Source organism: Triticum urartu, chromosome 6A (genome assembly GCF_056163025.1).
Source record: "Triticum urartu cultivar PI428250 chromosome 6A, HENAU_Tu73, whole genome shotgun sequence".
In the NCBI taxonomy this organism is placed as follows: Eukaryota; Viridiplantae; Streptophyta; class Magnoliopsida; order Poales; family Poaceae; genus Triticum; species Triticum urartu.
This window is the reverse complement of record NC_141878.1, coordinates 515264938-515337026: the sequence shown is the minus strand read 5'-3', so window position 1 is coordinate 515337026 and position 72089 is coordinate 515264938. Positions and strand designations below refer to the sequence as shown.

Below are 72089 nucleotides of genomic sequence, written 5' to 3'. Positions count from 1 at the left end.
GAGGCGCCGTTAAGCACCTCCAGCAAATTATCCGGTGCCTCCGGTTGGGCGGAGGTCACCGGCATCGTAGGCTTGCCCTTCTTACTAGGGGGCCTCCTGCCGGACTCCGGAACCATTGAAGGTTCCGGCGCGGTGTCCGGCCCAGGGCCGAACTTGGAGCCCTTGGGAGCCTTGTCCTCTTGGCGCCTGGAGTCTGGAATGTCGCCCTGTGGCGCCTCCAGGACTACCTCCCCCTGGTCCGGAACCTTTTGGGACAACACCTCGGCATCGTCCGTAGGGCGAGGGGAGGAGGTGGCCGGAAGTGAAGTGTTGTTCACATCCGGCGAATCCAAGGAACCGCTTGATGACACGTCGAGCCGGGCTTTGGGCGGACTGCATAATCATATTCAGCATAAGGAGAAGCTGTGCAATAAAGTAACACCATGAGTCACTGTAGTGTCCGAATACTTACAACTTTGCCAGGGGCTTGGCCCTGAGCGGCCACTCCTCTTCGCCGTCGTCGGTGTTGGTGGAGTAGTCCAGAGGGAGGGTCCTTCCCTTCTTGGACCCTCCGGCCTCCCCAGTTGGGGCGGCCTTCCTTTTCTTTTCTCCCCTTGTTGGGGAAGAAACCTCTCTTTCCTCCTCCTCATCTTCATGGGAGGAGTGCGCCTCGGAGTCATTGGACGATGAGTCTGACTCCGCCGGGCGCCGGGAACTCTTCCGGGTTCCTGTGGCCTTCTTCTTGGCCTTCTTCTTCAGCACCACGTAAGGTGCCGGAACCAGCAGCTCCGCCAAGCGGGCGTCCGCTGGGTCTTCAGGCAAAGGAGCCGGGCGGTTGATCTATTCGGCCGTCCTCTACCAGTCCTGTCAAAGGCATGGGGGCTTAGATCCCGCATAGAGTCAAACTATGAAAGACAAATATCCTGTAAGAGGTAAAAACAGCTTACCGCGCTGGCCTGACGCTGCGCGCTGAATCCGCGATCCTCGGTAGCGGATGCGGGAGCCTCGGCGCCCTTGAATAGCACCTTCCAGGCATCTTCGTACGTTGTGTCGAAGAGCCTGCTCAAAGTTCGATGCTGGGCCGAGTCGAACTCCCACAAGCTGAAAGCCCGTTCTTGGCACGGGAGGATCCGGCGGATGAGCATGACCTGGACTACATTCACCAGTTTGAGCTTCTTGCTCACCAGGTTCTGGACGCATGTTTGGAGTCCGGCCAACTCTCCTTTTTTACCCCATGGTAGGCCCTTCTCTTTCCAGGAGGTGAGCCGCATAGGGATTCCGGATTGGAACTCGGGGGCTGCGACCCATTCAGGGTCACGCGGCTCGGTGATGTAGAACCACCCCGATTGCCACCCCTTTATGGTCTCCATGAAGGAGCCCTCGAGCCATAGGAAGTTGGGCATCTTGCCCACCATGGCGCCTCCGCACTCCGCCTGGCAGCCACGCACTACCTTTGGCTTGACATTAAAGGTCTTCAGCCATAAGCCAAAGTGGGGTTGGATGCAGAGGAAGGCCTCGCACACGACGATAAACGCCGAGATGTTGAGGATGAAGTTTGGGGCCAGATCGTGGAAATCCAGGCCGTAGTAGAACATGAGCCCCCGGACAAACGGGTGGAGAGGGAAGCCCAATCCGCGGAGGAAATGGGTGAGAAACACCACCCTCTCATGGGGCCTGGGGGTGGGGATGAGCTGCCCCTCGTCTGGGAGCCGGTGCGCGATGTCGTTGGACAAGTATCCGGCTTTCCTCAGTTTCTTGATGTGTCCCTCCATGACAGAGGAGACCATCCACTTGCCTCCCGCTCCGGACATGCTTGGAGAAGGTTGAGATGGGGAACGTGGACTTGGGCACCGGAGCTCGAGTGTGCGAAAATGGATGAGCAAAGGAGGAAGAAGGCGTGGATGAAAGAGGTGGATCCTTATCCCCTTATATGGGCGGACGAAACTATGTGCCCCTCACCAGCCTGGTAAAACTCGCTTATCTCCCAAGCGCCGTAATCAATGGCACGGTTGGGTTACCCACGCCCGTATCCCGGAATAAGGGGACACGATCTCTCCTTCGACAAGACGTGCCAAGGAAACCGCCTCGCTAAACGCGCTGAGGTGGGACAGTAAAACGATTCGAATAAAGGCTTGGCTGTGGTGTGATGTCACGCTGCGGAATACGTTAGCAGATTAGATTTGTGTAAATACCATTCTCTCTATGGCGGTATGTGGAACTTATTTTGTAGAGCCGGACACTATCTTTGTGTTCAAAATCTTCTATGAAGTATTCGGAGGAGGAACCCGCCTTGCAATGCCGAAGACAATCTGGGCGCCGGACTCGTCGTCATTGAAGCCTGGTTCAGGGGCTACTAAGGGAGTCCTGGATTAGGGGGTGTCCGGATAGCCGGACTATAACCTTTGTCCGGACTCCTGGACTATGAAGATACAAGATTGAAGACTTCGTCCCGGGTCCGGATGGGACTTTCCTTGGCGTGGAAGGCAAGCTTGGCGATACGGATATGTAGATCTCCTCCCATTGTAACCGACTCTGTGTAACCCTAGCCCTCTCCGGTGTCTATATAAACCGGAGGGTTTTAGTCCGTAGGACAGAACAACAATCATACCATAGGCTAGCTTCTAGGGTTTAGCCTGCTTGATCTCGTGGTAGATCTACTCTTGTACTACCCATATCATCAATATTAATCAAGCAGTGAGTATGGTTTTATCTCCATCGAGAGGGCCCGAACCTGGGTAAAAACATCGTGTCCCTTGTCTCCTGTTACCATCCGCCTAGACGCATAGTTCGGGACCCCCTACACGAGATCCGCCGGTTTTGACACCGACACCTGAGTCACGGCTAAGGTTTCCCCAGGAGCAGCTGGCTCGGCTTTGCACTTCTACTTCCGACTGGAGTTTCCTCCTCCGGTTTCATGGGCGACTGTTTTGTGCTTGCCACTCTGAAGCCGATCCTCCTCTTCACCATTAGCATACTTGGTGGCAATCTCCATCATTCGACTCAGAGACATGTCTCCGGTCCGACCGAACTTCAGATTCAACTCTCTATACTTGACGCCTTCCTTGAAGGCACAAACCGCTTGGTGATCAGACACATTCTCCACCGTGTGGTGCAACGTGATCCATCTCTGGATATAATCCCTCAAAGTTTCATTCGTCTTCTGCACACAAGATTGTAGCTCTGTCAACCCTGTTGGCCGTTTGCATGTTCCTTCAAATGTTCTGACAAACACTCGGGCAAGATCTTCCCAACAGTAAATGCTGCTGGGTGCTAACTGATCCAGCCATGCTCTGTCCGAGCCCTCCAACATCAGAGCAAGGTGTTTCATGGCCACTTCATCATTGCCGCCGCCAATCTAGACAGCCACTCGGTAGTCCTCAAGCCAAGTGTTAGGCTTGGACTCACCAGTGAACTTACTGACTCCAGTCGCCAACCTGAAGTTGGGAGGAATCACCGCGGCCCTGATGGCTCTGCTGAAGCATTATGGACCTGAGACATGCACTCTGCTGCTGGCTGGTAAATCTCTATCATGACCTTCTCGGTGAGCTCTATTTCTGTCGACCAAACCCTGAACGAGGATAGATCTCACATCAAAGCATGGCTCCCTGGGGTCGACTGGAATCCTTCGCCCAACACTGTTAGGGTGTCTGTCATCATGCTGCCGAGGCATGTACGACCCACTCCTTGGGGGAGGTGTGGGCACTTGACGACGATCGTCATGATCGAGTCGGTGATCATACTGCTCACGGTTTCTGTACTGATCATGCCGGTCTCCATGTCCCTCACGCCTCGGGGGCGATCTTGGGCTGTGAGCCAACTGGACTATATCTGCAATAACAGACCTGCTATGGATCCTATTCCGCGACTGTGACATAGTTGTATTCTGTTCTCCTGCTGCCCGGAGTAAATCTCTGATCTGCATCAGACCTCTACCAGCTTCTGACTGGGAGGCCTGAATTGACTCTGCTATTCGAGCTGCAGCTGTAAGATTCTGGATCGGAGTCCGATATACCTGAGTCGTAGGTGGAAAGAGTTGACGTCGACTGGATTCCGGAACCCGCTGACGCGCACGCTCGTCGAGTACGCGCTGGAGGTTCTCCAGTCGAGTGTGCTCAGCCAGGTTGGCCAAGCACGCGTCCTCCAAGGCCTGGGCCTCGGGGGTTTCTCCAACGATAGGAGTGTGAAGTGCATCCATGTTCCGGCGGCGAAGTTCTTCCCTCTTCTGCGAAGAGAGGGGCTCGGGGAGGTACTCCTCATGGGCAAGCGACAGATCGCCTCCGCCATCGCCACCGTCGGCGCGAATGAAGCCAGGAGGACTACAAGGTCCATCGACCATCAGGACCTCCGCCGCGGGATCACTTTTGTCGCACTCGGATGCAGTCTCTGCGGAGCCAGTTGAACAGGCAGTAGAGAGTTTCGTCGGGACTTGAGGGGTGGCCGACTGGCGAGCCACTGCATGCCTCACCCACCACTGAAGCCTTGATCGACTGGAACGCTTGCGCCGGCGGGCGACAGGGAGGGAGGACGCCACAGGAGCCGACCGATACTGGGTCGACGGCTGCCGCAGGAGGACGCCGCGGACGCACGCACGAAAGTGCATTGCCCTGCGGACGGGGAGTGCGTCGACGTCGAGTGGAGCCTCCTGAAGCCAAGCGGAGTCGTCGGCGACGAACACGAGTGCTCCAAGACGGATCTCGCGGCCCTCAGCCAAACCTCCGCCTGAAACCATGATGAAGGGGATCGGAAAAATTGCAACTTCTCCAACAAGTCGCTAAGACACCCGCCCCACGGTGGGCGCCAACTGTCGTGGTTCTAAGTCTGACAGTAGAATGGGGGGTAGGAATGTAGAGGCAAGATACTAGCTATGGAGGAGTTGTACACGCAAGTTTTACGAGTTCAGGCCCTTCTCGGAGGAAGTAATGGCCCTACGTCTCAGAGCCCGGAGGCGGTCGACTGGATTATGAGCGTGTGAGTTACAGGGGGTGCAAACCCTTGTCCTAGAGGAGGGGGATGGCTTATATAGAGTGCGCCAGGACCCCAGGTCCCCTTCGTTACACAGGGTTCAATGTACATTAAGAGAGGGGCGTTACTGGTAACGCCAGTAATAAAGATACATAATGACCATTAAAGCTATGTCTTAATTCCCGACCGTTGTAGAGCAGAGTGGCTTTAGACCTCCCGGTAGTCGAGTGATTGACTACGCGGTCGAGTGTCTTCAAGACTGTCAAGTGGAACATTGCTTCATGGTCGAGTGGATGATGATTCTTCTTCAAATGTTTCTGGTTCTTTTAGAGATGTCCTTGGGGAGGGTATCTTGGACAGGTCTGTGACCCTACCCTAGGTACATAGCTTCATCACTGCCTGCGAGCGATTCTGAGTGCCTGCATGCAGCCGGCCGTAATTAAGGCAGCTAACTGATGCGAAAAAAGATACGCTTTAAATCCGTGGAATCATTATTGACAAGAAGGGAGATGATTCGAGTGCACTCGTTTGACCACCATGCCGGCGTGCGACCCAGACGGGACGGGACGGCACAGTCATAATTTCAGTTTCTCTAGTTTTCCATGGCAAGCTGGCGTGCTAAGTCATTATGCATTGAATTCCGATGACCGTCGCGCTACCTTCCGCCTATAAGTACTGTTTCCCGGCCTTCTCCGGTGCCACAATGACCCAACTCCCCAAATCCTCATAAGCCCCCACTGGCCCGACGTCGCTCGCCACGTCCGCCATGCCCCCGCCCGTCCGCGGTAGGCGACGCCGGAGGCGGTCACCGCCGGAACTAGTGTTCGGGTTTTCACCGGAAGGCAGATGGAGGGAGGAGGCATTCTATCTGTCTTTAGATGGCAATGCGGAGATCGAGGAGTTGTTGGAGCGCGACCGCATGGCGGAGGAGCAGGAGTTGTTGGAACGCGACCGCCTGGCTGAGGAGCAGCGTATCGCCGATTTGCGCCGCCAGCGGGACATGGAGCAGCAGCGCACCGACGCTCTGAGTCGCGAGCAGAGCGCCCGCAACTGGGCCGACTACGTGGAGGCCGGCGCCCGGCAAATAGCCCTGGAGGCTGTCGGGCACGCACGCGTTCGCGACGCCTATTTTTACTACCAGCTCGTCAAGTGGGTTTCGGTGGACCACGCCGGCATGGAAAGGGCCAACGCGTTCGAGCAACGCGCCCTATCGCACCTCTGGCAAGTCCGAGGCGAGGCGGAGGACACCGGTGCCGGCGTTTACCATGGACAGCAGATGGCGGCCGGCGTCGTCTAATTAGCTAAGAGTAAGTTAGTACTTGTACGCTACCAGAGTGTTAGTGGGAGTAGATAGTTAACTTGGCTATCATGGTTGTCAACGTGGAAGTTCAGTACTCTATATGTGGATCAGACCTGTTACTTTGCTCTTAATGTTGAACTTTCCGTTTGAACGTATGGAATGGGTTGTTATTTTTTTAAATGGGTTGTATTTGTCTTCCACGGTTTAGAGGCTGACTTGTGGGCCTAGCAAGTTGACGCATACACAATCAGGAGATGATTGTACGTGGAGAGGATGACAGCAGGGACTCGCCAAGGTCATGGCAGTACGCAAGCAAGTGCCTCCTTATTTCAAGCCAATAAAAAAATGGCTCCTCCTAGTGTATTTCTGACATCTGGGTCCCATGCCATTGTCAACATAGTCAATAAACGAGAGAATTGCACAACGAGCGGCTGACACCAAGGACCCAGCAGCTTGCCCGGTTATTTTTGTTTTGGGTTAATTTGATAAATGCCACTCCAAATCTGGTGTATCCGAGAAATGCCACTGCAATTTCCAAACTTTGAAAAATGCCATTTCTAGTGGAATTTTTCGAAGTCTGGAGTGGCGCTTTTCAAAGATTGCAAACTGCAGTGGCGTTTTTCAAAGTTTGCAAAAATTGCAGTGGCATTTTTCAAAGTTTGGAAATTGCAGTGGCATTTTTATGAATCGCCATAATTGGAGTGGCATTTATCTAATTTGTTTTTGAGACGGAAGCAGGGTGTCAACTGGGCTGTGCGGGACACTCTGGCCTGTCTAGACAGCCTTTTCTTTTATGTTTACCACAGACCAGCCCAGTAGTTTTTTTTCTTTCTGAAAATGGCTAGCCTAGTTGTTTTGTGATTTGTCAAGTAAGTCGCTTTATCAGGCCTGTTGGGCTGCAAATCTTCCAAGATGAGGAGAGCTTCATTCGGCTGGCCGAGAAAATGGCATATGAGTAATGAGAAATGGGTTGTACATTTTTAAAACACATCAAACCGGCAATTATTTTCAAATACTTTTTTCATTTCGAGATTTTAAATTGCATTGATTTTTATGCGTGGACAGTTTATTGGATTTTATATTGATATACATTTTTTTAAATCAGTCTGAATGTGACTCGAAATTTCGGGATTAAAAACAGTTCAGACCGCACCGACATATGAAAATTTTCGTATATTTTTTTAACCGTGGCCACAATATGGGCTGTAATGCTAACATAAAGAATATGGGCTCCAAAAAACCCGTAAGAATTAGCAAATGGGCTTTAAATTATTTGAAATAATGGCAGATGGCCTGTATGCTGTTTTCCACAGATTTGAGGCTTTTCACAGATGGCCTGTATACTGTTGGATGTCCATCGAACGACCATCGTGCTTCTTCAATCTCTGCTCTTCCTGCTCCAGCCGCTCAAACAAGCGTCGGCGGGACTGCCTGCTCCCTCCTCCCTGCGGCCGGCTGTGCTGCCGCGCAGGCCTCACCGCCCCACCATACTCCCATCGCTGGCCTAGCCATCCCTCTACTCACCCACACTTGCTGTTATTCTCCAGCGACGGCAGACGAACCAGTAAACCCTCATACAGTCGTACTCCCCTCCGCGTGGGAAACAAAAACAACTGTCGAGTCTTCCCTGCCTCCGTGTTGTTCCCTTTCTAGGCCTCGCCGTCGTCCACCGCCCTGGTGCTCTCGGCGTGGCGTGGTCAGCGTGGTCAACGACCGACATGCATCTGAAGTGGACTGTACATGGAGAGGCTGACAGCTGGGTCCACAGCCGCACGCAAGGAAATGCCTCCTTATTACATGCAAAATAATGATTCCTCCACCTGACATCTGGGACCCACCGAAAGGGCCTCTGTATTTCGCGAAAAAAATGTTACCGCCGCTGACAGCTCAGACCCACCAGCTATATCTTCGCGCGCAAGGAAGTGCCTCCTTATTACGCACAAAAAAAATGAATACTCCCCCTGCTAGCTGGGACCCAGTATAGTGGGCCTACTAAGTTGATGGGGACGAAGGGCTTTGTCAACTTAGTAAATATGCACGATTCTAGCTCGACTGACCGTACAATGTCCATCCAACGGCCGTAGTGCTTCTTCAACCTCTGGTCTTCTTGCTCCAGCCGCCGAAAGCAGCGCCGGTCGTGCCGCCTGCTCCTGCCTCCCGTGGCCGGCTGTGCTGCCGCGGAGGACTCACCGCCCCCATACTACTCCCACCACTGGCCAGGCCATCCCTCCACTCACCCACACCCCCTGTTATTCTGTGGCGACGGCAGCGCAGCCGAACCAGTGAACCCTCATACTCCTCTCCGCGTGGGCATCCACTGCCGCGTCTTCCCCGGCTCCGCGTCGTCCCCTTCCTAGGCCTCGCCGTCGTCCACCGCCATGGTGCTGTCGGCGCAGCGTGGTCAATGTGGTCAATGACCGAATTACATCGGAAGAATATTGTACGTGGAGAGGCTGACAGCTGGATCCACGGCAGCCGCAAGGAAGTGCCTCCTTATTACGCGGAAAATAATTATTCCTCCACCTGACAGTAGGGACCCACCAGACGCCCACCAGTATATCGTGGAAAAACGTTTGCCCCTGACTGCTAGGACCCACCCGACGGGCCATCGTATTTCGTGAAAAAATGTTTCCCCTGCTGTCAGCTCGGACCCACCGGAAGTGCCTCCTTATTACGCACAAAAAAATGAATACCCCCCTGCTAGCTGGGACCCACCTTGGTGGGAGGCTGACTTGTGGGCCTACTAAGTTGACGGGGATGGAGGGCTTTGTCAACTTAGTCTATATGCACGATTCTAGCTCCAGTGACCGTACGATGTCCATCCAACGGCCGTAGTGCTTCTTCAACCTATGGTCTTCTTGCTCCAGCCGCCCAAAGCAGCGCCGGTCGTGCCGCATGCTCCTGCCTCCCGTGGCCGGCTGTGCTGCCGCGGAGGCCTCACCGCCCCCTACTATTCCCACCGCTGGCCAGGCCCTGCGGCGACGACAGCCTCACACCGCAGCCGAACCAGTGAACCCTCGTACTCCTCTCTGCGCGGGCTTCCACTACCGCGTCTTCCCTAGATCCGCGTCGTCCCCTTCCTAGGCCTCGCCATCGTCCATCGTCGTGGTGCTCTCCGTGCGGCGAGGTCAACGTGGTCAAGGAACGACTTCCATCGGAAGAGTACTGTACGTGGAGAGGCTGACAGCTGGGTCCACGGCCACAGCCCAGTTTTTTTGTGATTTGCCATGTAAGTCGCTTTGTCACGCCTGTTGGGCTGCAAATCTTTCAAGACGAGGAGAGCTTTCATTCGGCTGGCCGAGAAAATGGCCCATCAGTAATGAGAAATGGGCCGTACATTTTTAAAACACATCAAACCGGCAATTAGTTTCAAATATCTTTTTTTTATCTCAAGATTTTAAATTACATTAATTTTTATGCGTGGAGAATTTGTTGGATTTTATATTGATATACATTTATTTTTAAAATCAGTTTGAATGTGAGTCGAAATTTCGGGATTAAAAACAGTTCAGACTGCACCGAAATATGCAAAATTTCGTACTATAATTTTTTAACCATGGCCACAATATGGGCTGTAATGCTAACAAAAAGAATATGGGCTCCAAAAAACCTTAAGAATTAGCAAATGGGCTGTAAATTATTAGAAATAACGGCAGATGGGTTGTAGGCTGTTTTCCACAGATTTGAGGCTTTCCTAAAAAAAGGTTGACACACAAGCAGTGACTGTTGGATGTCCATCGAATGGCCGTCGTGCTTCTTCAATCTCTGCTCTTCCTGCTCCAGCCGCTCAAACAAGCGCCGGCGGGACTGCCTGCTCCCTCCTCCCCGCGGCCGGCTATGCTGCCGCGCAGGCCTCACCGCCCCATCGTACTCCCATCGCTGGCCTAGCCATCCCTCTACTCACCCACACCTGCTGTTATTCTCCGGCGACGGCAGACGAACCAGTAAACCCTCATACAGTCGTACTCCCCTCCACGTGGGAAACAACCGCCGAGTCTTCCCTTCCTCCGTGTCATTCCCTTCCTAGGCCTCCTCGTCGTCCACCGCCCTGGTGCTCTCGGCGCGGCCTGGTCAATGTGGTCAACGACCGACATGCATCTGAAGTGGACTGTACGTGGAGAGGCCGATAGCTGGGTCCATGGCCGCACGCAAGGAAATGCCTCCTTATTACGCGCAAAATAATGATTCCTCCACCTGACATCAAGGACCCAGCGAAAGGGCCTCTGTATTTCGTGAAAAAAAAACGTTACCGCCGCTGACATCTCAGACCCACCAGTTATATCTTCGCACGCAAGGAAGTGCCTCCTTATTACGCAAAAAAATGAATACTCCCCCTGTTAGCTGGGACCCAGTATAGTGGCAGGCTGACTTGTGGGCCTACTAAGTTGACGGGGACGGAGGGCTTTGTCAACTTAGTCAATATGCACGATTCTAGCTCTAGTGACCGTACGATGTCCATCCAACGGCCATAGTGCTTCTTCAACCTCTGGTCTTCTTGCTCCAGCGGCCCAAACCAGCGCCGGTCGTGCCTCGTGCTCCTGTCTCCCGTGTCCGGCTGCGATGCGGCGGAGGCCTCACTGCCCCCTACTACTCCCACCGCTAGCCAGGCCATCTCTCTACTCACCCACACCCCCTGTTATTCTGCGGCGATGGCAGCCTCACACCGCAGCGAACCAGTGAACCCTCATACTCCTCTACGCGTGGGCATCCACTGCCGCGTCTTCCTCGACTCCGCGTCGTCCCCTTCGTAGGCCTCGCCGTCGTCCACCGCCCTGGTGCTCTATGTGCGGCGTGGTCAACATGGTCAAGGAACGGCTTCCATCGGACGTGGAATGTATGTGGAGAGGCTGACAGCTGGGTCCACGGCCGCAGCAAGGAAGTGCCTCCTTATTACGTGCAAAATAATTATTCCTCCACCTGACAGCGAGGACCCACCGGACAGGCCACCGTATTTCACGAAAAAAATGTTTGCCCCTGACTGCTGGGACCCACCAGCTACATCTTCGCACGCAAGGAAGTGCCTGACAGTCGGGACCCACCTGGTCGAAGCGTACGTAGCGTTGTCATTCTGGTCGCGAATGTGTACGTACATACTGGTCTATGTAGAGGTGCGCATGTGTCGTAGTAGAGGCGCGCACGTGTTGTAGTAGAGGCGCGCACGTAGCATGTACACATACGTACAGCGGCCAGGGTGCAAGAAAGAAAATACGGCCATGTATGTGTACATACGGGCGGGGTCTCGAACGCCTACTCGCCATATGTACGGGCAGGGCTCGTGTACATGGCTGGGTTGGAACGGAGAAACAGCGTCGTCGTCGTGTTCATGGGGAGGCAACGGAATGCGTCGTGTTCATCGGGAGGGCTTGGACGGAACAGGCGATGGAAACGAGGCCTGGCGTACCGCAGAACGGAGGAAACCGCCTTGTGTTTGACTGGCCACGTTCGAAACAGGATCCTGTTCATCGGGAGGGGTCTGGCGTACCGCAAAACGGAGGAAACGGACCTCCTATGGTCGAAATGGGGGTCCTGTTGATCGGGAGGGGTGTGGCGTACCGCAAAACGGAGGAAACAGACTTGTGTTGGAGCGCTACGGTCGAAACGGGGGTCCTGTTCATCAGGAGGGGTGTGGCGTACTGCAAAACAGGACTCCACGGGATACTGTTCATCTCCACCGTCGACCTCCTCCAGCCTCCATGGGCTCCTGTTCATCCAGCCTCCATGGGCTCCTGTTCATCCAGCCTCCACCGCGCGCTACTCCGTCGGCTACTGTTCAACCACCCCTCCACCGTCTACTGTTCATCCAACCCTCCACACCACGGGGTCCTGTTCAACCACCCCTCCACGGGCACCCCTCCACCGTCTACTGTTCATCCAGCCCTCCACACCACGGGGTCCTGTTCATCCACCCCTCTATGGGCACCCTCCACCGTCTACTGTTCATCCAGCCCTCCACCACACCACAGGGTCCTGTTCATCCAGAGGCAACGCCACCGCTCACTGTTCATCCAAACCCCCCTGCAACGCTCACTGTTCATCCAGAGGCAGCATCGATTGGCTTCAGTTAGCAGCAGTAGCGAAGGAATCGCTCGATCGGGTTCAGTTAACAGCCATCGATCGATCGCTCGGGTTCAGTAAAGCGTAGCCTGCAGTGCAATCGCTCGGGTTCAGTTAGAGCCCAACGCCTCGCTCGGGTTCAGTTAGAGCCAATGCCTCGCACACACGCGCGTACGTGTACGAGAGAAACGCGCATCGCTCGGCCCCCGACCTCCCACCGTAACCGGGAACTCCCGAAATTTTCCTCCCCCTGGCTTCTACCACGGTTTTTTCCGTCATGGACGGCCCAAAGAATGTCATGCAGCTGCGTTTCCGGCCCGCCCAGGACGAAAAGCCCATTTTCTGTCATGATTTTTTGTCATAGAAGTAGGAGCCAACCACATCTATGAATACCGGGTTTTGTCACAATTATCGTCATAGAAGTGTCATATGTATGACAGAAAAAAAATCTTTTGGCCCAAAATGTCACGGATGTGTCTTTTTTTTGTAGTGCCCCCTCCTTCTTCTTCTTCCTTGACCTTCTCCCTAGATGGGAGAAGGGTTTCCCCTCCGGTCCATGGTCTCCATGGCGTGGGAGGGGCGAGAGCCCCTCCGAGATTGGATCTGTCTCTCTGTCTCTATCTGTTTCTGCGTTCTGTTCTGCTCCATTTTCACCGTTTCGGGTATATATGGAGATTCGTAACTCCGATTGGACTGAAACCTTCGCCGTAATTTTTTCCAAAAATTAGCTTTCTTGCGGCCGAAGAAGGGCATCAACCGCCTTACAGGTGGCCCACGAGGGTGGGGGCGCGCCCTCCTGGTACGGGCGTGGGCCCCTGCCTTGTGGCCACCTCGGGCACCGTTTCGCGTTGATCTTTCTCCCAGATTTTCCAAATATTCCAAAAATAAGCTCCGTCCGTTTTTATCCCGTTTGGACTCCGTTTGGTATGGATATTCTGCGAAACCAAAAACATGCAACAGACAGGAACTGGCACTGGGCACTGGATCAATATGTTAGTCCCAAAAATAGTATAAAAAGTTACCAAAAAGTATATGGAAGTTGTAGAATATTGGCATGGAACAATCAAAAATTATAGATACGACGGAGACGTATCAGCATCCCCAAGCTTAATTCTTGCTCGTCCTCGAGTAGGTAAATGACAAAAAGATAATTTTTGATGTGGAATGCTACCTAGCATAATCTTGATCATATGTCTAATCATGGCATGAATATTAAGACACCAGTGATTCAAGGCAATAGTCTATCCATTGACATAAAAACAATAATACTTCAAGCATACGAACCAAGCAATTATGTCTTATTGAAATAACATAGCCAAAGAAAGCTCATCCCTACAAAATCATATAGTCTGGCTATGCTCCATCTTCACCACACAAAATATTTCACATCATGCACAACCCTGATGACAAGCCAAGTAATTGTTTCATACTTTGACGTTTCTCAAACCTTTTCAACTTTCACGCAATACATGAGCGTGAGCCATGGACATAGCACTATAGGTGGAATAGAATATGATGATGGGGGTTATGTGGAGAAGACAAAAAAGGAGAAAGTCTCACATCGATGCAGCTAATCAACGGGCTATGGAGATGCCCATCAATTGATGTCAATGTGAGGAGTAGGGATTGCCATGCAACGGATGCACTAGAGCTATAAGTATATGAAAGCTCAAACTGGAACTAAGTGGGTGTGCATCCAACTTGCTTGCTCATGAAGACCTAGGTCATTTGAGGAAGCCCGTCGTTGGAATATACAAGCCAAGTTCTATAATGAAAATTCCCACTAGTATATGAAAGTGATAACTCAAGAGACTCTCTATATGAAGAACATGGTGCTACTTTGAAGCACAAGTGTGGTAAAAGGATAGTAACATTGCCCCTTCTCTCTTTTTCTCTCATTTCTTTGTTTTTTCCTCTTTTGGGGGGCCTTCTCTTTTTTTGGCCTTTCTCTTTTTTTATTTTTTTTTATTTTTTTTATTTTTTCGTCCGGAGTCTCATCCCGACTTGTGGGGGAATCATAGTCTCCATCATCCTTTTCTCACTGGGGCAATGCTCTAATAATGATGATCATCACACTTTTATTTACTTACAACTCAATATTACAAAACAAAGTTATGACTCTATATGAGTGCCTCCGGCGGTGTACCGGGATGTGCAATGATCTAGCGTAGCAATGACATCATAAAACGGACAAGCCATGAAAACATCATGCTAGCTATCTTACGATCATGCAAAGCAATATGACAATAAATACTCAAGTCATGTATATGATGATGATGAAAGTTGCATGGCAATATATCTCGGAATGGCTATGGAAATGCCATAATAGGTAGGTATGGTGGCTGTTTTGAGGAAGATATAAGGAGGTTTATGTGTGATAGAGCGTATCGTATCACGGGGTTTGGATGCACCGGCGAAGTTTGCACCAACTCTCGAGGTGAGAAAGGGCAATGCACGGTACCGAAGAGGCTAGCAATGATGGAAGGGTGAGAGTGCGTATAATCCATGGACTCAACATTAGTCATAAAGAACTCAGATACTTATTGCAAAAATCTATTAGTCATCGAAACAAAGTACTACGCGCATGCTCCTAGGGGGATAGATTGTTAGGAAAAGACCATCGCTCGTCCCCGACCGCCACTCATAAGGAAGACAATCAATAAACACCTCATGCTCCGACTTCGTTACATAACGGTTCACCATACGTGCATGCTACGGGACTTGCAAACCTCAACATAAGTATTTCTCAATTTCACAATTACTCGACTAGCATGACTCTAATATCACCACCTTTATATCGCAAAACTATTGCAAGGAATCAAACATATCATATTCAGTGATCTACAAGTTTTATGTAGGGTTTTATGACTAACCATGTGAATGACCAGTTCCTGTCATCTCTCTAAATAGATATAAGTGAAGCACGAAAGTTTAATTCTTTCTACAAAATATATGCCCACGCTCTAAAAAATATAAGTGAAGCAAAAGAGCATTCTACAAATGGCGGTTGTCTAAGTGAAGAGAAACAGGCAATCCAAACTTCAAATGATATAAGTGAAGCACATGAAGCATTTTATAAAGCCATACTCAAAAAATATAAGTGAAGTGCAAAGAGCATTCTATAAATCAACCAAGGACCATCGCATACCAGCATGGTGCATAAAATAAAAAAAAATGAAAACTAAATGCAAAAGACGCTTCAAGATTTGCACATATCACATGAATGAAACGAATCCGAAAACATACCGATATTTGTTGAAGAAAGAGGGGATGCCTTCCGGGGCATCATCAAGCTTAGATGCTTGAGTCTCCTTGAATATTTACTTGGGGTGCCTCGGGAATCCCCAAGCTTGATCTCTTGCCTCTCTTCCTTCTTCTCACATCGAGACCTTCTCGATCATCGAACACTTCATCCACACAAAACTTCAATAGAAAACTCGGTAAGATCCGTTAGTATAATAAAGCAAATCACTATTCTAAGTACTGTTGCAAACCAATTCATATTTTGTTTTTGCATTGTGTCTAATGTAATATAGCTTTGTCCATGGCTTAATCCACTGATATAAGTTGATAGTTTCATCAAAACAAGCAAACTATGCATCAAAAACAGAATCTGTCTAAAACAGAACAGACTGTAATAATCTGAACATTCACCATACTTCTGATACTTGAAAAATTCTGCCAAAATTAGGAAAAATAAAAAATTTGTACAGCAAGACAGTGCAAAAAGAGTCAGAACCATTTGACGTTCCAGTAAAAAATTAAAATTCGCGCACTACAGCCAAAGTTTCTGTCCTGCACCGTACGAACCAACAAGCATTGTAAACATCCTAAAGGCAAACCTTGGCACATTATTTTTATAATACAATGGAATTGTACAAGGGTATAATTATTTTTATTAAAAAGTTTCTGTAATTAAGATTCACAAAGTTCCCATGGGCATGAACAAGTTTAAGGACGTCCCCCACTTTCACAATGCTCGTCTTTCTCACTTTCACTTTTCTTTATGAAAAGTTTTGGGTTCCCATATTTATTTTTGTTGTTTTTAAACTATATGAAAGCAATCAACAGAAATAAATGACTCTCTAAAACTTCTGGGTTGTCTCCCTGGCAGCGCTTTCTTTAAAGCCATTAAGCTAGGCATAAAGTGCTCAAGTAGTGAATCCACCCGGATCCCAAGGTATATCAAAGCCAATTTAATTAGCAATGATTTGTAATTTAGTAATGAGCACAAAGCAACATATATCATACAACAATGAAGTATAACTCTCTTCCTATGCATCGGCATGTCATAAAAGAACAATTCATGCACACAAAGTAAAGGCCAATGCATAGTATAAACAGTTTCTTGCAATTTTATCGTGTTGGAAACATAGAGAGGTGGAGATATAGTTCCTCTCTCATAATAATTGCAAGTAGGAGCAGCAAGCACATGCATATTATATCTATCAAAATCATCATGTGCAACGGTATAAGGCAACCTATCAATATAATCCTTAATAAGTGCAAACTTCTCCGATATAGTATAATCGGGAGAATTCAAAAGGATAATAGGACTAACATGCGTGGGTGCAATAGGAACAATTTCATATTTAACATAAGGAACTATAGCAAGTTCATCTCCATAAGCATAATTCATATTGGCATCTTGGCCACAAGCATAGCAAGCATCATCAAAAAGGGATATTTCAAAAGAATCAACGGGATCATAACAATTATCATAGCATTCATCCTTCGGTAAGCATGAAGGGAAATTAAACAATGTATGAGGTGAAGAGTTACTCTCATTATAAGGTGGGCACGGGTAGCTAATCCGCTCTTCCTCCTTTTGTTCTTCGCTCTCCTCCTCATCTTTTTCATCCAATGAGCTCACTGTTTCATCAATTTCTTCTTCCATAGATTCCTGCAAAATATTATTCTCTTCTTGGATAGCGGAGACTTTCTCAATAAATGCATTAATATAGGCATTATATTCATAATTATCATAGCAATATTTTAGGATAGCTAAATTTTCAGGCCTATAAACATCATCATCAAAAGCTTCATACTTTTCAAACATAAATTCAATTTCATAAGCACCCTTAAAAGCAACAAATTCTTCTATTTGTTCCACATCATAGTAATCATATATACCTCTAGCATAAGAAGCCAAGATTTCATTATCATTAAATTTGCATAGAAAGGGGAGGTGTGGAGCATTCATCCTAGAGAAACAAGTATAATCATAATTCAAGCATACTTGCCGAGCATACCACTTCAATATATAAATTTGATCCCATAATAGTTTCCCTTTTTGTGTCAAGCGATAATCCCTAAAGTTTTCACGTTGATCCAACGTTACTCCCATTACCAAATTGAATGAGGTTTTCTCAGGATTATCAAAGTGGTACATAATATTTTGCACATATTGAGCATCGAGGGTTTTAGGAAGTTCCTCATCTCCATGAGTAGCAAGTACACCTAATTTTTTGGTATTTCGTGTTCCATATCCATAACTAAAGATAGAGAACAACTAAGAACAGCAAATAAAAATTACTTAGTGATAAAGCAAACAAGCACACACGAGAATATTCACCCCACGCTATAACTCCCCGGCAACGGCGCCAGAAAAAGGTCTTGATAACCCACAAGTATAGGGGATCGCAACAGTTTTCGATAAGTAAGAGTGTCGAACCCAACGAGGAGCTAAAGGTAGAACAAATATTCCCTCAAGTTCTATCGACCACCGATACAACTCTAAGCACGCTTGACGTTCGCTTTACCTAGAACAAGTATGAAACTAGAAGTACTTTGTAGGTACTTTTGGATAGGTTTGCAAGAAAATAAAGAGAGCATAAATAAAAGCTAGGGACTTTTGTAAGTAAAGAAGCAATAAAGTAAATATAGCGAGTGCGGAAAAGTGGTGGTAGGAGTTGCGAAATTGTCCCTTAAGCAATTGACTACTTTACTAGACCGATAGCAGGTATTATGTGTGAGAGGCCACTGCTAGCATGTCATCCCTGACTTGGAATTCTATGCACTTATAATTAGAACTATTAGCAAGCATCCGCAACTACTAACGTTCATTAAGGTAAAACCCAACCATAGCATTAAGATATATTGGTCCCCCTTCAATCTCGTATGCATCAATTTCTCTGCTAGGTTGAAGCTTCTGTCACTCTTGCCCTCCAATAAATAGTCCTATCAACATACAACTAACCCTAAGGTGTGATCCACGGGCGCGCTCATATGATGGGCACCAAAGAACAGCAACATAACCACAAGCAAATTAAATCAATCATAGCAATTCATCAACCACCGATAGGACAACGAAAATCTACTCAGACATCATAGGATGGCAACACATCATTGGATAATAATATGAAGCATAAAGCACCATGTTCAAGTAGAGGGTACAACGGGTTGCGGGAGAGTGGACCGCTGTAGATAGAGGGGGGTAAGTTATGGAGATGTTGGTGAAGATGGCGGAGGTGTTGGTGTAGATCGCGGTGATGATGATGGCCCCCGGCGGCGTTCCGGTGCCACCGGAAGCGAGGGGGAGAGAGCCCCCCCCCCTCCTTCTTCTTCTTCCTTGACCTTCTCCCTAGATGGGAGAAGGGTTTCCCCTCTGGTCCATGGTCTCCATGGCGTGGGAGGGTTGAGAGCCCCTCCGAGATTGGATCTGTCTCTCTATCTTTCTCTGTTTCTGCGTTCTGTTCTGCTGCCTTTTCACCGTTTCAGGTATATATGGAGATCCGTAACTCCGATTGGACTGAAATTTTCGCCATGATTTTTTTTCCAAAAATTAGCTTTCTTGCGGCCGAAGAAGGGCATCAACCGCCTACGGGTGGCCCATGAGGGTGGGGGCGCGCCCTCCTAGTATGGGCGTGGGCCCCTGCCTCGTGGCCACCTCGGGCATCGTTTCGCGTTGATCTTTCTCCCAGATTTTCCAAATATTCCAAAAATAAGCTCCGTCCGTTTTTATCCCGTTTGGACTCCGTTTGATATGGATATTCTGCGAAACCAAAAACATGCAACAGACAGGAACTGGCACTGGGCACTAGATCAATATGTTAGTCTCAAAAATAGTATAAAAAGTTGCCAAAAAATATATGGAAGTTGTAGAATATTGGCATGGAACAATCAAAAATTATAGATACGACGGAGACGTATCACCCGCCGCCGCCGGCACTGCCTAGGCTTTGCCCGGCTGTGTCCCTCGGCGGCGGCGAGGGGGGAGGGAGGGTGGAGGAGGGCCGGCGGCGGAAGGAGCTAGGGTTCCCCCGAGTCGCCTCAGAGAGGGACGCGGGGGACGGGAGTCCTCGTGCTGTGAAGAACAAGCCAGGATACCTATATTACTCTCATTTTTTGACCATTTAGTTTAACCACATGCCATTCTTGTTTGAGCAATATGTTGTTTCCTTCTTACGAGTTACGACCTCCGTATCAAATATAAGACGTTTTTGCACGCTATAAACCAGTCTAAAAACATCTTATATCTTGATACGGAGGTACTATTTACTTGTCTGAAATGTTGTACTTTTGGTCGCTTGTTTTAGGTACGTTCTTCCAGCAAACTCCTCGGACCCTATGGGTGCCGCAGACCCTGTATGGACCGAGAATTACTGGAACACCATCGGTCTGAGGGTCTACGCGGTGTAGTGCACGACCTCCGACAGGCTCATCCTTCTCGCCGGGCTTGCCGTCACCGCGGCATCGTACCTCCGGGTGGTCATCGGCCGAGCGTACATCTCGAAGATCACAAAACGAGACTGAACTATGACAGCGTGTAACATAGAAATTGACTTGACAAAAGTTTCGAGGAGGTAAGTGTGGATGTAATGACTTGCAGAGCGTGTTAGCTTGGGTGGTTTGTCGTTTGGAGCAGGTGTGTGTGTGTGTGTGTGTGTGTGTGGAGATGAGTACCGCCAGTGTAGTTTTTGTTGTGCACATCTTTCTTGCGACTTCCAAAGCCGGAGTGGCACCACCTATCCAGCACGGCAACCATGCGGTGAATTCACGACGAGATTAACACAAGATGGAGGAAGGGGGCCATATCTCTGCTGCTCCTTACCTGCTGTATGGAGAGCCACTCAATTCAGTTATGGAGGTTGACCGGCGCCAGATGTATGGAGAGCCCCTTTTGGGGAACCGCCATGAGAGATTAGTTATAGACACGATGAGGAGAGCCGATATGGCAATCCTCCCAGAGCCCCTTGGGCCAGTTTTGTTTTTCGGTTGTTCTTAACTCGATCGTAGGATCTACCTCATTTTGTATTCTTTTTTTTGGAGAACGTCGGCCTTTATTAATCAAGCAAACAGATTACATAGAGTCTCCCGGATGCAATCCGGAGCAGAAAGAAAAACACAAGGACTCACAGAGTTCAAACTAGACTTAGCTAAACATGAGCTAAAATATTACAATGCCGACGAACATGCATAAAAGAGACCGAAGACAAGGCACAAGACGCCATCTTGATATCCGCGATGATCGAACCCACCATGGACCTGTCCCGGAGTGGAGAGTTAATCCTTTGAACCACCGAGAGGCAATCGGATTGAAAGATCACCCGATCAAAGTTCTGCTCGCCCACCAGCTCCACCGCCCGGCGGAGCGCCAAGGCCTCAGCCAGCTCTGGCGATGAGACACCGGGCAAAGGTTCGGAGGCAGCCGCCACACACAGGCCTGAGTGATCCTGCACCACCACCCCAGCCGCAGAAGACGCACGGTCAGAGGACACCGCTGCATCCGAGGAAACCAGAAGCATACCAGGCAGAGGCGGAATCCAACGAAAGTCCGTCCCTGAAGAAACACGTCCAGGGCCGGAGGCCGGTTTGAAAAGGTGCTGGAATATCATCTCCACATACGCCATGGACCTCGCCGCAGTCCGCTTCGGGTGAGGAGGCTCCGGTTCATTGCGAGCGGCATTGCGGGCTTCCCAGATGTGCCATAATGAGACCGTGATGACAGAAATTTCCTTGTCGGAGCACCGGCCAAACAGTTTGGAAATCCACTACTTAGGAGAAGTGAAAGACGAACGACAGAGTTTGATGCCAAAACCCTCCTTGATCTCCTCGCAGACCAGCCGAGCATGGCCACAAAATAGCAATGCGTGCTCAATCCCTTCAGCTCTACCACAGAACACGCAATCCATCCTAGTTGGGACCTGACGACGCTGCAACTGTTCTCCCGATGGCAGGCAGTTGTGAACAAACCTCCACAGCAATATCTTCATCTTGTTCGGTACCTGGATGTTCCATATTTTCTTCCACATCTTGTCCTCCGAAGACCAACTTGAATTCTGGCCGCCACCATTAGCACTGCGCGCCAACAAGAACAAGCTCGTCCTGGCCATATTGTATGCTGAGCGAACCGAGTAGTGTCCATACCTTGTAAACGGCCGGCGTACATAGTCCGGGCCACCCTCCAGGTTCACATTAATCTTGAGGATCTCATCAGCCACCTCTTGAGGGAAAAAAGCACGTATAGATTCCTCATTCCAGCCTCCATGCTCTTCATCAAGCAAGCAGTGAACTGTAGCCGTGTTTGGGATGGGAGAAAGAGTTTGAAGCAAAGCCGGTGGAGTGGAAGGGATCCGGTGATCCTTTAGAATGAGAGTACTCCTGCCATCTCCTATGCCCCATTGCACACCTTTCTTTAGCAAGTCCCTCCCATGCAAAATAGCACGCCAAGTAGCCGAGGAAGAACTGGGAGCAGAAGCATTCCAAAAATCACCAAAAGGAAAATACCTTCCCTTTAGAACTCGAGCACACAAAGAATCAGGGTCAGTCAGAAGCCTCCATCCTTGTTTGCCCAACATAGCTTGGTTGAAGAGCGCCAAATCCTTGAAGCCCATGCCCCCGAGGGACTTCGGAGTAGAGAGCCACTCCCAGGACCGCCAATGCATTTTCTTTTTGCCATCCTCACGGCCCCACCATTGATCAGATACAATTTGCATGAACTTCTCACAGATAGCCACGGGCAGATGGAAGCAGCTAGAGATGAAGGTTGGGATAGCATGTGTCTTTGATTTCAGCAAAGTTTCAGTACCGGCTCGAGACATAGGCCAATCCTACCAACCAAAATGTTCTTCCACGCCTTATCAACCAGAAACTTGAAAGTGCTCGTGGGAGAGTTACCAACCTCCGTCGGCATACCCAAATATGAATCCTTAAAGGATTCGTTGCTAATTCCCAACTGAGCCTTAACCCTGTCCTTGACACTCGTGGGACAATGACGGCCAAAGAAGAGAGCAGACTTGTCTTTATTAATAGCCTGGCCTGAACCTGAGCAGTAGGAGCTTAGTGTAGACTCCAAAGAGGCCACACTCTGAAAATCACTCTTCGCAAAGAAGATACTATCGTCCGCGAACAGGAGGTATGAGATAGATGGGCCATGACGGCCGTTACAAATCCCATGTAGCTCGCCACGAGCCTCCTTTTGAAATAGCACACTAGACAAACCTTCCGAGCATAAGAGGAAAAGATATGGGCTTATTGGGTCCCCTTGCCGAATCCCACAAGAAAGAATCACCGGTTCAGTTAACTCCCCATTAACACGCACAGCATACCGGACATTAGTCATACATTGCATCACAGTCTCAATCCATGAAGATGCAAAGCCCAATTTGGTCAGACACTGGTGCAGATAGCTCCACTCCACACGATCATAGGCCTTCATCATATCGATCTTTAGGGCAAAGAAGGGTTTCTTCAGACGTTGATTCCGGATGGTGTGAAGGCACTCATAAGCAATAAGGGTGTTATCCGTGATCAACCTGCCAGGAACAAAGGCACTCCGACTCTCCGAGACCACCACAGGCAGAATAGATTTCAGGCGATTGGCAAGAACTTTGGAAGCAATCTTGTAAAGAACATTGCACAGACTGATAGGACGGAAGTTCTTCAACAGTTTTGGTTTGGAAGTCTTTGGGATCAAGACAATAACTGAATCGCAGAAACCTTTAGGGATTGGCCTTCCCTCCAGAAAGCCACGAACCGCATGACAAATGTCATCACCCAAGAACTCCCAGTGATTTTGGTAGAAGAGAGCCGGGAAACCATCCGGACCTGGTGCCTTGGTCGGCCCCATCTGAAACAAGGCAGCCCTAATTTCCTCATTAGTATACGGCCTGCACAACTCAGCATTCATTTCATTGAAAACTTTACTCGGGATCGCCTGCAGAAGCTCATCAGCAGCCGTGCGTGGCTTGGACGTGAAGAGCTGCTCATAATAGGCCTGCACCAACTGTTTTATCTGACTTTGAGTAGAACAGACCGAGCCATCATCCCGAAGGAAAGAGTGGATTTTATTTGTTCTCCGCCTGGCCGTTGCACGGGCTTGAAAAACCCCGTGTTACGGTCACCGGCTTTGAGCCAGTCCACTCGAGACCGCTGCCTCTCCATAATCTCTTCACGCTCAAACATCTCGCATAACTGACCTTCAATATGTTTCTCCTCAGCAAGCGAAGACGGGGAGGGCAGTGACACCCTAATGGTAGCAAGGCGACGTTCCATCTTGCCTATATTCTTATGAATAGAACCGAAGGCCTCCTTGCTCCAGGAGCGCAGAGAGCTAGCCACCCCCTTGAGGTTCGTCCAGGTCGAGCTCAAAGTCGACAAGCCATCTCTGCCCGCCGACCAAGCCTGCTCAAGAGTTTCACGATAGTCAGCCGCACGCAGCCACATGGCCTCAAACCTGAAACCTTGCTGCACTGGGATCGTACGGTGCATGTGAGAATCTTCCTGTAGACGAACAAGGACCGGATAGTGGTCAGATGTGGTGGCGATAATATTCTCCACATTGCAAGCCTCAAAAAAGTTGGAGAAGTCACTATTCGCCATGGCTCGATCCAAGCAACAGCGAACATTACTGTTGGGGTCCTGTCTGTTACACCACGTGAACTTAGGACCGGAAAATCCTAAGTCAGTCAATCCACAGTCCAACATGCAATCCCTAAAAGTAGCCATTTGAGAATCTAGCATGTCTCTGGGCTCGCAGTGTTCATCACCAGTAAGCACCTCGTTGAAGTCACCACAGCATAACCATGGACCCGTCCAGGAATGATGCATCCATCGTAGAAGTTCCCAAAAGATTGGTCTATCCTCTCTTCTTGGCTCGCCGTAGACAAACGTCGCTCTCCACAGCAAACCCTCATCAAGTTTCACCTAAACATCAACGCATCTCTTGTTGGTTGCCTTAACCATAACATTTGCTGCATGTGTCCAAAACAAAGCAAGACCGCCACTGAGCCCCTCTCTACTGATAGCATAACAGCCCGAAAAACCCAATGACCACATGAAATTCCTCACCCGCGAATCCCTCCATCTTTGTTTCAGAAAGAAAGAGGAGGGAGGGTCGGTAGAGCTTCACAAGCCAGCGAAGCTCGACAGATCGACCCCAGGCCTCGACAGTTCCAGCAGATGATACTCATTGCGTAGGGCGGGGCTGCGTCGCAGCCGCCGCCGGATCCGCCGATCGAGAGTCTGATGTGCGTTGTTTTTTGTTCGAGTCCTCATCACCTAGCTGCTCCACATCAATATTAGCAGCGAGGGGGTCCGTTGCCAAGACCAAAGAAAGATCATTTGCATCAAAAGACGCCTTGTCACAGATCACCAAAGGGGCCTTAGCTTTTGCCGCCTTCCTCTTATGTCCGGATGTACCCACAGTGTCATGACTGCCTGAAAACAGCTCCTTGCTTGTAGCAGCACTCCGACCCCTCCCTCGCCCTCGGGAGGAGGGGGTACGGCCATGGCCTCTCCCAGCTCGTTTGATAGGAGAAGAGACCTCACCCTCAGCCGCTTCCGAGACCATAGTGGCAGCAGCTTTGGCCCGACCAGAGGTAGTAGGCCGTTGGCCGCCTTCTCTTCCATCAGAACCCGCAGACGACGAAGCCGTAGAGGACTTCGAACCGCCCGCCCTGTTGTGCCTCATCCTGAACACATATCCTCTTAGCTGCATATGGGAGGTCACCATTCACATCCCGGACACCTGGAGATGGGCATAGTACAGAAGAATGGCCCAGGAGGCCGCACGAGTAACAGTGAAAAGGCAGTCTCTCGTACATCACCGAATAAGTGTCCGTCGATTGAAGCTTGACTGAAGTTACTGTCACATAACGCACGAGTGGTTCACCAACAGAAATCTCCACCCGTGCACGCATATATCCTCCCCAGCAGCGCCCATCCGAATCAGCATCAACCTTGATGATATTACCAATAGGCTTTGCAAACTCCAGGCCAAGTTATGCTTTCATCAACCTTGGAGGTAAGTTCATTATACGGGCCCAAATAGCCAGACGATCAAAACTGACTTGAAGGGGTTGAGTATTCAGGTCAAAAACCTTGAGCATGACCGTGTGCTTGCCCACCATCCAAGGCGAGCCCTCGATCACCCTGGTTCTATCCGCCTGGGTACCAAATTTAGCAACAAAAACATTGTCCCTGTAGAGATGGAGCAGCAATCCCCTTGGGTTGCCCCAAGCAGGTCTCATAGCAGAAGAGATAGTCTGAATATGTAGGATGTTCGGGGATAGAACCTTCCCCACCAGCGCGCAATCCGGAGCTACCAAATCCGCTTCATCCTCATCATCCAGCACCACGGGTTTCGCCTCGACAGCCGTCAGACGAAGTCGTTCCATCATCTCCTCAACATGATCCGCCACGCGGGTCGCCGAGGATGAAACCCCCGCCGAGGGAGATGGAGTTGGGGCCGCTGTCGACCCCCCAGCGATTGGACGCGCCCGGGTGGCATCGCCATCACCGCCGCCCGGTGCAAACTCTCTGGCCCCAAAGGCCAGTGATCCCCCCACATCTCGAGTCCCTGCCATGGGTACGCGACGAACCCGAAGAAACTGGCCCTGCCAAGGGTGGGCAGCGATACAAAGAAGGCCCCTTAATCACCCCGAGCAAAGACCAGATCCAGGAGACGCAAGCACCAGGGGTAGCAGGAGATCCGATCGAAGATGGGGGAAAAGAAGGATCAACGACGGAATCGGAGACCCAGAAAGTGCTCAAAGCCCTAGGAACCGCTCGTCGTCCAGGAGTCGCGAGAGCCTAGGAGAAAAGGCATCGTGCGCCTCCACCTCATTTTGTATTCTTGTTGCTCTCTGCTAATGATCATGCAAGGCCAACAATTGCTGGATCTTTCAAAAAAAATATCATTGCTGAATCCACCTTGTTTGCGAGGCGACTGTTTAATGCCAACTCGGGACAAACGAAGCTTTCGATCTGGCGTGACGTGTTGTTCACAGCAAATAAATAAGCTTTCGTACTATTATGAAGATTAGTGGATGGAAAGAAAAGTTGTTATCGGCTGGTGGAAAGGAAATTTTGCTTAAGTCTGTTGTTCAAGCTATCCCAACATATGCAATGTCCGTCTTTAAAATTCCTAAAAATATTTGCAAAGGAATCATAGACGCGATGTCGCAATTCTGGTGGGGTGACGAGGACAATCAGAAAAGGATGCACTGGATGGCGTGGTGGAAGATGTGTGTTCCAAAAGACCAAGGTGGAATGGGTTTCCGTGATATACACTGTTTTAACCTGGCTTTGTTAGCGAAACAAGCATGGCGCCTCTTGGAAAATCCTGAATCGTTATGTGCAACAATCCTAAGAGCAAAGTATTTCCCGAAGGGCGATTTGATGAGCGCGGTATTAAAAAAGGGCTCCTCTTTTACGTGGCAAAGTATTATGGCAGGAGTGGTTTCACTCAGGAATGGCTATATATGGAGAGTCGGAACAGGAGAAAAGATTGACACATGGAGAGATGCATGGATCCCAAATTGTGCAGATAGGAAAATTATTACACCGAGAAGGGGGAATCTCCTGACGAAAGTTTCTGATCTTATTAACCCAATCACGAATTGTTGGGATGAAGATTTGGTGAGACGAACTTTGTGGCCAATTGATGCCCGTAGAGTCCTAGCGATCCCAATCCCTATGCACAATATGTCAGACTTTATTGCATGGAGTTATACAAAAAATGGTTTATACACTGTACGATCAGCGTATGTGGAGGAATGGAAAAAACAGCATGGGAGGAAATTGGAATACTCAGATGGCATGGGTAGTAGTAAGGTCAATCCTATTTGGGGTAAGATCTGGAAATTAGCTTGTCCGGCGAAGGTTAAAATTTTTATTTGGCGGACGCTCCACGGGACTCTACCGTGTCGCGTTGCACTGGCCAACAGACATATAAAAACTCAGCCAATATGCGCAGCATGTTTGGATGGGCAAGAGGACACGAAACATATATTATTCTGTGCCATAAGGCAAAAGAAGTGTGGGAATATTTGGGGTTGTATGAAGTGGTAAAAAAAGCCTGCATCATTGACCGTGCAGGAGAGGCAGTCCTTGAATTCTTACTCCTTATGCCTGATCATGAATTACCTATCTTGGGCTCCCGGAATGCAGGGGAACTAATCGCTATAGCTGCTTGGTATTTATGGTGGAATAGACGGAAACTAGTCCATGAGGGTAAGTCTCAAGAGGCGTCTCAAACCTCCATGGGGATTAGGGCTATAACAGCAAATTATGTAAATGCCCACTCACCTAAAGCAAAGAGAAAGAATGAAGGATGGCACAGACCTCCCATGGGGTTTGTTAAATTGAATGTGGATGCTTCTTTTGATCATGATCAGCTTCGGGGCACAGCGGGTGCTGTTATCAGAGATGACAAAGGGAATTTCATAGTAGGTGGTAACTGGAAGATTCAGTACTGTGCGGATGCTCTGACAGCGAAGGCGTTAGCACTCAGGTTTGGTTTACTGTTGGCACAAAAAACGGGCTGCAATCGTCTCATTATCAATTATGATAATATGGATGTCATTGACACAATGAAGAACGGTGGAGAGTCTGCGGGAGCGGCGGCGGCAAGTTTTGAGGATTGTTTTTTTATAGCCTATGATTTTTCACAAACCAGTTTTGAACATTGTAATAGAGAAGCGAACAAAGTAGCTCATGAGCTTGCTAGATTAGCAAAATGTTCCATGGCTAGGGATTGGATAGAGGAGCCCATGGAAAATCGTGTAACTCTTCTGATAGACGATGTAACTCTTATTTCTAATTAATAAAGTTCAAGCTGTTCTTTTTTTAAAGTACTTCGTATCCATCACGAGTACTTAGCTCGTCACTGTCCTATCAAGTTTCAATTCGACCATGGGTCCATGACTCGCTTCAATCAATCCCGGTCAGGATCCAACTTCTGTATCCTATTTACTCGCCGGACCCAATCAACTCTGCAGATCCTAATCAAGCAGCATAGATAGATGACATCGCCGTCACCGTGGCCTGAAAACCTCCTCGCTCCCATCGTCGCCGGCCTCCGAGCGACGTGCAGTTCATGGCGCGCCGTCCCATCGCCGCCGCCTCCGTGGTCCGAACTCCCACAGGACCTCCTAGGCCTCATCGTCGCGGGCCTCCCAGACCCGGCCGATCGCGCTCGCTTTAGCTCCGTGTGCCGTTCCTGGCGCTCGGTCCCCTGCCCCTACCAGCGGCAGCTGCCGTGGATCGACGCAGTCTGCCGTTCCTGGTACTCCATTTCGTCTCCTGAAAAACCACTACCTTCGGTCAGTGCCGAGCGCCGTTTCACGGGACTGTTTTCGGCGACCTCCCAACGCCAGCCATCGTCCTCGATTGGACGCACGGCGAGGAAAGGCATGCCTACTTCTTGCACAATCCTTTCAAGGGAAACTGTGCCGCTCCCGGAGCTGGAGGCCGTCATCGGTGATGTCTCCGAGTTTTTCATGATCCGCAAGGTACTCATGCGATCGACCCCAGATGACCCCATCGTAGTTATGACCAACAACAAGGATCTCCCTATATTTTCAATTCAGCGAGGGAAGGGTGCACTTTTACCACAGCCGCAAATAAATTGGGGCGTCATCATCGACGTTGCATTTCTTGGGGACAAATTATGGGGAATCACCATGGACGAGGAGCTTATCTGGCTCCCTATCACCTTTGACGATCTCGACGGCATACCCATGGCCACTAGTATTGAGCAGGTCATCTGGAGCAACATTGGTGACGCCAATGTAGCAGACAATGATGAGGACGAGGACGGAAACAACAGAGGCTATGTGGGTGACGGGCAAAACAATGGTGAGGCTGAGAAGGATAACGATGAGCTTCTTAGCGCAGAGGGCAAAGCCAAACGTCCTAATCACGTCATGGTGTTGAAAGCTAGGGATGGCATGGTAGGCTACGGCATCCAAGTTGAAGTCGACTCTATGATCTTTCGGTTCTTGGTCGAGTCATGCGGGAAGCTTCTCATGGTGATTCGAGAAGCGAATATGAGATTCACTTGCAAGATGGAGGTTTTCGTGGCCGATTTCAATGCAGGTGCATGGGTTCCGATCTCCGGCGGTGAGCTAGGTGGCCAAACGCTTTTCATCAGCAAACTCTTCAGCAAGTCTGTTTTAGCCTGTGGGGAGGTAGAACCAAATGCTATTTATTTTGTTGATTTTGGTGAAGTCTTCTACATCCTCCCAGGCGAGACGCATTGGTCATTTCCGGAGGGTGAAATTTTTTCACTTCAATACCACAACGAGGATCTTTCCTCCACACTGAACAAGTTTATGCATTAGGAGCGAACTGAGCATAACTCATCAAGTTATGTTCCTTGTGGTCAACCAGCCCACTAGGGTTCAAGTTCTAAATTTAGCACCAATACTTGCATTTTTTCCTTCAACTATGAAGCGTCTATGTTGACTTTGTCAATCTCAAAATATTGTGTCGGCTCAGTATTTCGGAGGTGTTCATTAGGGTAGGATGTGTGTGTGTGTGCGCGCGTTTATAGCGGTGAGTGTATGTATGTGTATGTGAGCAGCTATGCGATTAGGGTGTCACCGCCAATTCAATTGTGTGTCTTTTGTCTGTTACAATTGTGTCAAATATGGTTTATACTTTATATTATGGCATTCAAAAAATGTTGGATACAACCAAGTATAGTAGGAGTATAACTTTAATCCATTGACAAAACATGACTCTAAATAAAGGAAAAACTGTAGCTATGACTATATGTCCCACATTCTTATCGAAGCCAAAAATAAACTTGCTATCGTAGCACCACCATAGCTCTTCTTGGCATCAAGAAATCTATCCATTGAAGTACCTAAAAATACCTCATTGAATCGCTTCAACCCTAGACCACCTCGATTTTGACAGGCAGTTGGGCTAGTATGGTGATAATGAAGTAGGAGGACTTTTATTCTAGACGAGATTGCCATCACCGTCGAAGCAACATCACCGCGACACCAAAACCTGCTACTGGACTGATGAGAGACAATAATCCCATCCAATCCTCCCTACAGTGTCGATGCAACGGCCATAGCCACAGGGGAGATGAGATTGATCTTGTGACGGCTAATGTTTATTTTCTCACATCTACTACGGTTAAGTCCACATATATACATGTGCCTCACTTTTGCATTGTCACACCAGAGGGACTACCTCCTCGTGTGTGACATTAGTTTGGAATCAGACGTGCCTTGGACATCCACTATGATGACTAGGGAGATGAGATGGTAGCAAAAAAGATTAGGCTTTGTTCATAGGCCGTAAGAATCCTTCCCGTATGCAGGGCCCATCGATCATTGTGGATCTAGTGTTGTTTGTTGGTACAAGAAGTCGAGAACAAAGACAAACTAACTAAGATAGATGTTATTACAATCAATATATGAGTGATTCTATGACACTCCAAAAATGAAAGTTCCCAGAAAAATTTGAAACAAATCCCAAAAATCCACACTACCCTTATGTTCAATCTGGAAATGTTTCAACAAATGTTGCGAAATAGAAAAAATTTACAACAAAAATTCAAATTCATAGCCATTTTGGGTCAAATTTTGGCCAAATAAAAAAATAGAAAATTTTAAATGTTTTCTCAAAAACCCATTTTAAAGTTTCAACAAGCTTTATCAAGTAGAAAGAATAGAAAAAAAACAAATTCAAAGTTATTTTGGGTCAAAGTATGGCCAAAAAAATCCAGATAAATTCCAAGAAAATCTCAAAAAGTCAAACTACCCTTATATTCAATCTGGAAGAGTTTCAACAAGTTTCTCCCAATAGATAAAAATGCAAGCATTATTCAATCGGTTTTGCTAAAACTCAGTCGAGTGAGACTTAATCAAGTCTCAGTCAACGTTGTAGCATTTTCTTCCATCGTTTGCAACATTTTTTTCTACCTGCTGTAGCATCCGTCTTGCTGGTTGTAGCATGTCGTCCCTCATCGATTGTAGCAAATCATCTCATCGGTTGCAACATCCTTCATTGACGGTTGTAGCATTTTAGTTAGAACGGTTATAGCATTTGTGGTCGTTGCTTGCAATATCGTCGCAACATTTTTCGTCTCTGCTTGTAGCATCCAACCGTACCGCTTCTAACAAAAAACCTACACTGAAGTCACTCGACTGAGACTCTGTTAAGCCTCAGTCGACTGAGTTCTACAGACCCTGATACAAGTTCAGGAGCATGGTTACCTAGCAGACGAGTTGGCACTGACGGGGATGTTGACTGGTTAAAACCGGTTCAAAACAGTCAAAAACCACCACATGGTTGTCTCGTGTCCCACTTTTGAAAGTTGAGGAATGTAACTACTATTGGGAGAGTAGATTTGTAGTTCAGGGTTATAAGCACTACCCTTATATTCAATCTGGAAGAGTACATTTGTAGTTCAGGGTCGTGTTTTAGATTTTGATGGTAGTTTGGGATTGTAAAACTGTATGGACTTGTCTTAAAAATCAAACCTTCTTAAGCAGCGAGGTGAGCCGTTATCTCTGTTGAGAAACCGGGTCCACCATGATGGTGGCGGCTACTACGTGCGATGCACGGTTTAGGCTGGCCATAGTGAGGTAACATAAGTAGTATCATATACTTGGGACTCGCAAACATGCTTATGTGGCATGCAATTAAAGAAGAGAGAGATGGTTATAGTAACATAGGTAGATACCGTAACATAATAAATGTGATGCTACTATGTGTCATGCATGACAATAAATGAGACCACCTATGATACTAATCTCTGATACTATGCACTATAGAGGTAGTAACATAGACTAGTAACATATGCATGTTACTAGTCTAAGTTACTCCCCACTATGACCAGCCTTAGCCCCCTCGGTTCCACACTTTACATTAAGTGGATACTTATCCCTTGACCCTTTACCCCTATATAAAGAGACGAGGAGCAATCATTATAACAGTTGATCATTGATTAATAAAGATAGTCTACACCATACTTCCCTGTGTTCATCTACTTTTGTGTGTTCGACTACTTCGTTTACGACGCTCGCTCTTGCTCCGCAACCTCGGACCAGACTCGCCGGTGGAGTTGCGGAACACGTTATCAGCATGCTTCGCTTCATCAACTCTCCGTCAAGCCTGCAGCACGCAGGCTTTTGTCGATCCCGTGGAGGTATAAGATCCGATCTCCACTTTTACAAAAATGGATTCCTCTCTTTACTACGATTCCGTTTTTGCATAAGTTTATTTTTCGGATAGATCTACCTATGGTGTGGATTTTTCTCCCAAGAACTGGCTGACGAATACGAATACGTCGCCGACCAATGTCGATGTTCTTAGATCATGAGAGACTTGTTGACTACACTATACGGGAGTCGGTACATATCATGATCCAGATGGTCATGGTACCGCCGCAACGCACCGGCTGTGCCATGCGCCGTCGAAGTTCCGGATGAACACGACGAAGACCGCATCCCAAGGCAGACGTCCAGATGACGCCGTGCCAAGCCATCGACGGCATCGCCATGGCCCTGCTGGCCGTCCCCGTGCCCGCTGCACGCTCGCGCCTCCGCGCTCTCGCGTGCCCTGCTGGTCGCCGTCGCCACGCGCCGTAGGCATCGCCGGCCGCGACCCCGCTGGTCGCGCACGCCCGCCGCTGGCGCACGCCCATGTCCTCTGCCGGCCGCAACCCCGCTGGTCGCGCGCGCCGCGCCGTGCCCGCTCACGCTTGATCTGCCCGGAACGCCGCCGCGCGCACGTGTGCCTGCTGCTCCTGCCCGCGTCTGCTCCCGCTGGCCGATGCTGCGCACGGCCGCCGTCCTCACGCGGGCCCCGCTAGTCACGTCGCCCGTGTCGCACGCCATGGCCGCGCTCGCCACTCGACCGCGCTCGTGCACGGCCAGCCGCCGTCGCCGGGGCTCCAGCCGCCGCGCGCGCTGCCCTCGCTGGCAGCCTGGCACCTGCAGCCGCGAGGCAGCGGGACACAGCCGCCGCCACCCCACTCGGGCGCTGGGGAAACCTAGCGTCCCCTTGGGCTGCGTGGGGCTAGCCGGTCGGGCCTGCTAGCTGCTGGGCCATCTGGGCCGTGGCCCATGTGGTCTGTCCTCCCTTCATAAAAAAACAGGAGGACGAACTCGTCACTGCTAGGCGAGCCGAAGGCCCATTTTCGGCCCGCTGCCGAGCCGGCCCGAGCTGGACAGCAGACGCGCGCGGAACTTTTGCATTTTAGCCCCTGCAGTTTTCTGTTTGTACGCGTATTTTATTCCTGCTGTAATATTTCGCGTAGAAGCCCCTGAAACTGCGTGTTTTCGCTGAAAAATGCGTATTTTTGGCTTTAAAATGTCTCGGGAATTCAATTTTTTGGCTAGTTCTCACGTACTAGACGCGCTTAACATGTTGTCTTTTGTAACATGATTTTATTGTATGTTTTTACTACTGTAGATTAATTGTTTAGCACTCTTAATCACTAAGTAAATCATATAATAACATGTTTTAAATAATGGAACGTCATTTTTATTAAATAAGTTTATCAACATCGCATTTGTGCAAAAGATTACCTGCTGTAATCTCATGATTTTTGCATAAATCGCAAATGGCCGGAATTGTCAACAAGGAGTTTGCTGAGTTGGCCCAGACGGGGCTGAACTACCTATCATGGGCCTCGGACTGTGAGATCTTTCTCCAGGTCAAAACCCTCCTGAGGGCGATCGGTAATGGGACCCAGCTGGCACCCACTGATCCCAAGTTCGAAACTGAGAATGCGCAGGCTCTGCATTTTCTCCGTCATCACATGTCACCTACTCTAAAAGACGAGTATATGGCTGAGCGGAGTGCTTCTGGCCTTTGGACCGCTCTTAAGCAGCGGTTTGAGCGGATGAAGTACATGGTGAAGCCACGTCCAGAGGCAGAGTGGATCCGTCTGAGGTTTGCGGACTTCAAGATGGTTGGGGAGTACAATTCGGCTCTGCACCGGATTTGTACGACTCTTCGGTTGTGAGGTACTGAGATTACCGACACCTAGAAGATTGAGAAAACCCTATCCACTTTCCACCCTGACGCGGTCCTGTCCACATGGAACTACCGCCAGGGCAACTACATGAGGTAGTCAGAGTTGATTGATGTCCTCCAAGTGGCAGAGGCGCGGGACGAGGTTCTGAAAAAGAACTTTGTCGCGCAACCACTTGGGGGGAGTTCTCGCCAGGAGGTGAACGCTCTCAAAGTCCGCAAGCCTCAACAGAGGAAGAGGGGCCGCAAGGGCAAGAAGAAGGGCCCTCAACCCTCCGCCCCCGCTAAGCAGCAAAAGCCGGGCAAGGGGGGCAGAGGCCTCAGGATTGCTTCCGGTGTGGCTCGGTGGAGCATTTCTCCCGCCAGTGTCGCGCACCACAGGAGGTCGTTGATGCATACAAGGCTCGGAAGGCTCGTGAGACGCACCTCGCCTTGTTTCAGGAGGGAGCACCACCGGTGCCCATGGCGGCACCCGTGATGATCTCTACGTGTAACGCCCCGAAGCCGATACTCCAGATGCCTTCCTTTTATTTTAGTTGTTGTCGTGTGTTTATTGTGTGTGGCATTGTCATAATTGTTTTGCATATTTGTTTTCCCCTATGTTGTTGCCATGATCATGATGAATGTCATTGTCATATTTTGCTTCTTGCATCATGTTCATCTTTTATTATATTGCATTGTGCCATCCTTGTTTGTTTGCCTTGGCTGTGTCACTTGCTTTGTTCTATGCTTCATGTTGTGATATTACCTTTGTCATTTTGTTGCATTTGCATCATGATCATCATTGTCATGTGCATATTTGTTGTGTGCTTGTTATCTTTGTGAACTCCTTCTCCTCGTCTTCTTTATTGCTCCATCTTGCCCTTCCATCTAAACCGTCATCAAGTGCAACACCCCATCACTAGCTTCTTCCTTTCAATTCTCACACATTTATTGCAAGTGGCATTTTCCTATTCCACTAAATGTTCACTTATTTTCTTTAAATCTTAGACCATGCCTACACACTCTCTGCCAAATTTCAGATCCTTTGGAGTTGTTTTGGTTGGGTTCAAAAATGGCTCAAGTTTGAATTTTATTCAAACTTGCATTATTTTTCTACCTCTAAAAATGCCCAAACAAATTTTATAAAATGGTGCATAATTCCAGGAGTCCATATGTATCCTTACTTCTTTCTATTTCTTACCCAATATCCCTGGCCTTTCCCTTTTGTTGGTTGTTTATTTAATGGACAGAATGTATGAAAAGGAAAAGGCCCAACTTGCTCGCAGCCACCTGAGCCTCTTCCCTCCTGGACCGGCCCAGCCAGCCTCCGGCAGCCCAGCTAGCCCGCAAGCGACAGGAGCTTCGTCCTCCTGTACGGCAGGCCATCCAGAGGAGCCACGTCGGCACGCCCGATGATTTGACGGCCGTCCGATGCACCTAGCCCCTATAAATCATGTCCAAACCCTACCCCGGCCTCTCCTCTATCCATTCAGACCCTCTCCTTCCCTCAACGCCGCCTAGGTAAGTCTCCACGCCCACGCCTTCGCTGCGGCCGCCATGACCCGAGCGAGCAAGAGCTCGAGCTCGGGGTAGCTTCCTCGCCGCGCCTCCGACCCTCCGGCCATCGTGGAGAGATCCCCGAAGACCCACTTCTTCAACTACGTTCACGCACGCACCTCTACGGCCTCTGGATCGACTACCCCGACCCATCTTCTTCCTCTTCTTCCCGGACCCGAAGACCGGCAAGTTCCGCACGTCATCGCGCCGTCTCCTTCGTCTCCACGGCCACAACTTCATGCCCTGTGGGCACTAGGTGAGCAGCCGCGTCGCCCAAGCCCTTTTTCCGCCTCATATTCGTCCTCTAGGGGCCGATCCATCCATGCCAAACCCCCAGCCACCGTGCTCTGCTGCGGAATGGCCACGAGCGTCATCTCTGTTCCGCCCGCTCCTACGCACACACATGCACGCTCGTCCGTGCGAGCACACAAGCACAACCTCACGCGCTGACGCACCCGAGCACCACGCCTCTGCACGTACCCACACACCTGCACCATGCTCGTTGTAGCTTCTTCATCCATGGTGTCTCCGCCCTTGTTCCCACGCGCTCGCAGCACACTAGCACACCTTGCCAGACGCTGCATCTGTCCACACACACACCCACCGCTCCTGTCGCAATGGCCTCCATTGAAGCAAGCCCCAGGCTTGTGCTTGGGTTCTCTGACCCTGAACCTGCTCGTAGACGCTCGCACGCGCATGCGTCATCCCACACCCATGCCTCTACAGCTATCACAACGCCACGACCATTCAGCTCACCTCGCTCCTGTGGACGCGAGCACACTCACACAACCGCCCGACTCATGCCTTGCCCCGCACTCGCGCACATCACCGATGTGGCTGCAGCCTCGTCGCGCGGTCGAGATATGCTCGTGCTCGAGCTCGTTCTCGAGTCCCAGCTGCATCCACGCACACACGCACCCTGGCACGTTTCCGCACCCCGCCGGTCCTCTGTGACCACAGCAGCTGTTGTCGTTGGCTCCCGTCGCCGACGAGTCCCCGTCCGTGCGCACTCCTCAGTTTTGGTCCTGGTCGCGATGCGCATATGCGTTACCTTAAGCCGGTCCCCCTTTACACCACGAACACATAGCTAGCCTAGTGGCTAGCGCAGCCACTGTCCACCCGAGGGGTCGACCCCATTTTTACTCTGTTCCTGTTATTTTCCACACTCAGCGCTCACTCGGGCCAAGTCCTCCTGAGCCGCTGCAGATTGCTGCAATCCGGCCCGTGCATTTTTTTTCTAGTCTGTGTATTTTAGCATTTTCCAGTGCATTCTTATTCACAGAATTGCCATCATTTTGAATTGTTAATAACTAAATATGCATGCATCCAAATTAATCAAACAATACATATAAAATGCTTAGAATTTTATCTAGTTTCACAATATCCAACTTTCATCCATGTTAAAATATTTAAACTTGTTGTTTGCATTATTTCTACACATACGTCATGTGAAAATGGTTTAATTCATAACTAAATAACCGTATCTCTATTTTAATTAAACTTTATATGTAAATGTCCATTTTTGATCTGTTCCTGTTATTTTGCACACTTAGCACTCACTCGGGCCAAGTCCTCCTGGGCCGCTGCAGGTTGCTGCAATCTGGCCCGTGCATTTTTTTCCAGTCTGTGTATTTTAGCATTTTCCAGTGCATTCTTATTCACAGAATTGCCATCATTTTGAATTGTTAATAACTAAATATGCATGCATCCAAATTAATCAAACAATACATGTAAAATGCTTAGAATTTTATCTAGTTTCACAATATCCAACTTTCATCCATGTTAAAATATTTAAACTTGCTGTTTGCATTATTTCTGCACATACGTCATGTTAAAATGGTTTAATTCATAACTAAATAACCGTATCTCCGTTTTAATTAAACTTTATATGTAAATGTCCATTTTTGCTCTGTTCCTATTATTTTGCACACTCAGCGCTCACTCGGGCCAAGTCCTCCTGGGCCGCTGCAGGTTGCTGCAATCCGGCCCGTGCATTTTTTTCCAGTCTGTGTATTTATCATTTTCCAGTGCGTTCTTATTCACAGAATTGCCATCATTTTGAATTGTTAAAAACTAAATATGCATGCATCCAAATTAATCAAACAATACATGTAAAATGCTTAGAATTTTATCTAGTTTCACAATATCCAACTTTCATCCATGTTAAAATATTTAAACTTGCTGTTTGCATTATTTCTGCACATACGTCATGTTAAAATGGTTTAATTCATAACTAAATAACCGTATCTCCGTTTTAATTAAACTTTATATGTAAATGTCCATTTTTGATCTGTTCCTGTTATTTTGCACACTCAGCGCTCACTCGGGCCAAGTCCTCCTGGGCCGCTGCAGGTTGCTGCAATCCGGCCCGTGCATTTTTTTCCAGTCTGTGTATTTTAGCATTTTCCAGTGCATTCTTATTCACAGAGTTGCCATCATTTTGAATTGTTAATAACTAAATATGCATGCATCCAAATTAATCAAACAATACATGTAAAATGCTTAGAATTTTATCTAGTTTCACAATATCCAACTTTCATCCATGTTAAAATATTTAAACTTGCTGTTTGCATTATTTCTGCACATACGTCATGTTAAAATGGTTTAATTCATAACTAAATAACCGTATCTCCGTTTTAATTAAACTTTATATGTAAATGTCCATTTTTGCTCTGTTCCTATTATTTTGCACACTCAGCGCTCACTCGGGCCAAGTCCTCCTGGGCCGCTGCAGGTTGCTGCAATCCGGCCCGTGCATTTTTTTCCAGTCTATGTATTTATCATTTTCCAGTGCATTCTTATTCACAGAATTGCCATCATTTTGAATTGTTAAAAACTAAATATGCATGCATCCAAATTAATCAAACAATACATGTAAAATGCTTACAATTTTATCTAGTTTCACAATATCCAACTTTCATCCATGTTAAAATATTTAAACTTGTTGTTTGCATTATTTCTGCACATACGTCATGTTAAAATGGTTTAATTCATAACTAAATAACCGTATCTCCGTTTTAATTAAACTTTATATGTAAATGTCCATTTTTGCTCTGTTCATGTTATTTTGCACACTCAGCGCTCACTCGGGCCAAGTCCTCCTGGGATGCTGCAGGTTGCTGCAATCCGGCCCGTGCATTTTTTTCCAGTCTGTGTATTTTAGCATTTTCCAGTGCATTCTTATTCACAGAATTGCCATCATTTTGAATTGTTAAAAACTAAATATGCATGCATCCAAATTAATCAAACAATACATGTAAAATGCTTAGAATTTTATCTAGTTTCACAATATCCAACTTTCATCCATGTTAAAATATTTAAACTTGTTGTTTGCATTATTTCTGCACATACGTCATGTTAAAATGGTTTAATTCATAACTAAATAACTGTATCTTCGTTTTAATTAAACTTTATATGTAAATGGGGTAGAAAAAATGCATAGATTAACTTGCTGCACTTTATTTTGCTGTTTAACAACATTAAAATTGTGTATAGGGCAGAATAGTACCAAATTCAAAATATGCTTATGAGGATTTTCCGAAATTGTTGTTTGTGTTTCCGGCCTCATTTAAACTTGCCTAAATAGGTAGTTTGCATATGCTTCACTTCTTGCCATGTTAACAACATTTAATCTTGACATGCATCATACTTGGTTATGCACCATGTCATGTGATGCTTGTTTGTTTACTATGTTGTTTGCTTCTTTCCGGTATTGCTTCTTCTTGATAGTCCCGGTAACGTTGCGATTGTGAGGATTCGTTCGACTATGCTTGGTTCGTCTTCGTGGCTTCATATTCTTCATGGACTCATTCTTCTTCCTAGCGGGATTTCAGGCACGATGACCGTCACCTTGGATCTCACTACTATCATTGCTATGCTAGTTGCTTCATTCTATCGCTATGCCGCGTTACCTACCACTTGCTTATTTCAAGCCTCCCAAATTGGCATGAACCTCTGACCTTTGCCACCCTTCGTAGCAAACCGTTGTTTGGCTATGTTACTGCTTTTGCTCAGCCCCTCTTATAGCGTTGCTAGTTGCTGGTGAAGATGAAGATTGCTCCATGTTGGATTATGTTTTATGTTGGGATATCACAACATCTCTTATATTATTAATGCATCTATATACTTGGCAAAGGGTGGAAGGCTCGGCCTTATGCCTGGTGTTTTGTTCCACTCTTGCCGCCCTAGTTTCCGTCATATCGGTATTATGTTCCCGGATTTTGTGTCCCTAACGCGGTTGGGTGATTTATGGGACCCCCTTGATAGTTCGCTTTGACTAAAACTCCTCCAGCAAGTACCAACCTTGGTTTTACATTCGCCTCACCTAAGCCTTTTTCCCTAGGGAGTCGCGCTCCCGAGGGTCATCTTTATTTTACCCCCCGGGCCAGTGCTCCTCTGAGTGTTGGTCCAAACCGAGCGATGTCCGGCGCCCCCTGGGAAACGAGGGTCTATGCCAACCCGTCGTCTTGCTCATCCGGTGTGCCCTGAGAATGAGATATGTGCAGCTCCTATCGGGATTTGTCGGCACATTTGGACGGTCTTGCTGGTCTTGTTTTACCATTGTCGAAATGTCTTGTAAACGGGATTCCGAGACTGATCGGGTCTTCCTGGGAGAAGGAATATCCTTCGTTGATCATGAGAGCTTATAATGGGCTAAGTTGGGACACCCCTGCAGGGTTTGAACTTTCGAAAGCCGTGCCCGCGGTTATATGGCAGATGGGAATTTGTTAATATCCGGTTATAGTAAACTTGAAGAAAACTCTTCTAAAATACACCAATCGTGTGCGTAACCATGATTGTCTCTTTTCGGGGTTGTTCGAGAGGAGAACACGGTTTTTGGGTTATGTTTGACGTAAGTAGGAGTTCAGGATCACTTCTTGATCATTACTAGTTGACGTCCGCTTGTTCAGCTCCTCTTCTCGCTCTTGTATTCGTAAGTTAGCCACCATACATGCTTAGTCGCTGCTGCAACCTCACCACTTTACCCCTTCCTTACCCTTTAAGCTTTGCTAGTCTTGATACCCATGGTAATGGGATTGCTGAGTCCTCGTGGCTCACAGATTACTACAACACCAGTTGCAGGTACAGGTTATGCGATGATCATGACGCGAGAGCGATGTTTACTCGTGTTGGAGTTCTTCTTCCTCTTCGTCGATCTTGGGTTAGGTTCCGAGTCGGCAGCCTGGGCTAGCAGGGTGGATATTGTTTGAGTTTCTATTTATGTTTCATCCGTAGTCGGCTGTTGTTCTCATGGACGATGATTGATGTATTCTTGGGGCGCTTGTGCCTTTCGTATGTATCCCCATCTATTTATGTAATGTTGATGTAATGATATCCACCTTGCAAAAGGGTGTCAATATGCGGTTCTATCCTTGGTGGGACCTTCGAGTCTCTTTAGGATAGTATCGCATATTGGGCGTGACAAGTTGGTATCAGAGCCTCGACCGACCTTAGGAGCCCCCCTTGATTGATCGTATAGTTTGGCCGTTGTCGAGTCTAGAAAAAAAACTTTTTTGGAGTCTAGTTATATTGGAGAGTAGGAATTCTTTTTACTCCTCAGCCCCTTCGTTGCTCTGGTGGGAAATCTTGATGTAGGTGTTTTGAACTACTCCTCTTCCCCTTCAAATTTTTCTTTAGGATCACGCGGTTAGTTTTCATTCGTTATCCTTCCTCTTTTGTCCGGTGCATTTCTCGTCAAGTTGATTCGACCCTCTTTGTCTTTTGGGAGATCAATCCTCAGCTCTTTTCAATCGATGTTGTTTTCCCCATCCGAAGTTGTCTTTATTTTCCCACCCGCCCACCCATTCTTCTTCTTGGAACCGGAGTCCGAAATCGAGTATCCATCCTACTCGTGCGAAGTCTTTGCATTCTTCCCTAAATCATTTCAACCGGTGCTTTTCTCTTCAAGTTATTCATAGATTCCTCATTCAAGTTGCATGTGTTTTCCCTCCCTCCCACCCTTTTTGTTCCCGGAGTCTGAGCCTCTATTTGAGCATCAATTTCATTCGTGTGCAGCCTCTTCAGTCTTTCCTCAATTGTATCAACCGGTGAATTCTTGTCTAGTTCATCAATGTTCGTCTTGCTTTCTTTTCGGTGGATTTCAACTCAATTTTCTCGGTTCGATCATATTCTTTTCCTCGACTCAAGTGTTCCCCTTGCTCGTTCGCCTCTCGCCATTCTATCCTTCCGGAGTGATGAAGACATCTCAGAAGATTCGTGTTTGCATTCAATTATTTCGAGGGTGTCACCTCATTCAAATCTTTCAATCGTTCCGAGGCATCATTTCTCTCTCAACCAATCCTTCTCAACGGTGCTTCTTTTAGTGGGCCCATAACCCACAGGTCTTTTCCCAGGATCTTACCTGACTCTTCTAATTTTCCCGGAGGTATTCTCAAGTTCTTTTGAAGTTTGACGTAAGTATGAATTTCATCAGTCAGATGCCTTTCCAAGATCGCTCCCAAATTTTTTCATGTTCAGGTAAATCTTTCCTCTTTTCATTCTCCCGGAGTATCTCAACAATTTTGATGTTGTTTCTCGCCGTCATTTGAAGACCGAATAAGAATTTCTCTTAAATCTTGTCCGTTCTCCCGGAGATTCACGGTGCTAGCTCGATGTTATCCTATCTAATTGTTTCTAGTCGTGCTATTCTTTTCATCCATCCGGAGTTTTTCAGGAGTTGTTTTCCGTCTCGATTATCCGGAGGCCATATTTTCGGAATATCCTTTTGTTCTAAGTTTTTCAAATTCGTTCTCCAATTATTCTATGTCAGTGCCCCTTTGTTCGTCTCAATATTCTTCCGGTGCTTCGTTCAAGTATTCTTCAATCAGTTCGCGATCCCTTCGTTCTCTTGTCTCTTATTTCCCTCAAGTATCTTTGCGCTTTTCTAATTCTTCCTGGTGATTCATTCTCTTTCCTCATTCAATTTTGAATTCTTACGGTGGTTCGTTCAAGATTCCTTTTTCCGTTCTTATCACATATATTCATTCGTTCTTTCCAATCCTACCGGTGGTTCATGAAGACCTTCCCAAATTTCACGCTATATTCCCCCCTTAATCTTTTCCAATGCAAATAAGTTGTATGCAAATCCATTGCTTCTCATCAATATACTTGATGGAGGATAAGCATAACATAATTCTTATTCTCATTTCATCGTGGTCAAGTTGATTAATTCTTTTCTTCGGAGATTGTTCATGATGAATAATCTCTGGGTTCTAAGTTGTTCATCTTTTCCCTTCCGGAGTTCCAAGCTTATCGCTTGTCTCGACGCGAAGCTCCATCTAAATCATCGCAAGGCTTTAATCTTATCCCTTTCATCCTTCAATTCTATCTCATCATCCATTTGTTACCAGAGTTCTTCACGGTGGCTCGGCATGATTTAATCCATTCTTCAAGTGTTCATCAAGATTCTTGTTCAAGGAGCTCAAGTATCTTTTCTTCTTGCATCTCGAAGTGCAATTATTTCTCCGCATTCTTTTGAAGTGGAGTTTTGCATTTCTTCGTTCTCTTAGCTATTCAATCTTTTCCGTTTGTGGTCGGTTATCACCTCAAAATTTTGAGCGGTTATCCATAAGTCCACAACAAGAAATTCTTTGTTGTTAATTTTCTCAACAACTTCGTTCAATCTTTTCTTCGCAAGGATGCTTTTAAAATTCATTCGTCGAAGAAGTTGTCATTTTTCTTATTTGTACTTTTCATTCCACTATTTCAATTCTTCCGGAGGCATTGTGTTGTTCCTCTCGTCAACTGTCATGCCATCTTGTTAAGTTCAAGTTCTATTCCATTCTATGTTCAACTGGGATCCTATCACAATTATTTCGTTCTTATTCCTTGTCTGTCTTGTTCTAACCGGAGTGGTTTCAGAATCTATCTTGTTCCTTGAGCTTTTGGGTCTCGTCATATTCATTGTTCCTCTCTTCTTCCCGAGTGCCCTCGACCTTGTTCATTATCTCTCTTCAGCTCTCGTTTCACCTCATTCCTTTTCCCTTCCGTCTCGTTCCTAAGATCTCGGGACGAGATCTCTTCTTAGTGGAGGAGAGTTGTAATGCCCCGAAGCCGATACTCCAGATGCCTTCCTTTTATTTTAGTTGTTGTCGTGTGTTTATTGTGTGTGGCATTGTCATAATTGTTTTGCATATTTCTTTTCCCCTGTGTTGTTGCCATGATCATGATGAATGTCATTGCCATATTTTGCTTCTTGCATCATGTTCATCTTTTATTATATTGCATTGTGCCATCCTTGTTTGTTTGCCTTGGCTGTGTCACTTGCTTTGTTCTATGCTTCATGTTGTGATATTGCCTTTGTCATTTTGTTGCATTTGCATCATGATCATCATTGTCATGTGCATATTTGTTGTGTGCTTGTTATCTTTGTGAACTCCTTCTCCTCGTCTTCTTTATTGCTCCATCTTGCCCTTCCATCTAAACCGTCATCAAGTGCAACACCCCATCACTAGCTTCTTCCTTTCAATTCTCACACATTTATTGCAAGTGGCATTTTCCTATTCCACTAAATGTTCACTTATTTTCTTTAAATCATAGACCATGCCTACACACTCTCTGCCAAATTTCAGATCCTTTGGAGTTGTTTTGGTTGGGTTCAAAAATGGCTCAAGTTTGAATTTTATTCAAACTTGCATTATTTTTCTACCTCTAAAAATGCCCAAACAAATTTTATAAAATGGTGCATAATTCCAAGAGTCCATATGTATCCTTACTTCTTTCTATTTCTTACCCAATATCCCTGGCCTTTCCCTTTTGTTGGTTGTTTATTTAATGGACAGAATGTATGAAAAGGAAAAGGCCAAACTTGCTCGCAGCCACCTGAGCCTCTTCCCTCCTGGACCGGCCCAGCCAGCCTCCGGCAGCCCAGCTAGCCCGCAAGCGATAGGAGCTTCGTCCTCCTGTACGGCAGGCCATCCAGAGGAGCCACGTCGGCACGCCCGATGATTTGACGGCCGTCCGATGCACCTAGCCCCTATAAATCATGTCCAAACCCTACCCCGGCCTCTCCTCTATCCATTCAGACCCTCTCCTTCCCTCAACGCCGCCTAGGTAAGTCTCCACGCCCACGCCTTCGCTGCGGCCGCCATGACCCGAGCGAGCAAGAGCTCGAGCTCGGGGTAGCTTCCTCGCCGCGCCTCCGACCCTCCGACCATCGTGGAGAGATCCCCGAAGACCCACTTCATCAACTACGTCCACGCACGCACCTCTACGGCCTCTGGATCGACTACCCCGACCCATCTTCTTCCTCTTCTTCTCGGACCCGAAGACCGGCAAGTTCCACACGTCATCGCGCCGTCTCCTTCGTCTCCACGGCCACAACTTCATGCCCTGTGGGCACTAGGTGAGCAGCCGTGTCGCCCAAGCCCTTTTTCCGCCTCATATTCGTCCTCTAGGGGCCGATCCATCCATGCCAAACCCCCAGCCACCGTGCTCTGCTGCGGAATGGCCACGAGCGTCGTCTCTGTTCCGCCCGCTCCTACGCACACACATGCACGCTCGTCCGTGCGAGCACGCAAGCACAACCTCACGCGCTGACGCACCCGAGCACCACGCCTCTGCACGTACCCACACACCTGCACCATGATCGCTGTAGCTTCTTCATCCATGGTGTCTCCGCCCTTGTTCCCACGCGCTCGCAGCACACTAGCACACCTTGCCAGATGCTGCTTCTGTCCACACACACACCCACCGCTCCTGTCGCCAAGGCCTCCATTAAAGCAAGCCCCAGGCTTGTGCTTGGGTTCCCTGACCCTGAACCTGCTCGCAGACGCTCGCACGCGCATGCGTCATCCCACACCCACGCCTCTGCAGCTATCACAACACCACGACCATTCAGCTCGCCTCGCTCCTGTGGACGCGAGCACACTCACACAGCCGCCCGACTCATGCCTTGCCCCGCGCTCGCGCACATCGCCGATGTGGCTGCAGCCTCGCCGTGCGGTCGAGATATGCCCGTGCTCGAGCTCGTTCTCGAGTTCCTGCTGCATCCACGCACACACGCACCCTGGCACGTTTCCGCACCCCGCCGGTCCTCTGTGACCACAGCAGCTGTTGCTGTTGGCTCCCGTCGCCGACGAGTCCCCGTCCATGCGCACGCTTCAGTTTTGGTCCTGGTCGCGATGCGCATATGCGTTACCTTAAGCCGGTCCCCCTTTACACCACGAACACATAGCTAGCCTAGTGGCTAGCGTTGCCACTGTCCACCCGAGGGGTTTGGGGTTTGAGTCCCAGCCGACCCCATTTTTGCTCCGTTCCTGTTATTTTGCACACTCAGCGCTCACTCGGGCCAAGTACTCATGGGCCGCTGCAGGTTGCTGCAATCCGGCCCGTGCATTTTTTGTTCCAGTCTGTGTATTTTAGCATTTTCCAGTGCATTTTTATTCACAGAATTGCCATCATTTTGAATTGTTAATAACTAAATATGCATGCATCCAAATTAATCAAACAATACATGTAAAATGCTTAGAATTTTATCTAGTTTCACAATATCCAACTTTCATCCATGTTAAAATATTTAAACTTGTTGTTTGCATTATTTCTGCACATACGTCATGTTAAAATGGTTTAATTCATAACTAAATAACCGTATCTCCGTTTTAATTAAACTTTATATGTAAATGTCCATTTTTGCTCTGTTCCTGTTATTTTGCACACTCAGCGCGCACTCGGGCCAAGTCCTCCTGGGCCGCTGCAGGTTGCTGCAATCCGGCCCGTGCATTTTTTTTTCCAGTCTGTGTATTTTAGCATTTTCCAGTGCATTCTTATTCACAGAATTGCCATCATTTTGAATTGTTAAAAACTAAATATGCATGCATCCAAATTAATCAAACAATACATGTAAAATGCTTAGAATTTTATCTAGTTTCACAATATCCAACTTTCATCCATGTTAAAATATTTAAACTTGCTGTTTGCATTATTTCTGCACATACGTCATGTTAAAATGGTTTAATTCATAACTAAATAACCGTATCTCCGTTTTAATTAAACTTTATATGTAAATGTCCATTTTTGCTCTGTTCATGTTATTTTGCACACTCAGCGCTCACTCGGGCCAAGTCCTCCTGGGATGCTGCAGGTTGCTGCAATCCGGCCCGTGCATTTTTTTCCAGTCTGTGTATTTTAGCATTTTCCAGTGCATTCTTATTCACAGAATTGCCATCATTTTGAATTGTTAAAAACTAAATATGCATGCATCCAAATTAATCAAACAATACATGTAAAATGCTTAGAATTTTATCTAGTTTCACAATATCCAACTTTCATCCATGTTAAAATATTTAAACTTGCTGTTTGCATTATTTCTGCACATACGTCATGTTAAAATGGTTTAATTCATAACTAAATAACCGTATCTCCGTTTTAATTAAACTTTATATGTAAACGTCCATTTTTGATCTGTTCATGTTATTTTGCACACTCAGCGCTCACTCGGGCCAAGTCCTCCTGGGATGCTGCACGTTGCTGCAATCCGGCCCGTGCATTTTTTTCCAGTCTGTGTATTTTAGCATTTTCCAGTGCATTCTTATTCACAGAATTGCCATCATTTTGAATTGTTAATAACTAAATATGCATGCATCCAAATTAATCAAACAATACATGTAAAATGCTTAGAATTTTATCTAGTTTCACAATATCCAACTTTCATCCATGTTAAAATATTTAAACTTGCTGTTTGCATTATTTCTGCACATACGTCATGTTAAAATGGTTTAATTCATAACTAAATAACCGTATCTCCGTTTTAATTAAACTTTATATGTAAATGTCCATTTTTGCTCTGTTCATGTTATTTTGCACACTCAGCGCTCACTCGGGCCAAGTCCTCCTGGGCCGCTGCAGGTTGCTGCAATCCGGCCCGTGCATTTTTTTCCAGTCTGTGTATTTTAGCATTTTCCGGTGCATTCTTATTCACAGAGTTGCCATCATTTTGAATTGTTAATAACTAAATATGCATGCATCCAAATTAATCAAACAATACATGTAAAATGCTTAGAATTTTATCTAGTTTCACAATATCCAACTTTCATCCATGTTAAAATATTTAAACTTGCTGTTTGCATTATTTCTGCACATACGTCATGTTAAAATGGTTTAATTCAGAACTAAATAACCGTATCTCCATTTTAATTAAACTTTATTTGTAAATGGGGTAGAAAAATGCATAGATTAACTTGCTGCACTTTATTTTGCTGTTTAACAACATTAAAATTGTGTATAGGGCAGAACAGTACCAAATTCGAAATATGCTTATGAGGATTTTCCGAAATTGTTGTTTGTGTTTCCGGCCTCATTTAAACTTGCCTAAATAGGTAGTTTGCATATGCTTCACCTCTTGCCATGTTAACAACATTTAATCTTGACATGCATCATACTTGGTTGTGCACCATGTCATGTTATGCTTGTTTGTTTACTATGTTGTTTGCTTTCTTTCCGGTATTGCTTCTTCTTGATAGTTCCGGTACGTTGCGATTGTGAGGATTCGTTCGACTACGCTTGGTTCGTCTTTGTGGCTTCATCTTTTTCATGGACTCGTTCTTTTTCCTAGCGGGATTTCAGGCACGATGACCGTCACCTTGGATCTCACTACTATCATTTCTATGCTAGTTGCTTCGTTCTATCGCTATGCCGCGTTACCTACCACTTGCTTATTTCAAGCCTCCCAAATTGGCATGAACCTCTGACCTTTGCCACCCTTCGTAGCAAACCGTTGTTTGGCTATGTTACTGCTTTTGCTCAGCCCCTCTTATAGCGTTGCTAGTTGCTGGTGAAGATGAAGATTGCTCCATGTTGGATTATGTTTTATGTTGGGATATCACAATATCTCTTATATTATTAATGCATCTATATACTTGGGCAAAGGGTGGAAGGCTCGGCCTTATGCCTGGTGTTTTGTTCCACTCTTGCCGCCCTAGTTTCCGTCATATCGGTATTATATTCCCGGATTTTGCGTCCCTAACGCGGTTGGGTGATTTATGGGACCCCCTTGACAGTTCGCTTTGAATAAAACTCCTCCAGCAAGGCCCAACCTTGGTTTTACATTTGCCTCACCTAAGCCATTTTCCCTAGGGAGTCGCGTTCCCGAGGGTCATCTTTATTTTACCCCCCGGGCCAGTGCTCCTCTGAGTGCTAGTCCAAATCGAGCGATGTCCGGCACCCCCTGGGCAACCAGGGTCTATGCCAACCCATCGTCTTGCTCATCCGGTGTGCCCTGAGAACGAGATATGTGCAGCTCCTATCGGGATTTGTCGGCACATTCAGGCGGTCTTGCTGGTCTTATTTTACCATTGTCGAAATGTCTTGTAAACGGGATTCCGAGACTGATCGGGTCTTCCCGGGAGAAGGAATATCCTTCGTTGATCGTGAGAGCTTATAATGGGCTAAGTTGGGACACCCCTGCAGGGTTTGAACTTTCGAAAGCCGTGCCCGCGGTTATGTGGCAGATGGGAATTTGTTAATATCCGGTTGTTGTAAACTTGAAGAAAACTCTTCTAAAATACACCAACCGTGTGCGTAACCGTGATTGTCTCTTTTCGGGGTTGTTCGAGAGGAGAACACGGTTTTTGGGTTATGTTTGACGTAAGTAGGAGTTCATGATCACTTCTTGATCATTACTAGTTGATGTCCGCTTGTTCAGCTCCTCTTCTCGCTCTTGTATTCATAAGTTAGCCACCATACATGCTTAGTCGTTGCTGCAACCTCACCACTTTACCCCTTCCTTACCCTTTAAGCTTTGCTAGTCTTGATACCTATGGTAATGGGATTGCTGAGTCCTCGTGGCTCACAGATTACTACAACACCAGTTGCAGGTACAGGTTATGCGATGATCATGACGCGAGAGCGATGTTTACTCGTGTTGGAGTTCTTCTTCCTCTTCGTCGATCTTGGGTTAGGTTCCGGGTCGGCAGCCTGGGCTAGCAAGGTGGATATTGTTTGAGTTTCTGTTTATGTTTCATTTGTAGTCGGATGTTGTTCTCATGTATGATGATTGATGTATTCTTGGGGCGCTTGTGCCTTTCGTATGTATCCCCATCTATTTTTGTAATGTTGATGTAATGATATCCACCTTGCAAAAGCGTGTCAATATGCGGTTCTAACCTTGGTGGGACCTTCGTGTCTCTTTAGGATAGTATCGCATATTGGGCGTGACACTACGCCCCCTGTTGTGCCCATAGTGGCGACCCCCATGGTGCCCATCGCGGCGGCTTTGGCGGTCTCTAGTGACGCCAACGTTGCCATGGAGGTTGACCACATGGTCGCCTCGGCGGTGCCGCAACTAGATGTTGATGCTGCCTTCAAGATGATTTCTAAGGAGGATCAGCTCACTAGTATGGAGATTGCGGCTGAAGTCAATGGCTTCTTCACCGAGTCTACTTAGCATACCTCTTTGGTTATCATGATTCCGTGATTTGATACAATAAATTCGAATAAATTTGATTTGGTTGTAAGCTCTATGTGAGCATAAACTTATTCTTTACTTTGGCGATTGGATGACATTTATTCATTTATTCCATTATCTATACATGATAGTATGTTATGTTCTGGAATGTGTGCATTTATTATTAATGTAGCGTCTTCCTCATTACATTAATTATATGTCATATTTTAGAATGCGTGTGGCACCCGAATGGAGGAAACGTGACTTGCCGATAGCGCAACTACACATACCATTTTACGAGAAACTAAGTACTTTGAGTCTATTAAAAAATCTCCGGGAAGTATTATGAGAATCGCCGGTTACGGTTCGCACACAGTTGGCTCCGGACGAGCCACTATTATACTTCCTATGGGAACAACTTTGATCATTCATGATGCGTTGTTGTACCCGGAGTCAACTCGTACTCTTTTGAGCTTTAGAGACATCCGCGCCAATGGTTTTCATATTGAGACCGATTATGAGAACGGCAAGGAGTGCCTACTTATCACAAAGCAGGATGCAAATGGTAAACATGTTATCGAAAGTCTTCCTTCGTTCGACACAGGGCTATACTACACTAAAATAGTAGCACCGCCCGTGTACACTACCTTCAAGACTGTTTTTAGAAGCTCCGAACTCTTCTGCCTCTGGCACGATAGGTTAGGCCACCCCGGACTTAGGATGATGAGAAATATAATTAACAACTCGCATGGTCATAATGTTAACGTGAAGAACTTCCCGAATCCCGATGATTTCGTATGCTCCGCATGTGCCACGGGGAAGTTAGTCATTAGGCCATCGCCCCTCAAGGTGAGGGATGAAATCCCCGCGTTCTTGGAACGTATCCAAGGGGACATATGTGGTCCAGTTCAGCCCCTCAAGGGGCCGTTTCGGTACTTCATGTTGCTAATTGATGCTTCCTCTAAATGGTCTAATGTTTGCCTGCTGTCAACACGGAACCATGCCTTTGCAAAGCTGATCTCTCAGATCATACAAATGAGGAATAATTTCCCTGATTATCGTATAAAGTCTATTCGAATGGACAACGCCGGAGAATTTACTTCAAAGGCATTCGATGATTATTGCATGGCAATGGGAATCAAAGTTGAGCACTCGGTACCGCATGTTCATACACAAAATGGACTTGCCGAGGCATTGATTAAAAGAATTAAATTCATTGCCCGACCGCTCCTTCAGGGTTGTAATTTACCAACTACATGTTGGGGCCATGCAGTGTTACACGCGGCCAATCTCATCAACTTTAGACCGTCAGCCTACAACATCCACTCTCCTGTTCAGCTTGCGCAAGGGTCGGCACCGAAAATTTCCCACCTTCGTAGGTTCGGTTGCCAGGTATATGTACCAATACCACCACCTCAGCGATCAGCGATGGGCACGCTCCGTAAGTCGGGAATATACGTTGGTTATGAGACTGTGTCCATAATCAGGTATATGGACCCCATGACAGGTGATTGTCACACGGCTCGTTTTGCTGATTGCATTTTTTACGAGGATTTTTTTCCCGACTTTAGGGGAAGAGAATCAACGCCTTGATGCTAAAAGTCGAGAAATCACGTGGCAAGCCACGGGAATCCACGCTCATGACCCGCGCACTGCTGAGACTGAGAGAGAAGTCCAAAAGATAATAGATTTGCAGTCATTAGCAAATCAACTGTCTGACCACTTTAGTGACTTAAAGACTGTGACAAAATCGCATGTGCACGCGCGCAATGCACAGGAAAGGGTTGAAATACCGAATAAAAATGATGGTATACCCGCTCCCGTCCAAAGGCCTAAAAGGACGAGAGATTCGGCTTCTCAAATCCCAAGTACTCAGGGACGCCCGACGAAAAAGGATAAGAGAGATTTATTACAGCCTGTCGCCAAAGTACCCCAAAGTGAAACGGGGAGCCAGTCAAGACCTGGCACAAGTACGGAAAATTCAGTGAAATTCCGGACTTAAACTTTCCCATAGGGGAAACACCCAGCGGAGATGTGTGCGCACACATCGGCGCGGGAAATCTAAAGGACCTTGCTCTCATAATGGGAAATTTGGTAGAGCAAGTATTTGCGCCGGATGCGCTCCATGACGAAATGGCCATAAATTATATTTATACGGGGGAGTCCCTGAACCGAGCAACGGTGATTGTCGACATTAACTTTGCTATGAAAATTGCCTCAATCATAGATCTTTGACCCTGAGCCTAACACGCTCGCTGATTGCAATAAAAGGTCGGATTGGAAAGATTGGCAGCAGGCAATTACTGCCGAATTATTATCTCTCAAGAAAAGGAAGGTGTTCGGACCAGTTTGTCGAACTCCTCCCCACATTCGCCCTGTTGTCCGTAGGTGGGTTTTTGTTCGAAAAAGAGATGAAAATAATAAGGTAGTACGGTACAAAGCAAGGCTCGTCGCTCAAGGGTTCACTCAACGACCAGGTGTCGATTTTGAGGAGACTTATTCCCTGGTCATGGATGGAGTTACATTTAGATACTTGATCTCGATGGCAGTAAACATGGGCTTGAAAATGAAACTAATGGATGTTTTCACTGCTTACCTGTATGGTAACTTGGATTCAAACATATACATGAAGGTTCCTGAAGGTATCCCTGTTCCAAACCATGATAGAGCAAACATGAGTCTATACAGTGTTCAGCTTCAAAAGGCACTGTACAGACTCAGACAGTCTGGTAGAATGTGGTATAATCGCCTAAGCGATTTCCTTCATGAGAAGGGCTACACGAGCAATAAAGATTGCCCGTGTGTTTTTATACGCGATCCCAAGATGGATTCTGTATAATCTCGGTGTACGTGGACGATTTAAACATAATTGGTACGCTTGAGGATATTGAGGAAGCGAGTTCCTACCTGATGTCGAAATTCGAGATGAAGGATTTGGGTAAAACCAAGTTCTGTCTAGGTCTACAACTTGAACATTCCTCTGATGGGATTCTAGTGCACCAGTCGGCCTACACCCAGAAGGTGTTGGAGAGATTTGGATTTGATAAGGCATATCCTTCTAAGACCCCGATGGTCAGAAGATCTTTACAGCCAGACAGGGACCCGTTCAGGCCAAAGGAAGAGGGGGAGGAAACTCTGGGACCAGAGGTTCCTTACCTGAGTGCAGTTGGAGCACTCATGTACCTCGCAAATTGTACATGGCCAGACATTGCGTTCGCCGTCAGTTTGCTTGCACGGTACAGTTCTGAACCTACCAAAAGACATTGGAAAGGTGTCAAGGACGTCTTTCGTTACCTGCAAGGGACCAAAGATCTTGGTCTGTTTTATAAAAGAAATCAAGACCTATCTATTATAGGCTATGCCGATGCTGGGTACCTATCGGACCCGCATGATTGCAAATCGCAGACTTGATATGTTTTCCTTTATGGTGGAACTGCGTTTTCCTGGAAATCGTCCAAGCAAACTCTTGTGTCGACTTCCACGAACCACTCGGAAATCATGGCACTATTTGAAGCGTCAAAGGAGTGTGTATCGCTTCGGCGGATGATCGGCCACATTCAGCAGACATGTAGGCTGAACAACATACAAACCCCTACCATTATCTATGAAGATAATGCTGCTTGTGTTGCACAAGTCCAGATGGGTTATGTGAAGAGTAACCTCACAAAGCATATTAGTCCCAAGTTCTTCTATGCACATGAGCTGCAGCGGTTGAACGAGGTGAGAGTTTTGCATACTAAGTCCTGTGACAATCTCGCTGATATGTTCACTAAATCATTACCGGTATCAACCTTAGAGAGGTGTGTGCGTGGAATCGGTATGATGAGACTTAGAGAGATGCAAGGTTCAGGGGGAGAAATGATGAGACTTAGAGAGATGCAAGGTTCAGGGGGAGAAACTTCACAAACTCGTCGTTAAAATCTCGATCCTGATGATCGAGTACTCAACTTGATGGTTGAGTGCATTGTACTCCTTTTCCCTTGAGTGAGTTTTCCTGATGTTTCTCACACTAGGTTTTTGACGAGGCAATTCGTGCAATACAATAACGTATACTGTGTGCTCTTTCTCCATATTTTTTCCCACTGGGTTTTTTGGAGTTTTGAGGCATAGATATACTAATAATTACCCAAGGAGGAATGTTGAGAAACCGGGTCCACCACGATGGTGGCGGCGGCTACTTGTGATGCACGGTTTAGCCCCCCCTCGGTTTCACACTTTACGTTAAGTGGGTGTTTATCCCTTGACCATTTGCCCCTATATAAAGAGACGAGGAGCAATAATTGTAATAGTTGATCATTGATTAATAAAGATAGTCTCCTTCATACTTCCCTGTGTTCATCTACTTTTGCGTGTTCGACTACTTCAACTACTTCGTCTACGACGCTCGCTCTTGCTCCGCAACTTCGGACCGGACTCGCCGGCGGAGTTGAGGAACAATCTCTTCTGTCTCGTCCTGGATGCGTGAAAGAGACGGCCGGGCGAACGACGGATCGGAGATTCCGATGTGTTCGTTCGCGAGGCAACCGTGCCAGCTCGGGACAGCCAAGCTCCCCAACTCCTCTATCCTAGTATTTTATTTGCCGTGCCCAATCAACTTGCATATTACTGTGGTACGATCCTAATCAAGCAGCGTAGATAGATGGCATCGCCGTCCCCGTGGCCCGAAAGGTTCCTCGGTCCGGTCGTCGCTGTGGCCTCGGCGCGACGTGCCGTTCGTGGCGCTGCGTCCCCACGCCGTCGCCGCCGTGGTCCTAACTCCCACTGGACCTCCTAGGCCTCATCATCGCCGGCCTCCCGGACCCGGCCGATCGCGCCCACTTCAGCTCCGTGTGCCGTTCCTGGCGCTCGGCCCCCTACCCACGGCAGCTAACTTGGGTCGACGCAGTGTGTCGTTCGTGGCACTTCGTTTCATCTCCTGGAAGACCGCTACCTTCGGTCAGCGCGGGCCGCCGTTTCTCAAGATCGTCACCCCCGACCTCCCAACGCCAGCCACCATGGCGCCATATGTGGCGCTCGATCTTCCCACCACGGCGGCAACAGCCGTGGACCGTGCTTCCCGGCGGCTTCTTCCTCGATGACCTCGCTTCGGAGTCATCCGACCGCGGGTCGGAAGCAGCCACCTCCTTCCCCAAGAAACTGCACTGCGTTGGCTCCACCGACAGCTGGCTCGCCTTCGACTGGACGGACGACGAGGAAAGGCATGCCTACTTCTTGCACAACCCTTTCTCAAGGGCAACCGTGCCGCTCCCGGAGCTGGACGCCGTCGTCGGTGATGTCTCCGAGTTGTTTAGGATCCGCAAGGTGCTCATGCGATCGACCCCCGATGACCTCATCGTGGTTATGACCAACAACTGGGATCTCCCTATATTTTCAATCCAGCGAGGGAAGGGCGCGTTGTTACCACAGCTGCAAGCAGCTCCCTTTGACTTTGGGACCATCATCGACATTGCCTTTCTTGAAAACAAACTCTGGGGAATCACCAAGGACCAGGAACTTATCTCCCTCCCCATCACCTTTGACGATGTGCACGACATACCCATGGCTACCACTATTGAGCAGCTCATCTGGACCAACATTGATGCTGCTGCTCATGTGGCAGGAGATGACGAGGACGAAGACGGAAACAACAAAGGCTATGCGGGTGACGAGCAAAACAACGGTGAGGCTAAGAATGATAAGGATGAGCTTCTTCTTAGCGAAGAGGACAACGCCAAACGTCGTAATCATGTCAAATCGATGTTAAAAGCTAGGGATGGCATGATAGGCACCAACATCCAATTTGAATCCGACCATATCATCTTTCGGTACTTGGTCGAGTCGTGCGGGAAGCTTCTCATGGTGATACGAGAAGCCGATAGCCCGAGATTGACTTATAAGGTGGAGGTTTTTGTGGTCGATTTCAATGTCCTTGAATGGGTTCCGATCTCTGGCGGCGGGCTAGGTGGCCAGACGCTTTTCATCAGCAAACTCTTCAGTAAGTCTGTTTTAGGTCGCGGGGAGGTGGAACCAAATGCTATTTATTTTATCGATTTTGATGAAGTCTTCAGCATGAAATCCGCCAAGGCGAGATACATTGGTCACTTTCGGGGAAAGAAATTTCTTGACTTCAATACCATAACATGGATCTTTCCTCCGGAGTAGAACCAGTTCTTTATGCATTGGGCACTTTTTCGTTTAAAAAATTATATTTACCTTACTAGGTACATGTAGAGATTTATGCAGTGTGCACTTTCTTTTGGGGTGTCATTGCCAATTCAACCGGTGTGCCTTTTGTCTATTACACTTGTGTCAATTATGGTTTATACTTTTTAAAGATAAATATGGTTTATACTTTATATTATGTCAATGAACGTTGGACACAAGCATGTGACAATACACAACTCTAACAAAAGTGAAAATCATAACTATGACTATATGCCTCAAACTTCTTGGAGAAGTCACATCTCGACTGCACCACCATATGTCTTGTTAACAATGGATAACATCAAGAAATCCAGCCATTGAAGTACCCAAGTTGCTGAAAAAAGATGATGATGTCGTTTATGATGCATATGGAGGCACGCCAACAGACATCACATATAATCAACTCGTCGTCCATGAAGAACAATGGGGATGAAAACTTCCAGACTACTCGGCAATGCCGCGCGATGCCGCTTCCTCTTTTTGTGAGGTTGCCCCCATTACCGTTGGAGCGACGTCTCCACGACACCAAAACCTACTCCCTCAGTCCTAAAATAAGTTTCCCTCCCATCCGCCCTACGGTGCAGGCGCAACAGCCATAGCCATAGGGGGGATTGATCTTGTGGCGTCTAGGGTTTCTTTTCTCACATCTACTACGGTTGAGTCTTCTTTTTAGGGGAACTACTACGGTTGAGTCTATATGTGTGTGCCTTACTTTTGCATCGGAGTGATTGCCGTCGTTGTGTGTGACCTTGGTTGGGATCAGTCGTGCCTTGGACATCCATCCACCATGACTAGAGAGATGAGATTGATGACACAAAAGATTAGGTTTTGTTCATAGGCCGTATGAATGAAAGTGTTACTGTGTCTAGGGCCCGTCGACCGACCATCGTACTTGGCAAGCCAACACACCGAGGCTTCGGTGCCTTGTGATGTGGACCTGGTGTTGTTCGACGGTATGACAAGTTGAGAACACAGCTTGTAGCACAAGTCTAAGGCCTTGTACAATGGGAGATGCTTAGGGAGGTGCTAGAAAAATAAACCGAGTTTTTCTGAAGCACCGGTGCCTATTTCTACAAGAGACACGCTTAGTTAAACGTCTATTATGTATAAATAAACACCGGTGCTTAAGGAAAGCTTGGTTTATATCTCTAAGCACCTCCCCTAAGCACCTTCCATTGTACAAGGCCTAAGGCCAAACTTGCTACCCCTCTGATCTAAATTAATTGACGCAGCTTTAATGAAGTACTACAAGAGTGACAAACTAAGTACAGTACCACATTATTATTGTTGTTATGCATCAGAAAAGAAAAGGTATTATTGTTGATATAGCATCTCCTTACCCCGGGTAACCATGGCCATTTATTTATCCCAGAACCAGAAAGGTAGTTGGACCTGAACGGGAACTGAAGAAACCTTGGCGTGCCAAGTAGGAGTACAAACGATGTACCGTGCAGTCGTGCACGAAGATTCCCCTCCACCTTAGCTAATCTCATTCGGCGGTCCTGTTTTAGGAAGTTCTTCAAAATGGAGAATAACACCGGTCTCTTATCAAATGATGCGCACAACTATCTTTATTACATTATTATTCTATAATAAAGTCTTACAAGATAAATACATGAATCAACTCAAAGCCACCTTCCTAGCGAAACATGTTGCCCTATCTTGTGTCCTAACCTCTCAACACACACCTAAAAATCAGTGACCTCACTTCAAAATGGAGAATAACACAGGGACCAATAATCGCCCCACGACGCCTCCAGTGAGGTAATGACGCCCACAGGCACGGCCGTCGATGGTTCCGGCCGAGGTCGAAACAAGCTTTCGCTGTCAAACTCGCATCCAATATCGACTGGGCCCTTGGATCCATCTCCACTGTCTTCCGCCACACCCCAAGGGAACATCCCCATCGCCGATAGACATCTGCACACAACTGGAGCCCGAGCCCTGCCACCACCGCCAAGAACCGCCGGGGTGGGCCGTCGATCGTAGAAGAAGCCCCATCACTGCACGGCCGACGCCGGATAGGGACACCCGCTTGAAGATCCACCACGGTCGCGCCTCGAAACCATGGCAAAAGAAGGTCGCATCGCCCCCATCCTTGGCAGTCGCACGGCTTAGTTAGCCCGCGGCGACCTGAGGAGGCGACGAGAGTGTGGGTGAGAGTGGAGGGGCTTTGGACGAGAAATCCCATCGGTGGCTGATGGCTGGGGCGAGGAAAGCCTGAGATCGCCTGATCCCTTTTTTCGGATCAAGTCGACCTGATACTTGGATCGAATATGATCTTGTTTTAGGAAGTTGGAATGTTTTTGTTGTGAACATGTCGCGCGGGATCGAAACCAAGCACGACGTTGGCTTCATTCCCTGTCCTAAGCTGAGGTTGCTTTACACAGTCGCCTCACGAACCCGTCTCTTCCCTTGTTCCCGGGTGGTCCCATTCACGCGTGCAGCAAGATGACACACATAAATGTGCTGGTTAAAAACTACTTCCTCCATCCCACAATGTATGACAGAAGGAGTAAGGGCTAGTTTGGTTTGTGACCTGGCAAACATTTGCCTGGCCTGGGGAGTGCCTGAGACATGCCTGAAATATGTTTGGTTGGTGTCCTGTGCACTTGAATTCTTGCCTGGCCTGGAGTACGTAATATGACCATTAGCCTGGCTGGAACACCAGGCAAAATCATTAGCCTGCGCCAGGCATGGAGAATGGGATGCCTGGCTCAAGCCTGGAGCATTTAATAGTAGTTTTTTGGTCTATGGAGTTGTGGGCCAGCAGCTATTTATGGACAAATAAGGAAATAATAGCTACGTACACCTAGGACACTAACCAAACACCTTGTTCCCAGGCTAGCCTGGCCAGGCATTTATTTGGAACTTACCAGGCAAGTTTCGGGCGTGGTTTTGGTCCAGGCAGGAAGCCCAGGACTCGAACCAAACTAGCCCTAAGTCTGGTCTTCCATATTAACTGTTGCTGATTTTAGTACAAAGAGAATAATAAAAAAAGCGTTCAAATTTTTAGTACAAAGAGAATAATAAAAAGTAAAAATGCGTGTGAATTTGCTGGGAAGTCATTCACGTGTCTGACCTGGCAGAACCGCTGGGATCCACTGCAGGAACAAAAGTCGTAAGCAGGAAAGTACTCCTATGTGCCAATGCTAATGAGGTGTATGGATGCAATCCTCGAGCGTAGATAGACGGGAGACCGTATATACATGATCTACGTGGATTGGTTGTCGTGACATGTACGGAAGTTGTTGGTAGATCATATAGGGAGTGGTGGATGCTTGTGGAATATACTTGGAGCAGGCAATGTTACGTCGCGTGTGTGTATACTGGACGGGACATGTGGCGGATGACTGCCACCTAGCCCCTAGTGCCGTGGATAGATGAGGACGTGTACGCATCATGTTGCAGTTTTTGTTGTGCACGTCTTCCTTGCGACTTTGCGCAATTATCGCCTCACCTCAATGAGACCACGAATGGAGACGGTTTGCTAAAACCAAACGCCTCGCGTGTGGAGCCGTTCTTATCCAGCACCGACCCTCTGGTTCGCCATGTGCAACGTGCTTCTTGCTTCTTGGACAGTATATGATAATCATGTAGAGTCGACCTACTTTTGCATGATGGGGTTGCATGCCTTAATTATTGGTTAGCTATTTACATTAATCACTACTCACTCTGTTTCATAATTATTGCCGTGATCTGTTTTTCATAATTAAGCTGTAAAAAATGAACTCCACCTCGTTCAAACTCTTTTGGATAACATAATTTACTCACATTCTTGTGGTATACTGCTACTACCTAGTAGGAGTATGATTTACCCAAGCAACAGGTTAGAGTGAATCTTTTACGCAGCAGATCTTTCAGTCAAAGGGAGAAAGGTGAGCCGTAATTTGTCCCGTCCTGCCTGCCTGAACGCGTGAAAGGGACGGCCGAACAGAAGGGGACGGACGGAAGCGATCCCGCCGCGTTGGACTGATCTCGGGCGGTGGCTGCCAGCTCGGGACAACCAGACCAGCAGCTCTGATCAGCTAAAAATAAATGTTCCGAGATCCTAATCAGGCTCGCCGCATGTGATTAGCCGCGGTGGAAGGGAATCTTGGTGCGCGGTTGTTAACATCGTTTGTCCTTGGCACGCCAAGGGTTCTACTGCGTGTTCAAACTTAACTACCTTTCCCGGATAAATGGTCATGGTTATCCAGGGTAAGGGAATGCTGTCCATTGAGATAACAAAATTACTAGTGCTAGTGGTTACTTATTCGTCTCGCCAACTAATCGGTACCAAGCGGTGAGCTTTGGTATGCTACCAACAAAATTTACAATAACCTGCAAAAGAAATTACAATAATAAAAAATTAACCAGCCATCTTTTGCTAGGCTGCCGTTTGTCCGTAGCAACTTTTTAAATCTAAATGTTACTTACTCAGTTTGCAAGACTTTTGAAGGATTCCATTTATAGAGATAAAGTATGCATGTGGACGTTCCGGGCTCATTCAGTTTGCAGGACTTTCTAAAGATTCCATATGATTTTGGCACTAGCCATTATTTTCCTTTGAGTGATATTCGTTTTCACAAGAATGGAGATGTCAAATTCCTTTGGATTGTGTCTGTATTGGTCCCATTTTTAAGAATTTTTAGCATTAGATGGGGCCTCGTGAAAAAATTAAGGGCTCTTTGATTTGCATGATGGTAAAATCGTGGGAATATAAAAAACACAGGATAGAAATGTCATGCCTATGGAAAATTTTCAACAGATTTAACTGAATGTTTGATGGGAAAATTTCTATGGGATTTCAGTCCTACAAAACCAAATGGGCAACACAGGGGAAAATGCTAAAAATCCTTCAAGAATTCTTCATCTTGAAGGATCGAAGGATTCCTGATTGCCGTCGTGCTCCCCCATTGGGGCAGGCCCGTGGCCTTTTCCCGTAGCACGGAGGGTGAAGGGCCGAGCCAATGCTTTGCATCGTGACACCGGCGGTGGTGATGCCTGCGGGTGTCGCATTTCCCTTGGGGTGCCGCTTTGGTCCTCTTCCACCCCTTCAGCAGTCTGGGTGAAAACCTTTGTTTTCTTTGGCGGATGTGGCGGCGGCAGCGCATGGCGTCGTTACCTTCTTTGAGGCGCATCGATGTCTGTGGTGGTTTTCGGTCATGCGGCCATCATGCGCTTCTCCTCGGCGACACTCTAGTGGCGTTTCCACGTCTTTGGTGTGTTTTTGTCGTGTTTTTTTATCAGCTTTTGAGGACTCTCTCAACATCATGTATCCTTGTTCGATCAATTGGCTTTATAGTTGGTCGATAAAGCGGGGTGTGAGTCTGGTTCGTGAAGTCGCCATCACTTTTGTCCAAAGAAAAAAAAGAAGTCACCAAGACGCGATTTTGTAGCAAACATTTGAAAATGTTTTCATTGCTTGCAATGTCTCATCACAAAATGACATTAATGAGAAACATGAAAAGAAAAACCGATGCTCCGAATACGCTATTTCAAAAGCAAAAATCATTTTGGAGCATCAATTTTTTCCCATGTCTTCCACAAACCTCATCTAGTGATGAAACTTCATGAGCAATGAAAACATTCTTCAATGTTCGCTGCTACCTCTGATCCATATTATCATTGGTTTAGTACAAAGTTATAAAAAATTCAGAATTATTTAACTTTTCTTATTCTTTTTCAATTTCCCGTTCACACGAGCTCACATGAGCTCGAACTCAGAAAAGCACTTTCAAAGTCACCAACACTCCATAAAAGTAACCAAAACAAGTCTACATATACAAGCATTAACAAAAGTCAATACAGTAGTTTGGTTGCTGGATTAGTCGATTATCATGCGGCGCATTTTCAATCACAACACGTAACCCGCAAGGGCTTTCCCCATCACGTAATCCCACACTAACTTTAAAAAAACGTTATAAGAGGTTCCTTTCTCCCTCATCCGTGATACTCCCCACAGATTCACATCGCAAAACAGAAAGAAAGAAAAAAAAAAGAGACAGAGAGAAAGCAGCAATGGAGTCGCTGACTCTGCGCGCCTCGCCGTCGTCGACCGCCTCGCCGCCGCTCCGCCTGCCCGGCCGGCGGCGCGCGGCGTCCGTCCGCGTCTCCGCCTCCGGCGCCGGCGAGCCGGACCTGTCCGTGACCGTGAACGGGCTGAAGATGCCCAACCCGTTCGTGATCGGCTCCGGCCCCCCCGGCACCAACTACACCGTCATGAAGCGCGCCTTCGACGAGGGCTGGGGCGGCGTCATCGCCAAGACCGTAATCCCTCTCACCACTGCTCATTACTAGCTCCCATGAATCGCTGCTTGCGTCACGCGGTCGCCGTCTTCCTTCAGTTCTGCGGCGCGCACGGGTAGGATAGGATCTACGTGCTGTGGTTCTGGAAATTGCGGTTCGATCGCCTCGGATGCTTGGCGCCATTGCGGTTTGGCCGTGTGGTTCCGATTTGGGTGGGATATGGAGTGGGGGCCAGCTCAATCTGCTGGAGAGGCGGTAGATCCTAACCTCATAAGCTGGGTGATGACCGCCGGAAATCTTGTGCTCGGTCCACGCTAGATTCACTGGGTTGGGGAATGGGCATGGATCTTAATTATGACGTAGTGCCGGCGTGAGAACTGTATAAGGCAGTAATATGGCTGGTGTAGATCACATTAGACTGCTGTAGATCACATTTTTTGTGCGGGCTAAGCTCTGCTCTCTTTTCTGACAAACCTCTTGTAAGGTGTTCTAAGTTTTTCCATTTCACTCCCACTACTAAACATTAGAAGGAATCTTTAACTCGTCACCTGTCCCATTCTGCATTAGTCTGTCACAGTCATCACTTTCACATTGCTGATACCACCACTCTGCATTGGACCTACGGAGTCATCAGTTATCAGTTTCACCAATGACATTTAATGGTCTGTCTTTTGTTGGTTTAAATTATGACTGGCAGGTGTCCTTGGATTCTGGACAAGTTAATATCGCGGTGCGCACGGATAGGATAGGATAGGATCTATGTGCTGCAGTTCAGAGAACCGTGTTAGATCACCCCGGATGTGAAGTGACTGCTTAACAGCATTGCGTTTTGGCCGTATGATTCTGATTTGGATTGGATGTGGAGTGGAGGCCAGTTCATTCTTCTGGAGAAGCAGTAGATCCTAACCTCACAAGTTGATGCCAGACCAGGTGGATGGTGACCACCAGAAACCGTGTGTTTGGTCCGCATTAGATTCATTGGGTTGGGGATGGATCTTAATTATGTAGCCCCGAAATGAGAATTAAGACAGTAATATGTCTGGTTAAAAATTGTTTTGCTGCAGATCATAGGAGAATTTCTTTGTTGCGACCACATTAGTCATTAGACTCCTGTAGATCACATTTTTGTATGGATTAAGCTCTGCTTTTTTTTATTTTTCCTGACAAACCACTTGCCTGAAACATGTCCATCTGCTTTTAGAGTAAGGTGTCCCAACTTTTTTCCGATGAACATTTATTCCCAGTACTAAATATTAGAAAGAAGCTTTAACTAGTCACTGGTCCCATTGTACATTAGACGGTCACAATCATCACTTTCACATTGCTGATACCACTCTGCATTGAACCTACTCAGTCATCAGTTCCACCAATGGCATGCAATGGTCTCTGTTTTTTCACGTAACACTATGGCTAACTGTTGGTTTAATTTATGACTGGTAGGTGTCCTTGGATGCTGGAAAAGTTATCAATGTAACTCCTCGCTATGCTCGGCTCAGGGCAGATCCTAATGGATCTACCAAGAGTCCTATCATTGGATGGCAGAACATTGAACTTATCAGTGATCGACCTCTCGAGACAATGCTTAACGAGTTCAAGCAACTGAAGAAGGAATACCCTGATAGGATACTCATTGGCTCAATAATGGAGGAATACAACAAAGCAGCATGGCATGAGCTTATTGAACGTGTTGAGGAATCTGGAGTGGTAACTTTTTCATACTCTGTGTTTTGGTGCATACTTTTTCAGAGTCATGATAATGAAGTACTACTGATCTGTTTTATTTTATCATTCAATAGGATGCTCTTGAGATAAATTTCTCATGCCCACATGGCATGCCTGAGCGAAAAATGGGTGCCGCTGTTGGACAGGACTGTGCCTTGTTAGAGGAGGTTTCTGGTTGGATAAATGAGAAGGCCACCGTGCCTGTTTGGTCTAAGATGACTCCTAACATTACAGATATTACACAGGTTACTTCTGCATATAATACATCTATCGAGTACTTAGCAGTCACAAATCTTCCGTGTTCACTTGCTATGGTTCAACAAATGATGAGTCCTAAATTAGTTTTTATCCTTGCTACTTTCCACATATTTAGTTTGTACCTTCCAAGAAAACATACCTAGTTTGCTCTCTGCATTGATCTTAGTAGTTTGGTTCTCAGGTCGTACACTCGTTGATCTGTTAGCAGAAGCTTAGCTGTTAGAAAATAATAATGAAACTATTCGTGTAAGATAGTTTTTGTCTTGTTCTACATATCTTGGATTTTTGGTAACAACTGGGAAAGGGTGGGAGGTTTTGCTGGATTAGGGATGTGAATTCTGGTTTTAGTCTCAGGTCCATTTTAGCAAGACCGACAGAAACTGTGAGTGTCTGATTTGTATCTTCAAAGACACTGTAGGGTGGGTCATCATGAAATGCTGAGGTAAATCAAACTTTCTAAAATGATGGGAGTTCGATCCTCAAACTCCTAATCCTCATTCCATGTAAATTCTCATACCCACCAAAGATATGGTAATCTTTCACAGTCCAACATTGCTAGCCACGTTACTCCACGCTACCAGGTTGATCATTTCTTGGGCATTTCTCAAAGTCTAGCATCATAACTCGTACTGATGTGATCAGTGAAACATCAATTATACATTGGCATCTCTATTTGTTTAATTGTGCATCCTGGAATAGGACTGATAAGGGAAACTGACATTATTGCCATCACTTGTGCTGCACATGACTCTCCATGATACTTCTTCTTTTTGTACATTATACGGCGCTAAGAATATTTGCTAATTTCACCCATATTTATTTGTTTATGTTTTCATTTTTTGTCTTAACACCATGCAGCCTTCAAGGATTGCTCTTAAGTCAGGTTCTGAAGGAATTGCCGCTATCAACACAATTATGAGTGTGATGGGAATTGATCTCAAAACTTTGCGCCCAGAACCTTGTGTGGAGGGGTTAGATTCAGTTCCCTGGGTTGTTTTTTTGGAGCATGTCCATTTATTGCTAGCAATTTGAAATAACACTCTGTTCCACAGGTACTCCACACCTGGAGGATATTCTGCGAGAGCTGTGCACCCTATAGCACTTGCGAAAGTCATGCAGATAGCAAGACTGATCAAAGAGGAATTTCCTGAAGGTCGATCCCTCTCCGCCATTGGCGGTGTTGAAACCGGCAATGATGCTGCTGAGTTTATTCTACTTGGTGCAGATACTGTACAGGTGAGCTCTTGAACTTAGTACGCAACATATTTTCCGATCAAAGGGACTGATGTGGCTCTATGCGTTGTGCATCCTTATGTGTACTGCCGGTACACATTTTTAGACACACATTTTTAGTTATACTGTAGGCAGTACTTCTGAGACATCATTTTCAGTCGAGTCACTAACGAAGTAATGATTATTCATCACAGGTATGCACAGGTGTAATGATGCATGGTTATGGCCTTGTGAAGAAGCTGTGTACAGAGTTGCAGGATTTTATGAGAATGCACGACTTTACATCAATTGAAGATTTCCGAGGGTATGTCCCCTTCACCGTTTTTTCTTTGTGGTTGAATTGGCGTTGGAAACCATCTGGATGAACTACCTTTCTTTCCAGTACATATCAGGATACCATGTACTACTTGACTATGTTGTGCTACCTCTAAACGTTCACTTCTTTGCTTTAAGCCTCCAAGCACCATTGTGTTACTGAAATCTAACGAATGAGCTTTGGATGTAGTAGATGATCATCGACATGAGAGCTCAGGAGGTTCCCTTCGCTATTTTTTTTGTTACACATGTTACCAGATACAGGACAGGATTAGTGAAGGAGCATGCCCCTTGTTAAAACTGGAAAAGAATTCCCTTGTTAAAACCGGAAAAGAACAACTTTCCATGAAAAACGGAAAAATAAAAGGTTTTGCGTAAATGGGTGGAAGGTAATCATCAACAGGGAAGACTTAGGAAGTGTGGGCAATAATCATGGTTAGCTATTGCCTTCAACCTTAATCATGCCTCCTATAGCCTGATTAGCATGCCTAGCCCCACCATGTATGAACGGTACAAGTTGAAAGCCGTGTGCACCGTGCAATGATCAACTCCCTGTCAAGTTGGCCTTGTTTTACTCTGCCTGGAGGAAGTTTCCCCGAAGCATCAGTAGTCCAGTGCTAAATGTCTGCCCCACTAGTAGAGAATTCCTGAGCTGCCTCTTTCAAGTTTCAAGTGTACATAATTTTTGTCCCCCTCTTCCTGCTGACGTGCTTGATTACTTTCGCCTTCTGGAACAAGATCGCTGATAATTCGTTGTCGCAGGGCGTCTCTCCCCTACTTCACGACGCACACGGACCTGGTGCAGCGGCAGAAGGAGGCGATCAAGCAGCGGAAGGCCATCAGGATGGGCCTGCAGTCGGACAAGGACTGGACCGGCGACGGGTTCGTCAAGGAGACCGAGAGCATGGTCTCCAACTGATGCCGCAACCCCGCCTGATCTCTCGGTCTCCAACTGATGATGCAACTCAGTCTGATCTGATCCCCTCACGACGACCTTCCTTTCCACCATACTTCCTTCCACTTGTGATTAAACCCGGACCTATAAACGAAACGAAAAGAACAATGGGAACTTTTGCTGCACCTCATCATTCAATAAAGCATTGTAGTGTACGAAATTCCTCTTTCCTTTTCACCGTGTGGTTTAAGGCACGACGGGCCAATGCGACGACGATCCAGGTCTGGACCTGGACTTTGGACCTTGAGTCTTCGGGCTGGACCGAGTCATGAGTTCACTCACTCGGCAGCTGATAATTATCCTCTCTTTTGCGACTACCAGTCTCTTCGAGACACAGTATGTTTCCCTGTCATGTGAACATGATCGGCGGCGGGGGTATCCCGGACTTGACCTGCCTGGCGATTGGCGGTGACTTCAAGTCCAGCCAGCGCGGGGTCTCTGGAGTGAAGTGTGAGGAAACTATGGCGTCGGCCCCGGTCAGGTTCAGGTGTGCGGAGTTCTTCTTGGCCGAATCTCTCTTCCACACCTGCTGGCTGCTGCCGTTTGGTGCAGCATACTACCGGCTTTGTCGCGTTCATGGTCATTGTACTCTCCTGAATCTTTGATGCGGTTTCTACTGACGCCACGTAGCGTCACACGTATTCTGTCGAGAGCGACTTCGGCTGATCGGTGAGAAGACGCGATTGCAGTTCGGAAAAGGCTGGTTCACACCCGAAATGGGGACGGGGGATGAGCAGCGGCTGGTCTCTAGAAGTGCCGTCGTGTTCCCCGGGCTTCTGGTTGAAAATATGAGCAACTTATCATATAATTCGATCCATAGAAATATAAGATAAAACATGATTATTATACTCCGTGTAATCCATGTAATCTAATAAAGAGAAAGCAAATAGCATCTGCACATGTGAAATAGAACAGAATATATGTAGAGCAGATACTAGTAGAAGAAACTGTAGTAGGTACTCAACAAAAGGTACATGAACACGTACTTAGCTGCGGCAGTAGCAGTAGCGTTGACGTTGTCACCCATGTTGTCGAAGAGGTCGTCGACTCGGGGAAGAAGTCATCGTTGGTGAAGTAGTCGTCGGTGTATGGGGTGTCCGTGATGAAGAGGTCAGTAGTCGTCGGTGTACGGGTTGTCTGTGATGAAGAGGTCAATAGTCGTGCATAGCACTCCCCAAAAACCTTATTGCCCTTCTCCCGTACATGACTCAAAGAGGTGGAGTTTCGGAGGCCTACTGTCCCGATCTGCGGTGCATGCTACAAGCTGGGATGGGGAATATCGTAGCAGTAGCTCGGTGCTCTGAAACTCGGCGGCGTGAGGAAGGTGTTGTTCTGGTGTGTCTCTCTGGAGAGGAGCAAACTCTCTTTTATAGACACGGGAGAAGGAAGCGAACAGGTAGCAACGGGAGGCAAAGCAAAAGAGAGACGAAACGAACAGCCAGCAGCCGAAGGGTGCAGAGTTCGTATTCAATCTTCACTATAGCAAAACTTTTCAGCTCCCATGTGACCTTCCGTATACCAGTCGTACGTGGCAAAAATTTAAACAACGGCTCGGCTCATTCCCGCAACCCGCGGCGCGTCGTGACGAGGCGGGTGGCGGAGGAGGAACGCGCGTGAATATCTCTCTTGTTCTCATCCTCATACATATGAAGAAACACACTCCCTTATAAGGAAGTCCAACTCCTACCAAACTAGCAATGTGGGACTAAACTTTAGTCTCACCTCTTCCCTTGCACGAATGGACTAAGTGGGCCTCTAGGATTTATTAGGAATTCTGAAAAATGCTATTGGGCCGGCCCAAAATAGATTAAATTACAGTAATCCCCCACCAGATCCACAAAATTGCCTTTGATTCCAAAACACTTTTTTTATATACGGTACTGCAGTGGAGGCTGTTAAGTTGAACTTCCACCTAGAACTCTATGTTACACTAGCTAGTAAGCAACTTGAACAGTGGACTAGGCCTTGAACTGCAAGTTTTCTGCAAATCTAGTTGTTTTCCACATCCAATTCACGGGATCTCCAATCACATAATCTAGGCTAGCACTATGAACAACTTATATTGTGGGTCTCATACCCATCTCCTTATATGCATCATCTATCACATTATGTGATAGACCCTTAATAAAAGGATCTGCCAGATTTTTAGACGTTTGGATATAATTCATGCAATAACTCTGGAGTTTCTTATTTTTCTGACAGACTTTAACCTTCCCTGAACATGTCTTGATGACTTCATGTTATCCTTTGAGCTGCTCATTTTCGTGATCACAGTTTGATTGTCGCGGTTCATAAGGATACCCGGTACATGTTTCTCAACAGTCGGCAAGTCATTCAAGAGCTGACGAAGCCAATCTGCTTCGACCGTAGCTGTATCTAGTGTTGTGAGTTCTGCTTTCATTGTTGACCTCATTAAGATGGCCTGCTTGCAAGACTTCCAAGAAACAGAGCCACCTCCAAGAGTGAATATATATCCGCTCATTGCCTTTATCTCATCAGCATCTGAGATCCAGTTTGAGTCACTATACCCTTCAAGCACCTTTGACACCCAGCGTAGTGAATTCCATAATTCGCAGTGCCTTTCAAATAACTCGTAACTCTCTCTGGAGCTTTCCAATGATCATCTCCCGATTTTGAAACAAATTCGCTCAGTTTGCTAACAACAAAAGAGATGGCGGGTCTTGTAGCACTGGTAAATACATAATCGAGCCAATAGTCTAAGAATATTTCAATTGGTCTCTAGCAATTCTTCGATTCTTTCGAAGTAGCATGTTAGCGTCATATGGTGTTGGAGAGGGCTTGCAGTCACTATAGCCAAAGCGACTCAAGATCTTTTTCAGATAGTGAGATTGAAGTGATGTAATCTCACCATCATCATCTCTCAATAGCTTAATGTTTAGAATAACATCCGCTACTCCTAAATCTTTCATCTCAAAACAGCGAGATAGGGAATCCTTGACCTCCTTAATAGCATTCAGATGTTTCAGCCCAATCGGAGTTACGGATCTCCGGGAATATAAGAAACGGTGAGAGGGAAGAATCTGAGAACGCAGAAACAGAAAGAGACAGAGAGACAGATCCAATCTCGAAGGGGCTCTCGCCCCTCCCATGCCAGGGAGGCCATGGACCAGAGGGGAAACCCTTCTCCCATCTAGGGAGGAGGTCAAGGAAGAAGAAGAAGGAGGGGGGCTCTCTCCCCCACCAACATCTCCATCACCTTCCCCCCTCTATCTACAGCGGTCCACTCTCCCGCAACCCGCTGTACCCTCTACTTGAACATGGTGCTTTATGCTTCATATTATTATCCAATGATGTGTTGCCATCCTATGATGTCTGAGTAGATTCTCGTTGTCCTATCAGTGGTTGATGAATTGCTATGATTGATTTAATTTGCTTGTGGTTATGTTGCTATCCTTTGGTGCCCATCATATGATTGCGCACGTGGATCACACCCTAGGGTTAGTTGTATGTTGATAGGACTATGTATTGGAGGGCAAGAGTATCAGAAGCTTCAACCTAGCATAGAAATTGATGCATACGGGATTGAAGGGGGACCAATATATCTTAATGCTATGGTTGGGTTTTACCTTAATGAACATTAGTAGTTGCGAATGCTTTCTAATAGTTCCAATCATAAGTGCATAGAATTCCAAGTCAGGGATGACATGCTAGCAGTGACCTCTCCCACATAATACTTGCTATCGGTCTAGTAAAGTAGTCAATTGCTTAGGGACAATTTTGCAACTCCTACCACCACTTTTCCACACTCGCTATATTTACTTTATTGTTTCTTAATCTAAACAGCCCCTACCTTTTATTTACTTGCTCTTTATTATCTTGCAAACCTATCCAACAACACCTACAAAGTACTTCTAGCTTCATACTTGTTCTAGGTAAAGCGAACGTCAAGCGTGCGTAGAGTTATATCGATGGTCGATAGAACTTGAGGGAATATTTGTTCTACCTTTAGCTCCTCGTTGGGTTCAACACTCTTACTTACTGAAAACTGTTGTGATCCCCTATACTTGTGGGTTATCAAGACCTTTTTCTGGCGCCGTTGCCGGGGAGCAATAGCGTGGGGTGAATATTCTCGTGTGTGCTTGTTTGCTTTATCACTAAGTAATTTTTATTTGCTGTTCTTAGTTGTTTTCTATCTTTAGTTATGAGTAGGAAACGCAAAATACCAAAAAAATTAGTTGTACATACTAAACCAATGGTTGAAGAACCACTCAAAATCTATCACACCGCTGAAGCTTATTACTTGGATCATCTTTGATCCCTATGTGCTCGTGCTGAAACCCCAACTAGCTTAGTTGAGGGCAAATCTTTAGATGAGCATGCTTGTTTTGTGCGACACCAAATATCTGAAAAAGGGAAAACTTTACTGGATCAAATTCATCGTTTGCAATGCTATGCTTGGAATTTATGTGAAATATATGATTATACCTGTTGTTCTGAAGACCCTAAGAAACACCTTCCCTACCAATGTTTGTTTAGTGATAATGGAATCGTATCCTCTTATGATAAGGGTGTTTATAGTTACTATGATGTTCAAAAAATTGAAGAATTTGTTGCTTTTAAGGGTGCTTACGAAATTGCTTCTTTGATTGAAAAGTATGATGCTACTCTTTACAAATCTGAAATTTTTGCCATATTTAAATATTGCTATGATAATTATTCTTCTAATGCCTATGTTGAACCATATATTGAGTACTACTCCGCTGTCCAAGAAGAGAGTAATATTTTACAGG

The 72089-nt window shown here is 47.0% G+C and overlaps 2 protein-coding genes and 2 pseudogenes across 2 annotated transcripts; all 4 read left to right on the top strand.

Annotated features, from left to right (window-relative positions):
• The first annotated feature begins 27780 nt into the window (after window positions 1-27780).
• Window positions 27781-29845, top strand: LOC147966011 (uncharacterized; annotated as a pseudogene).
• Window positions 29846-34109: 4264 nt separating this feature from the next.
• Window positions 34110-50441, top strand: LOC147966010 (uncharacterized; annotated as a pseudogene).
• Window positions 50442-54647: 4206 nt separating this feature from the next.
• LOC147966009 (uncharacterized) lies at window positions 54648-56599 on the top strand. Its single transcript, XM_087527054.1, has one exon. The coding sequence runs from the start codon at window positions 55446-55448 to the stop codon at window positions 56580-56582; it is 1137 nt and encodes a 378-aa protein (XP_087383180.1). The 5' UTR covers window positions 54648-55445; the 3' UTR covers window positions 56583-56599.
• Window positions 56600-62548: 5949 nt separating this feature from the next.
• PYD1 (pyrimidine 1) lies at window positions 62549-67498 on the top strand. Its single transcript, XM_048679889.1, has 7 exons — window positions 62549-62876; window positions 64296-64559; window positions 64652-64822; window positions 65694-65806; window positions 65888-66071; window positions 66263-66372; window positions 67146-67498. Exons 1-7 carry the CDS (start codon window positions 62628-62630, stop codon window positions 67300-67302), a joined length of 1248 nt encoding a protein of 415 aa, XP_048535846.1. The 5' UTR covers window positions 62549-62627; the 3' UTR covers window positions 67303-67498.
• The last annotated feature ends 4591 nt before the right edge of the window (window positions 67499-72089 follow it).

Coding starts and splice junctions, on each gene's coding strand:
- PYD1 (XM_048679889.1), top strand. CDS start 62,628: ATGGAGTCGCTGACTCTGCGCGCCTCGCCGTCGTCGACCGCCTCGCCG. Junction 62,877..64,295: donor GCGGCGTCATCGCCAAGACC/GTAATCCCTCTC, acceptor TATGACTGGTAG/GTGTCCTTGGATGCTGGAAA. Junction 65,807..65,887: donor CCAGAACCTTGTGTGGAGGG/GTTAGATTCAGT, acceptor TCTGTTCCACAG/GTACTCCACACCTGGAGGAT.
- LOC147966009 (XM_087527054.1), top strand. CDS start 55,446: ATGTGGCGCTCGATCTTCCCACCACGGCGGCAACAGCCGTGGACCGTG.